This window comes from Hakea prostrata, chromosome 4 (assembly GCF_041222555.1).
Source record: "Hakea prostrata isolate BN-2017 chromosome 4, UWA_Hpros_2, whole genome shotgun sequence".
NCBI classification, from domain to species: domain Eukaryota; kingdom Viridiplantae; phylum Streptophyta; class Magnoliopsida; order Proteales; family Proteaceae; genus Hakea; species Hakea prostrata.
In genome coordinates, this window is record NC_142603.1 from 22,167,205 (window position 1) to 22,239,293 (window position 72,089).

A 72,089-nucleotide genomic window follows, 5' to 3' on the forward strand; every position below is an offset into this window, starting at 1 on the left:
GGGTTCTTAATGGCTCATCCTCTTGTTTGTGAAGGTTCTGTTTGAAGTTGGAATTTTGATGTTTTACTTGCTTTAATCAAGAGAGAAATCTTCATTATTTTATCACTGTTGTAAATAATACTAGAATTGAAAGTGTTGTTGTAATCTTACATGGCCACCTGATTTTGTCAAACAATATCAAATTAGGTGTGGTGGCTTGATACACCTTTCATGATTTTATTAATTTTTAAGTTCTTGGCTTCTTGCCTGGGTTGCATCGCTTGTTCTTCAGCATTGGCTTCTCTGTTTCATGCCATTGGACCACAACACATGCTTTAACAACTTATAGCTTGTTTCCCTCCTGAAGCATGAAACTCTTTTCCATGAAATCTCAAGGTAAAATTGGCTGATGATCCAGTAGTTATTTGGCCGACTACTGAAAGAAAAATGAAGTTTGCATCAATCATGCTCCGATCCTTAGGTGCTGTGCCTATGGAATATCTTGGTAGATTGAGTTCTGGATGGGGTGCAGGTCCGATCTTCGAACACCATAGATTGATCTACAGTGACACCACGCTTTGGTTTCCTTCATTATTCTGTCTTCTATTGGAGTGAAACTTCCAATTCCGTTTGCAGATTCTCTTACAACGTTGGTTTTTATTTTCTGGGATGAATACACCATCGAATTTGTCTGTACTTTCTGTTTCATCCCAATTACTCTTTGACATTTACATTGGATCATTCATTAGATCTCTTTCATCAATTTTTTGTGCATCTTCAATGCTGTGTGACCAATGGAAAGTAAAGGCAGAGATGTTTCAGTGATTACCCCACTCAAAAGATAGGGTGAGAAAGAGAGAGAGAAGCAGATTGTGCGAAGGAGTTACCATCCAAAGGGGCAACCGAAGTATAGAGGCAGACTTAAGAATCTTACAAGAAATACAAAAAGAAAGACCAGAGTTGCAGTGAAATAGTGACTTTCTGAAGGAAAAGACCAGGGAGTCAATGCATAAATCAATATCAAAACATTAGCATATTCTATGCTTTCCATATGAATGCAAAGGCAGTTGTACAGAATTTAGCAAGATATAGGAGGAAAGAGAGGCATATCACTTTTTCCCCCTTCATTTTTGATCTTCTGGCTACTGCTTTTCCCCTCCACAACACCTGCACTCTTTTGTAAACACTTCAGCATAAGGATCTCGGTGTGAGTAAAAGTTCTGAATGCATTTGGAAGCCCATAAATTTCTAGTTCTCTCCTTTCTTGCTCCTGTTGTTATACAAAATTAGCTCACCATTATCATTATGCTGCAGTAGAATTTCTTTGGTCTAAAATTCTACTGGTTTATTTCCCACAAAGACCATTACAAAGGATTAGCTGTCTAGTCCAAGACTCCTTAATGGCGTATTCTTTCATCACTCATACTAAAGTCGTAAAATAGTGATCACACAAAACAGAAAGCCATCCTCCCAGCACCAAATGACTTAGTAACAAACTAACAACTATTTTCAGTTGGTTGTGGCAATTTTGCAAACACTTCACGTGCTAGATCAACAGAATGATTGCCCGCCATGGATAAAATTGAAAGTACTGCCTTGGGAATATTAATCTAATGAACTGCCACATTAATAACTGGGTATGGTGAATCATTAGAAAAAAATTTGGGTTGGAACTGAAAAATCAACAAGTTTTCTCCATGAATTACAATTCAACGAGTACACCAAGGCGCAACCCATTGGATGAACCTACAGAACTCTGATTTTAAGGTCTAAAATCCACAAGTCATGGCAAACCAATTTTATGCAATAAATATTAAGGCTGTTCCATCGTTTAACATGAGAAAACAGTTTTTCTGTGTATCTCTATTGTTGTAACGAGAATCTTCAACCAACCCAATCTTTAGACTCAACCGAGCCCAAGCAGATCTAGCAGATTCTAGAATGGCTCTTCCATCAGAAGATCTCCTTAATCACATGGAACTAAAGATTCAGCAAGCCCACAAGACCACAAGGTGCTTGGAGATTAACTGAGTACCCAGCGAGAAGGAAGTCAAAATGATCTCTAACTTAATTAAAATTCTGGTGGAACATTACTGATTCACAGATCTAGCAATTCTAGTAAACATCAAAGTCATTCCGATGCTTTAGAGGAAAGCCAGTGAGACCAGGGCTGGCGGATATTTTTAAAGCCAACTTCATTGCAGGCCTGAAGTTGGAGGCCTGATCTTTGCAAAACTAGTAATGTTACAATCCAAATTTCTGGTTTTGATCACACTTAAGATGAGTTTCTGGGATGGGTTGATACTTGAATGTGATTCCAACCCATAAAACCTTGAACCATAAATCGAAAATTTGTCTTGAGAATTAGAAATGGATTCTAACATAGAAATGATTACCAGATCTGAAAGTAAAAATGTAATTTTCTGTTAGCAGTTGAAAATTCAGACCGTTACACAAGGTTGCTTAAAACATTACACCTTGAGTATCTAATTTGGAATATTCAGACCGTTGTTTCTAGCTAGTATTTATAGAACAACACTAAGTTCTACAGTTAGTTGGACTCTCCCACAAAAGCCCATTATAACGTTGGATCGTAACTAATCCCACGACCCATATTAGAACATATGTTGGGTATAACTCAAATACCTAAACCATATTGACTCGAATACCTCAACAATTTCCTCATTTGTTCTACATATGGCTCAAGTATTAGTCCCAGAAATGTAATATTCAAGCATAATACAGAATCATTCATAGCTTTCTAAAAAGAATAATATCCAATTAAATTCAAATGAATATTTTAAATCAGAATCATGAGTTCTAAAATAAATCTAAACAAAAAAGTTAAAGGCTCTACATAAACTATTTAATTTGTATAAAAAATTAATAGTTCCTCGTACTCTTGAACGATTTTACACATCAAGTAAATCATCCTCATTGAGCTCTAGATTAAGATGTTCTCCTCCATTTTCACCATCTCCTGTAAATTTTCAATGAATTTCAAAAGAATATGAATCCAATCATTTAGACAATATATATATATATATATATATATAAAAAATATATATATATATATATATATATATATATATATATATATATATATATATATAAAAAAAAAAAATATATATATATATATATATATATATATATATATATATATATATATGAGTATCTAGTTCTACCAAAAGAACTTAGTACAATCCATATAATGGCCAAAAAAATACATGCATTCTCATCAAGTTTTTACACAAGAACAAGATCTAAGTAGTTTCTCTTACACAGAACCATTATATGTTTCCATTTGAATATTATCGTTGTTATGTCCACCACAATTATCGATTGTATCATCAAATTTTAGAATGACACCCTTCCATGGAAGACATCATCATCAGGTGTGGAATGATATAAAGACAATAGTAATATCATTGAAACATATGAACAATTTTCATATTCCTTGTTTGGAATATTAAGGTAATCAAGCTTCATATAAAGGTTGTTACTTCATCAATGTGGAATGACTTCGCACACCTTATATTCTACAATCTTACCAAATTATCTAAAATATTTAAATTGTTATGAATGCAAACTACAACTAGATGAAATTCAAACAAATTTAAATAGCATAGAGTTGGGCTAAGACCTACCTATATGGTCTTTAACCCCATCTCCCCCACAGTTTTGAATGTTCGATATTTGTTCAATCCCTTTATAAGGGCATCTGTCATGTTCTCTTTTGACCTCACATCAATTAAAGTGATCACTCCTTGTTCAATAAGATAATTCAATACAGCTTGTCTTAGCCTAATTTGTCTCCTCTTACTATTAAAGAGTGAGTTATTGGCTATCACTGTTGTTGCTTGATTATCATAGAACAAACTCAAAGAGGTCCCTTCAAGTTAACCAATGAAATATCCATGATCAAATCTCTTATCCACCTTACCTCATCTTCTGTTGATGCTAGAACAGATAATTTTGATTGCATAGGGCTCAGAGCAATGCAATTCTGTCTCTTAAATTTTCACACAACAACTGCTCCACCTAGTGTAAAAATATAACTACTAGTGGATTTGTTGTTTCCTATATCCGAGCACCAAGATGCATCAGAATATCCTTTCCAAAATTGGAGGACGTTTGGTATAGCAAAGGGAGTAGTTTATAATACCCTTGAGGTATCTCATTAGCCTTTTGAGGGCAGCCTAGTGTTCTTTACTGGATTATAAGTGAAGCGACTTAGCATGCCTACTGTATAGGTTATGTCTGGCCTAGTGCAACTCATTGCATACATGAGACTACTAATTAATTTAGAATATTCTGATTGATTCACAGCTGTACTATCATTCGATACAAGCTTTTTGTTATAATCATATGGTGTTTCTATCAGTTTCCATCCATTGTATCCCCATCTAGAAAGTAGTTTTTTAATATAGCTAGATTAGGGAAGGATAATTCCTTGTCCATAAAAATTTACTTTCATGCCAAGAATGGTGTCGACAACTTTAAGACCCGTCATGTCAAATTCTTTAGCTAAGGTTTCTTTGATGTCATTCACTATAGAATGTTTAGAACCAAGACTCAACATGTCATCTACATATAAGCAAATAAGTACATCCTTATTCAACAATGACTTACAGTAATGCATTTACTTAAGTTACTTGTTTGAAACTCAAAGTTCTTTATTATTTTCTCAAATTTTTGATGCCATAATTTGGGTGCTTGTTTAAGACTATACAAAGATTTATTTATTTTACGAACTTTAAGTTCCAAACCTTTTATGACATACCCTTCAAGTTGATCCATGTAGATTTCTTCAGTTAGGTCTCCATTAAAAAAGGTTGTTTGTACATCTATTTGATGCACAACATAGTGTTCAATAGATGCCAAAGCAAGAAGAATTCTAATTGTGGCTAGATGATAGGCCAGTGAGTAGATATCAAAATAATCCACTCCACTGACTTGAGTATAGCCCTTAGCTGAATAAAGTAAAGTCAAAATTTTCTAAGTGTTACATCAGGTATGTATCCTTTAGTTAAATGTAATTTTGAAACTAAAAAAGTTCCGTATCATGAATGGTGTAGATAAGCTCATGAGTAGAACTAATTCTAACACGCGCATTTGAGACACGGACATTCTTCACTGTGAATGTCATAGTCCCCAAAATCTTGTAAACTGTACGAATATGCCGTTGGTGTCTCTTATTCTTGTATTTCTACAATATCTAGATCTACAACAAATTCTAAAGCAACAAATTTCCAGAATGGTGAGCTGAAAAGAACTCAACGAGTAGTTCACAAACAAATAAACAATATCACAGTCTAAGTTAATACATCACATGGTGTAATATGACATGAGGCAAAATACAAGTATGCAACTATACTCTAACAAATGCTAGTCTCTAATGGTAGACACACATTAAGATAGAACACCAGGCTCCTTTGGGTAGGTCTCGTCACTCTTATCTCACAGGTTGGTTATCGGTCTTAAGATCCAAGGTAAGGGGTCAAAGCATCCCTTTTAGACTATTGGTTGAGGTTTAGGTCACCACTCTCTCACCACACCATTGGTATGACTACAAGTGCATGTTAGGGTTGTACCTAGCCCAGTGCAAGTCAACTACTTAGTCACATCAACTTAGGTTTAGATACCTCCCCTTATGATCTCACAAATCTTGGTTCAGTATGCTCCCCTATTAGAGTCAACGTATCCTATGGCACCAACCAGCTCGGACTATGCCTTCTCTTAACCCTATTGGTCATCCACATATAATGGATTGGAAGCTCTCATGGGTTGTGTGACACCCAGCACAAATCTAGCCAGGAAACCCGATCTGTTTTGGGTGAAGTCGGGTTTGTTTAATGTTGACTTTGAAGTTTGACCGTGATTTCAATTTTACTATCTTTTAAAATCTTAGGAAGCCATGTCAGACCTTTCCCTTAGAGTTGATCCAATGTCCCAAAATGAGGAAGATGTCTTTGTGGGCCATCTCAGTAGAAGATATGGTGTTTGACCCAAAACCCATGGATATTGATGATGGTGTTTCTTTATGGAAACCTTTTTTGATTTGGAGTTGAACTACTCATTTGTGAAGAAGAACTTGGTTGATGGACCTAAAGCTTAGTTGGACCTGGTTTGAAGACATCCCTCTATACTAGGTAAGTAGCATGATGTGTTGAAAGAAGCCCATCCAAAAATATTGAAGTTAGGCCCATTAAATCCTTTGTTTTGAATAAGCTATCCAGGCAATGGCATTTTGGTAATTTTCTGTTTTGAAGGTTTTTAAAAGTTTTATTTCTTTTAATTTCGTGGTAAGCTATCCTACTATGTTTCTAAACCTCTTGACGGCGTGGGAAAGACCTTTGAACTTCCTCTTTGGCGACCAATCAACCAACAGGGTCAGTTTGGTCAGTTTGGTGAAATCCTAGTAATTCTTGAACTCTTTGTGCTATTTAAAAAGGGGAACTCCATGTTTTTCACTCTTATTCTGTTTCTAAGCCTTGGAGAATGTGGGAAAAGCCCTAGAACCTCTCCTTCGAAGCCAAGAAAGATCCTCAAGCATCTGTTCTGATTTCTTCATCGGTTTCTCTTCTATAAGGTTGGTATTCAATTCGTTTCTTCTTTAATTCATTCTTTCTTCTCTACTTCTGATTTTCTGATCATGAGAAGGGTATTACACTGCTGTAATGACCTCTTCTCTAATTCTATTAGCCCTAGAGTGAATCCCCCAATTCACTCTATGTTCTTGAAGCCATATGGCGATGATTCTTGAATTTGATTCCACCAAAGATCTTGATGACACTTTCCCTAATTTTCTACCTATCTTTATGATTGTGGGAAGGTCTCATATTATTACCATGACCTTCCCTTGTGTCCTCATGATTGAGGAGTTGATCCCTGATATTCCTTGGACCATTGAAAACCAGAAGGGAGAGATTTTGAGGGGAAATTCTTGGGTAACTCTCATGAGAGGGTAACCAATTGGGAACCCTTTTATTTTCTATTAATTCATTGGACCCTCCCCAAAACCTTTCTTGATTGTAAATTCTTTGCCCTAAGGGTGAATCTTTATTCTCCTTAGTCTTTCCGTGGGATACACGGATTCTTGTTAGTAAATCCCTAATTGTATGATTTGAATTTCTTTCCTTTCACTTTAATTGTGAACCTTATTTTTCTCTCATTGGTAAGACCCTTCCTAATTCCATTCTTTATTTTGAAATACTAATGAGATGTTCCTTTATCTATCTTGGGTTGTTTTTGTGAGAGTTATTTATGGGTAACTCTCATGGGAGGTAACCAACTCTCATGAGAGGTAACCATATATGAGACCCTAATGTTCTTTTATCTATTGGAAACTCCCCAACACCTTTTCAGATTGTGCATTCTTTGTTTCTCTTTCCCTTGGGTGATATTTGTGTTAACCTAAACTTGATCATCTTTATTTTCTTGTTTTATTGGCTATCAATTTATTTCCCTTCATCCGGTGCTCTCAACCTTTTCATTGGGAGCCAAAAAAAGGGTGAAACCCTAACCTCTTGGATCAAACCAAGAACCCTTAGTTTGATCTTGTTAACAGCCAATCAATGTGTTTTCTTTACTAAAATTGTAACCTATCATTCTCTAATTCTTTATCCTTGATCACACTATATTTTCTTCATGATCCATGGTTAACCTAATTAGGATTTCTAATTATTCTTTCTTCGATCTTGTTCTTGATTGAGATCAGGAAAAAGATGATGCATCCTTGCAACCATCTATTCCATGATCTCATTCTATTCTTTGAGATCTATGATCATCATCATGATCTTAACCCTAGCCAATAGATTCTTGAAACCTTAACCCTAACCCTTGAATGATCTTTCTGGAAACCTTTGTAACCTTCCATGTGAGGGAAACCTCATGGGTAATGTTTCTATTAACCTAAACAAGATTTCCTATGATTTCTTGTTATTTTTTTGATAACAATCATTCCCTCTCTTTCCGTGATCATAACTTTTTCATGAGCCATATGTTATGATGAAACCCTAACCCCTTTATTATTGACCTATTGAGATTGATTTTTTGGACTATGATCTCCCCCATGTCTTCATTTGGGTTAGGTTGTACTTGGTCTTCAACCCCATGAGCAAAGCACCCTTGTATAGCAATATACATGGGGGCGGTTGCTAGTGGCGGTCGATTGAACCAAGCGACCGCCCGGTTCTGTTTTCGGGGTTTTACCCTATTTGCCCCATGTTCATTATAAATAGCATCCCTCGCCCTATTAACGCATTATTATATTCGGGATTGCTATTTTGGGCGATTAGGCGGCAGTGGAAAAGTGTGGGATTTAGGTCTGAAGTGTTGTTAATGATATGAAACATTTTCTCTTCTATTCTTGGTGATTCTGATTAAGGTAATGAATCTCCATCTGCAATTCTCTTCTTTTAACCTCTAATTGATATGAACCCATCCCCTTTTTGTTAGTGGTTACCCAATTGATTTGTTGTACTCCCTTTCCAATGTTCTTGATGAGATCCTGTTTAGAAACGAATCCCTACATTTGTTAATGGATAGATCCAGTCAAGGGGAGAGTTTTTGGGTAATCCATTTATGATGTTTGTTAGTTTTCCCTTCACCTATTGTCTTTAGGAGTGTTAGATTCGAGACTTAGGCCATGATCACTCGAAATCCGGATTGAAAACGGATGATCAGAAGCCTGAGTTTCGGATTTGAAACTCTCTGTTTTTGGGGCGGTCACTAGTGGCGGTCGCTCAACCTAAGCGACCGACTTAAGCGACCGGCCGGTTTCCAGTGTCTGTGTAAGTTTGATTTTGGATTTGTTTTGACTCTTGACTCTTATATATTCTTGTAACCTTATGCTTAGGTGTTATCTGTTTCAAGTAAAAGTCTTATAATAGTTTCTGGAATTCAAGTTAGAGGAATTTTACATAATTACAAGTAAGGACATGCATTCTTATTTATATGCAATTACATATACATGATGATTCAGTTGTTCTATTTACTATTCTTTGATCATGTAACTTGCTGTAATTGTATAAAGCATGTGAATCTTATTGTACAATTGTTGTTTGTGGTATTCCTTGATGTACTTCATCTTTCATGATATTGCACAACTGTTCATGGTATGATAAAGAGTGATTGTAGTGTAGTTGTGATGGAAGGGGTATTCCTTTGGGATATCTTAGCTTGGGATATCAGAAGGCTGTGGAATGGGACACATGCCTGCTGATGTCTCCAACACTATCATGATTACTGGATGACATATTTAGGAGAGTCTAGAATTGCATGGCTAGGTACCCCACATGCTATTACCCTTTCAGCAGGGGAATTGAAGCCGGGTGACCCGTGACAATAGTGACGTGACTATGTTTCATCCAACAGCGGTAACCAGTCCGTGCGGAGACTCAGTGGTCCACTGTTGGTCATGTAATGGTAGGGTTGCATATGTTAGGGTTGGGCTCATGGACGTCCAAGGAACGGACCGGGTGTCGTGAGGAGTCATGAGAGCATCCGCCCCAATAATATGTGGATGACCATAGGGTTAAGGAGTGGAGTCCAACAGCGGTAGCCAATCCGTGAGGGTTCTCACTCCTAGGTTGCGAAGGATACTGAACCGAGTTGGTTGGTGCCATAGGGGAAGTATCTGGACTTCATATAGTATGTTACCATTATGACTTGCATTGGATTAGAAACCCCGACATGCGCCAGTACTCATTGCCAATGGTTGTGGTGAGAGAGTGTTGACTTAACCCCCAGCCATGGTTTGAGAGCCAGGTGTGGACTTACCCCTTTGCCCAGGATCCCTACAGAGGTAACCAATCCTTGCCGGATCAGAGTGATGAGACTTACCCAAAGGAGGGCTGGTGTATATCTTAAAGCATGTCAGCTATTAGAGACTTGCATAGTTAGATCTTAGTAGCATTCATATTTCTGCATACCATCCATATCATTTCATATGTGCATTCGTGGATTGTATTGACATATATATGAGAATTGCTTGTTCCTTACTGAGTTCATTGGAACTCATTCCTTTCAATGTATATATTATATAAACTGTATAGATAGTTGCACAATGTCAGACATTGGAGATGATTCGTATGAAAGAACCTTCTCGTATGAAGCTGATGTTGACACAGACAGTGATACATGAACTTGCAGAGCATGAGGCCTTCTGAAGATGCTTGTGTGCACCTTTAGCACCCATTGATGGCCGACAAAGGCAGATTACCAGGATTTTGATGATCGTATGGAGAAAGATTGGAGGACATCTTTACTTGCTAATTTAGAAAACTAGTTTTTAGATTTATAAAAGAAAACCAAAGAGAAGATTATTTAGTTATTTATTTTGCTTCCGCTGAACTCGATATTACTTTTGATTCTTGATTTTCCCTCTTTCATTCGTTCTTGGATATTTATTGGAGTATTTGGACTCCTGTAACCTTTTTATTAATTATTGCACTATTCTTGCTCTTGATTATCTGTATTTGTATTTATTATTGTTGATAGACTAAAAGCATGGATTCTGTGATGGTTCCCACCCACGGGTTGTCGGGCGGTTAACCGGGCCCGGCGGGCGGGGTGTGACAGGTTGGCTACTGGTCTTAAGCTCCCATGAGCCCAAGTCTATTATATCCAACCTTACCAATGAATGCCCCCCACAATGTGGTTGTATCCTCTCGTGGGTTGGTTACCTATCTTGAGCACCTACCACCCCACAATATTGCCACAGGCCACTAGGCATCAATACCCAGACCGATAGGGCATGATATGATGGGTTTCTAACCAAACTCCACCAGACTTTCTAGTTATGACATCCAGTAATCATTAAAAATGCCGAGGGGCATCAAAGGATTGTGTCCCAAGATAGAAACACCTAATTAGGTATTCCCCAATTCACAATCATGACTTACATTCACAGAACAAGAGGATTCAATCACATTCTCAATTCACAAGTCAATCTAAGTCCATACAGTCACATGTTGATCCATATATCAAGGGCATCACTAATCACTTATATTCTGTAATTTCATAGTCATAAACATCATTCCTAAACCCTAAAACAACAACATGTAATCAATCATATAAGCAAGTTTTATAACAATCAAGAATGTAACAATGGTTATGTGCAAGTGAACGTCCTCACCTTGCTATTGATTTGTAACCTTGTAAAATAGGTCAAAGAGTATGTTCACGCTTCCCAAAAAGTCGTATTAATATGTTGGTTCAAAGCTAGAAATAAACCTAGAGGAGTGACATTGAAAAGAGAAACAAATAACCAACACAGCAGGGTGTGGTTGGTTGGGCTCTGGGGCAACCAGGACATGCAATCTGCCAAAGCATGGGCTAATTGCTTGGGTGGGTCGCCCAAGGCAACCAGGCCATTCAACCAGCCTTTCGTGTAGGGACAAATTTGGCTCAGATTGACAGAAAGCTTCCCGTTTGGGTTCTAAAATACTCTAAAAATATTTTAGAAAATTATGAAATCATACTAGAACATGATCTATCATGATTTAGAGATCAAACAAAGCAAAAAGAATAAAAACCTAACGAATCCTATATTAGGTCTTCTCCAAAATCTATCCGAAAGATTCACAGATGAGCCAGAGTGAATGGGGATTTACTCTATAGTAAAGAAGATAGAAGAATTAGGTTGTTACAACAACTAGAAGCCTTCAACTAGGTCTTGGCAGTAGGAGGAATCAATCATAGAAGAGAACTAGAACGAAGAAGATGAATACTGACTTATATGAAAGCAAATCGCCGCTCGGAAACCTTGACGGATGCTCTCCACGTTGTCCTTCACCTTGGGGAGTGTTCTCTAAGGAGCTTTGACATTCTCTTATGGATTTAGAACATAATGACATGTTTGAAAACAAAAACACATTGGGCTTAAAAAATATTTTTTTCCAAAATTGCCCTTTTTCCCCGAAATTAGGCTGGTCGCCTGGGGTGACCAAGGCAGACAACCAGCCCCTGGTACTTTTGTTCCAGGAGCAAAGTTAAGACCCTGAATGCCCTAGCTTTGCCTTAGCTCCTATTCTATTCTATAGAATAGTCCTACCTAATTTTTCGGGACCTTCTATATGTGTCATCATACTATACTTAATCCATCTACCAAGTCTGTCAACACCTAAGTTAGATTTTCTTCCAAATTTTGATAGAACTCCCAACTCAGCATCATCTCCATCTAATTCCATTGGTTCAGAAACCAATCCAATGGTCTCTACTTGGATGGCCCATAGTTGCCTTCTTACCCGCACTCTGGGTTTTTAGACATACAATATGGATTTTCGGGTTAAGAATTTGGGGGATTTCACACCCACCTTAGGTCTTCTAGGGTCTTGTATCCTTATATAAGCAATACAACCCTAGGTCTTTAAGTGGTTAATTTTACAAGGATATTTATGCCACAATTCATATGGAGTTTTAGTCAATTTTGCTTGTGGTAACCTATTTAGAATGTGATTTGCAGTTAATGCTGCTTCTCCCCAATAACAGGCAAGCATGTCAGCAATCAACAACATGGAGTTCAACATTTCCATTAATGTTATGTTCTTATGTCCAGCTATGCCATTTGATTGGGGCGATTAAGGTGAAGCAGTTTCAAAATTATACCCTTAAGAGGGACAAAATGTTTTTGAACTCTGTCAAAGAATATTCACCTCCTCTATCACTTATAAGTTGTTTAATTTTAAATTTAACTGATTTTTAACTTTACTCTTAAAAATTTTGAATTTTTCAAATGCTCCATCTTTTGATTTTAATAGATAAATATGACAATATCTAGAAAAATCGTCTATAAATGTAATTAAATACTTCTATTCTCCTAAAGTTGTGAAATTCTTAAAATCACAAAGATCATAATGTATTAATTCTAAAAGTTGTGTGCTTCTAGAAACTTGACGAAAATGATTTCTAGCAATTTTTGTTTGGGCAAACACTTCACATCTGTTAAAGTGTTTAGAAGTATCTAATGGTATGCTATGAGTTTTGGAAAACTGGACCATCTTCCTATAGTTCACATATCCCAATCTGCAATGTAATGTCTTAGGATCAATTAAACTTGAATTAGTATGATTTATTGTCTCATTTCCTAAACTTAGTCTATACATATCATTAATTAGATAAGCACAATCAAAGTAGTGAGAATTAACGGATAAAGTCACACTATCACTATGAAAGGAAAAACACATGCCAACATTGCATAAAAAGCTAAGTGAAATTAATTTCTTTTGTAAAAGGAACTACTTCTAGGTTGTTCCATATTTCCTTAGCACTTTTATATTTGCTAGAGGTTTCTGCAAATCTATTTGACAGGACATTCAACAATTAATCCCTACAAAAATCCTCATCTCTTGTCCATTGTATTTCATCAACATTCTCAACAGTATCTTCAAAGGAGGTTTGTACTATATAAAGCACTTTCAGAAATTTTAATCCAAATTGTGTATTTCTTTTTTAGGCATTAAACTCAGACCCATTAAAAGTCTGCAGTTTGACCATATCAATTGGAACGACATCCATTATAATCTTTACGGTTGATTTACACCCAAAATGGAATTTGAAGATTAGTACTACCTCACAAATGAACTCGTTGATCACTTCTCGTATGATTAACTTGAGGAAAACTTGTAATGCTTTAAGATTGTTAGGGTTTAGGATTTAAACACAAGGTTGGTTAAAGCATTACACCCTAAGTATCTAATTTGGAATACCCATACCGTTGCTTCCAACTAGTATTTTGAGAACAACACTAGGTTCTATAGTTAGTTGGACTCTCCCACGAAGGCCCATTATACCATTGGATCATAACTAACTGATGGCTATTAGGATATATGTTGGGTGTAATTGAAATACCTAAACCATATTTGAGTATGACTTGAATACCTCAACATTTTCCACCTCAATATTGATTATGACTTGCCAAAGGAGGAGTCGCCCTTCGGGTAAGAGGCAACACTATAAATTTGAAATGAAAGAAGTTCAGGAATAAGGGAAGACACTTCACTTATCTTGGGATGCAATTGTGTCCAGAACAATATGAACAACAATATAAAGAAAATGAATAAGAAGAATAAGGGAACCATAGAGAGAATAGCACAAAATGGGGACATAAAGATGCAAGTAGCAGAGAGTAAAGAAAGTAGGGAAGTAGCAGGGTGAGAGAAGCAACGTCATGGAAACACAAGAGGAAATCCTATTGAGACAGAGAGATAAGTAGTTGTAGCTATTTCCGTATTTCTTCTTCTTTTCTCACTCCCGAATAACCCCAATTAGTGCCACCATGCCAACCAAATGCCTGCTTGTTTATGCCCTCACTACGTTTCTCTGGATTTCTCAATTTGTTCCATCTTCCCTTACAACAACAACAACAACAACAACAAGCCTTTTTCCAACTAAATGGGGTTAGCTACAAGGATTCTTTCCCCCCAGTTAGTTCTGTTTGAGGCAATGCTAAATGCAAGGCCTAAGCTATGCGTATCCTTTCTCACCACTTCTTTTAAGGTTATCTTAGGTCTACCCCTAGCTCTCATAGTTCCTTCAATTTAGATTATATCACATCTCCATACAGGGGCATTTAAAGGCCTTTGTTGAACGTGGCCGTACCACCTCAAATGATTTTCTCGTAGCTTATCACTTATGAGAGGAACTCTCAGATCAACTCCAATATGATCATTCCTTATCTTATTATTCCTAGTCTTGCCACTCATTCATCTTAACATCTTCATTTTTGCTACACTGAGTTTATCTCTATGATTCTTTTTAATATCCCAACACTTTGCGCCGTACATTATAGTTGGTCGAATGACCTATGGAATTTTTCTTTAAGCTTTAATGGAATATGTTGATCATACAAGATCCTAAATGCACCTCTCCACTTCATTCACCCTATTTTGATTATTTAGGAAACATCATCTTCTATATCACCTCTTTTATTTATGATTGAACCAAAGTACCTAAAACAATCACTTTGAAGAATCTCCTTATTGTCAAGTTTCACCACTTCATTGTCTGTCCGATCATGACTAAAGTTACAAATTAGATACTCTGTTTTTGTTCTACTTGTTAAAAGTCTCTTGATTCCAAAGCAACTCTCCATGATTCTAAGTTGGTATTTATCCCTACTTGAGTCTCATATATCAATACAATATCATCAGCAAAAAACATACATCAAGGAACCTCATCTTGAATGTCTTAAGTTGATTCATCCATTATAAGTGCAAATAGATATTTTGTTTTTGTTCCATCCTCCCTTATTTCATTAAATTCTCTTTCCTTTACTCACGTTCTTCAAGATTCTATTAGAAAAAGGAAGCCATTCTTTGGTTTTGTTAAGGTCGATGCATGATGTTTTGCAGAAAATTTTCTTTTCCTCCTAAGATTTAAGTAACAGATTAACCAAGACAATAAAAAGAAAAACCTGAAACCAATGGTTTTATTTATTTTTATTTAGTCTTTAACCCTTTTGTGGAAGGGTATGATGACCGTTTTGTCTTAATACTAACCATTCTAATAGAAAAAGGGATAAATATTTTTTTAAACTTAAAATGGGCTTGAATCAAGGCCTTTGTTTTAGGGTGCCAGAACAATTTGCTCAAAATATCATAATATTAAGAGATACATTCCTCATCGATTTGATAAACTCTCAAATGTAAATAAAATTAGTTAAAAAATGTAATGGCAAGTTACAAACCATTTATAGCGACTGATCACTCGGAAAAACACAATTAGTGCTCTTTGTTTGTTAAACACTTAAAAGTTACAAAATCATGTACTAATGAGGACAACATGTGTTGGTGCAGATTTCGACTGGCTCGTTGAACCGTGATTTTGCACCAAGCTCTCAAATCTGGATCGATCTGGTTTGATCTCTCCTTCTTCCTGTAAGATGAACGAATTGTTAGAAACGGTGTCGATCTGTGGGATCGGCGTTCCATCTCCGATGATCTAGTCAGTGTTAGGTTTGAGAAGATCGTTCTAGAGCTCAGTGAGAGCTTCTGGAAAGCTTTAATGGAAAAAAGCAGGAAGAATGTGAGAGACTTTGAGAATTTGAATATCCTACTTACCTGTGGATGCCTCATTCCTTTTATAGCTCTCCCACTTGATTTTCTCTTCCTAATGACCATCAGATTATCAGTTTAGATTGAATGGGTATGATTTGATCTTTGTTCTATTTTCGGGCGGACCGGCAATTGATCTTTATGATTTTGGTTGAACCTGGTATAAACTTGAAGGGGATATTTTATTCACAACACGAGCTCCCAAGCGTGCTGATCAGGTTAAAATCAAATTGAAACTTTGATCAGGAAGTTTCAGTTTTTCCTTTGGTCAACCAACTTAACTGTTTTTGGTCAACCAACTTAACTGTTTTTGGTCATCTTTGATTCATTTCTTGGCTTGACATAAGTTGTGAGAATTCTTTAGTGCTTGAGCTCATCTCCAGTCATGAGGGATTATTTGGGTGCTGAGTTCATCCTTCAATTGAGAGAGTTCATCAGAAATTCTGAGATCAATCTAAGGCTTCATAGAGCTCATTAGAATTCTGAGCTCATCTGTCAACCTGTAGAGATCATCAGTCATCACCCAATTCAATTCAGCTGAAGAGATCAATCAATGGAAAATGGATTCAATCAGAGCCGTTACTTCTGCACTTGACCATCAAAATTTATCATCTTCTTTTAAACATCTGATCCACAACGCCAGGTTTGAATTTTACCCTCCACATGGCTGAGCCTTGATTTACCAATGTTTAAACTTTCAAAACCACTTAATTTACATTCACAACTGTAATTTTGATTTTCCATAATCCACATTTATTAATCCACGATCTGACCTCCATTTAAGAAAAATGGGTTTATGATCCTCTTGGGAATGTAGTCAGCCACTGTAATTATCAAGTTACTGTGCTTAGCCCCCAAATCATTTTAAAAATCGTAGAAAATCTTTATTTGTCAACTTTTTCAACCTCTTCATAAATGCGACTCTTCAGTTTTACAAATACTGACCACACGATTTTCAAATGTGATTTATTATTCATCGCATGATTCCCATATTTTCTTTGACCTCTCTGCTTTGTCCATGTGTTCAATTTGACTATTTCCCCCCATCAAACTATTAACTTCTGACATCGATTACGATCAGTTACAGCCGTTGATTTGAAGCATCGTATATCTTCCCTCCAAATTTCAAGAGTTTCCAACAACGTCACTTCACACTCTATATTTACTTGCTCTTTGTCATCTCTCATTTTCCATAACTTCCCTTCGAACTGTCTTGCCTTCTTCAATTGTCTGCAACTTCTCTTTACCTTTCCTAAAGATCATTTCCATTTTCTGGACCTTTGTTCTCTTTCTTTTTCTTCTTGCATGGATCCTTCTACTAATCCTTCAGCCCCCAGTTATTCTATTCAAGTAGAAATTCCTTCAAACTTGATCAGTAATGAACAAACCCTAAGTGTTGTTCTTTCTGATGAAACTCCATTAGACTGGAAACCTGCTCCATATGCTCATGATGAAGTTATTACCCCATATCATCCTTTGAGCATTGCTAGTCAGAAGAAGAACACAAAATACGCTGGGCCTGAATGGTACCCTTCTATCATTAAGAAATCTCATTTGTCCTCTTGCTTGCAGGAATACTACTTTCCTCCGAAGTCAGAGCTTTGGTTCCTGAACCCTCTGATCGCCCTATAACATTGACCTTAGTGTTATTGCTTTTTATCTTGATCACCTTGAGTTTGGATTTAGAGTCCCTTTGATTCCCATAGTTCAATCTCTTCTTCATTACTACCGACTTTGTCCTTCTCAACTCACTCCAAACAGTTGGAGGCTTGTTTATTGTTTCTTTGCTTTTCTCCATAAGTTGGGGCATACTCCCTCCATTGATCTCTTCAGAAATTTTTAGACTTTGAAAGTTGGTTGTGAATGTGGCTATGTCCATTTCTCCAGGAGAACTTGCATCACCAATGAGTTAGGTAAGTGCCCCATCTTCACTGATTCCTCCATTCCTCATGATAATAAAAGATGGAGAGAAAGATACATTTTTTGTACCATTTTGACTCCCAACTATCTTTCCCGATGGAGCTTGCATACTCAAGACTCTTTTTCTCCTCTGAATCATCACCCTGTTCTCAATGACTATGATAAACATACATGGAGTTTGATTCCCATCGCCCTGTTCTCAATGACTACCAGATGACTTTGGTTTCCGACATGAACATTGTTAAAGTTTCAGTTGGTGAAGGTCACAAAAAAGTCTAGAACCTCAAGGAGAAGACTCTGCTCCATGCATCCCTTCTCAAGTCAGGAGTTGACTTCCACCAAATAAGGTAAACCCAGAAAAGTTCCCACACCCTCTTCTCCCTAGAAAAAGTTGATCCTAAGGGCGAGAATGCAGAGAAAGTGGTTGAGCCTGTTCAGTCCGTAGATCAGGAAGTTTTAACTTCTTCAATGTCCATTCCTCCCCCTGATAATAACACACCCCTTTCTGAGAAAATAGTTGATCCTGAGGTTCAAGGTGAGGAATTTTTTGAATATTTCCTTAATCAGCTGAACAAAATCGCTGAAGAAATTATCACTCGTGCTGTAGGTGATGTTATTGTTCAAATGGCTGATGAATTGTTTGATGAGAATGACCCTGCTCCTCCTCCCGGAAGTATTCCTAAGGAGAATATCCCTGAAGAAAATATTCTGCCAGAGAATGCTGTTGAAGAAAATATTTTGCAAGAGAGTGTTGCTCCCACTGATGCTATTCAGAATATTACTTTTGTCGATGTTACTCCCGTTACTGCCCCTTATAATTTGGATGTAAATCCACTTGTCCCTGCTCCAGACATTGTTGTTCTAGACACTAATGTTCCAGACATTAATGCTATCCCTGTTCTGGCTCCATTAGCTTTAGAACAACTTATAGTTCCACCAGTTCCAAATTCCCTGGTTGATCTCCCCATCAGTCCTAGAAACCAAGAAAACATTGCAGCTGAAGTTGTCGACCATTAGGTTGCTTCTAATGATGCTGCCTTGAATCACCATGAAGTTGATGGAATTGATGTACCTCACCATGCTGATCTTGGTCAATTGGAGGATACCCAGAGTGTTGCCAACTCTAGCGATCCCTTCGTTCCTCTTTGGAACCTGAAGGAGAACCACAGTTCCAATTGGAATTGGGAAATTGCTCGTGAATGGGTAGAAAAGGCAGAATTCCTGGGGATAAAAGAGAAACAACCAGAATGAGTGATGTCAGTCTCTACACTCATGCTTGGGGGTAAGAAATCAACTTTTCTTTTGAAAAACTATATCTTTCACTTTCCATTTTACTGAACTTCTTTACTCTTATTGCAGATGTTTTGGTGCTGCCTTCAATGCTTTTTAGAGATTATTGAAAGAGAAAATATTTTGTCTTTAGAAAATCAAGACTTCCTCAACAAGAATATTGAATTGGCCAATGAGGTACAAGATCTCAGAAGTAACTTGAGACGTTCAGCAAGAAATTTAGAAGCTACTCAACTGAAAGAAAAAGAGTTGACTAATGAGATTGATGATTTACAAGATGACTTTGCCATGTGTTCTGATTTTTGTCGTGATTTGCAGGAAGAAAATTCAGGTTTAAAATCTTCTCTAATGAAGTATAAGGAGGACTTGCTGCAAATGGAAATGTTGAAGAATGATGCCCTAGAAAGGGCCAGGCTTGCCAAATTTGAGACAAGGGAATTACAAAGTAAATTGGATAGGGCCTTCGCTTGGTCTAGGAGTGTTGAGAAAGAAAAAGATGAATCTTTGGTAAAATTCCAAAGAATTGAAAAGGAAAACCCTCACTAGGAAAGGAAAACTAAACGACTTCAATAGATTGTTGATTCTCTTGCCCAGGACAAGTCTGAGTTGGAATTTGAGAGAAACAACTTGATGTCAAGTTTAGATGGAATTTCTCAGGAAAAAGCAGCCATGGTACAAGCTTACAAGAAAAAAGAAAGGCAGTTTGAGATTGAAAAGAAGAGAATTAGTGACGATTATGAGCTTGCCTTTATTACTGTTACTGCTGCTATAAACCAGGTGAAGGAAAATCCAACATTCCTGAAATTTTGCAAGGATGTGTTTAAGGTCTATATCGATGAGATTTGGGGTGAAGTTCTCAAGGCACACCTCGATTTCAACTTCAAAGTGGTTCCTTCCTGCTCTCTGCCCACCATAAAGTTCTTTGTTGCTCACAATTTGAAATACCCAATATCTGAAATTTCTTCAGAAGAGATTGACGAAGAAGATTCCTCTAAGGAGTTAGCTTCAAGCTCTGCTGAATCTGCTGAAGCCAGTGGCTCTGATAATGATCTTTCTGCCAACAATGATGATGAGAGTCCTCCTGTTTAGCTCTTTTTCTTTATCTTTGACATTTTGACTTGTTGATCCTTCTGTGTTTGGATCACCTTTGACTTTAATATTCTAATCAATGAATCTCTTTCTCTTTCACTTTCTATGTTTCCAAAAACAGTTGACAAATGCCTTAGTAATTTGATCAGCTAACAAGTGATACTTTATGTAACTTAGCTTGTTAGATGTCTCTGATCTTTTTCAGAAAACATGACCAGGCCTTAGAAGGCTTGGCTTATTGAAAGCCTGACTTACGGAAAGTCTGGATCATCCTCGAAAGGCATGATCCTTGATCAGCTTCGGAAAGCATGATCAGGCCTCGGAAGGCTTGGCTTACTGAAAGCTTGACTTACGGAAAGTCTGGATCATCCTCAGAAGGCATGATCCTTGATCAGCTTCAGAAAGCGTGATCAGGCCTCGGAAGGCTTGGCTTACTAAAAGCCTGACTTACGGAAAGTCTGGATCATCCTCAGAAGGCATGATCCTTGATTACCTTCGGAAAGCATGATCAGGCCTCGGAAGGCTTAACCTGTGATAAACTTTGGAAAGCATGATCAGGCCTTGGAAGGCTTGGATTACTAAAAGCCTGACTTACAAAAAGTCTGGATCATCCTCGGAAGGCATGATCCTTGATCGGCTTTGAAAAGCATGATCAGGCCTCGGAAGGCTTGGCTTACTGAAAGCCTGACTTACGGAAAGTTTGGATCGTCCTTGGAAGGCATGATCCTTGATAGCTTCGGAAAGCATGATTAGGCCTCGGAAGGCTTAACCTATGATCAGCTTTGGAAAGCATGACCAGGCCTCGGAAGGCTTAACTTGTGATCAGCTTCGAAAAGCATGATCAAGCCTTGGAAGGCTTAATCTATGAGGAATCTTATAGGCAAAATTTTGATGAGAGTAGACTTTTTGGAAATAGTACGAATCTTCGCTTTTACTACTGATAATATTTTTTGAGGTGAATTACATTCCACGGTCACCTTAAGTAGGTCCCGTGTAAATCCGTGAGCCAGGACGCATTTGAACTAACGACCTTGGTCACCACATATGGTCCTTCCCAATTTGCAGACAGCTTTCCGCAATTTCTTGGATCTAATGCTGACTTCTTTCTTAGAACCAAGTCACCAACTTTGAAAGATCTGGGCCTAATACGAGCGTTGTAATACGCTGTTGTTTTTCTTTGATATCAATATTTCAATACAATGCATTTTCTCGGACTTCATCCAAAAACTCTAGATTAACCCTCTATCCATCTTCATTTGTCATCGGATTGAATTCCTCTGATCTCTTAGATCCTACCATTAACTCCACTGGGGCCAATGCTTCTGATCCATAGGCCAATTTAAAAGGTGTTTCCCCTGTTGGGGTTCTAGTAGTAGTTCGATATGCCCATAAACCATTTGCCTCGTCCAATCTCCTTTTGATCCCTTGCAATAAAGTTCTTTTTTTTTATCTTGATTTGACCATTGCATTGGGGGTAAGCAACAAAGGAGTTTTTATACTCAATATGATAATGAGCATAGAACTCCTTGAACTTCTCATTAACGAATTGCGTTCCATGGTCTGTCAATAAGACTTTAGGCAATCCAAACCTGAATATGATTTTGTTTCTGAAGAAATTCTCCTTATGACTTGTAGTTGTGGTTGCTAGAGCCTTTGCTTCTACCCACTTAGTAAAATATTCAATCTTTGCCACTACATATTTCCTTCCTCTTGATGCAGTAGGGAACGAGCCAAGAATATCCATTCCCCACATTGCAAATGGAATGGGATTCAAAATGGAAGTTAACTAATCTGTAGGTTGCTTTTGAATGGGAGCATGAATTTGACACTGATGACATCTCCTTACATAATCAATTGCTTCTAACTGCATCTGTGGCCAATAAAACCCCTGTCTTAAAACTTTGTAAGCCAAATCTCTGCCCCCCGGATGACTCCCACAAATCCCTTCACGCACCTCTGCCAATGCATATTGTTCGTCAGATGGACCCAAACATTTCAACAATGGGCCATAAATTGTCCTCTTATAAAGTAGTCCATTTTTCAGAATATACTTTGCTGCTCTTCTTCTCAAAGTTTTGGCTTTCTCCTTATCATCGGGCTGGACGTCATTTTTGAGATATTCCACTATGGGATCCATCTAGGATATTTCAGTATCAATCTCCATTATCTCTAGCTCTGAGTATGCCGGAGTGTTCAATTCTTCAATATATACAGCTTATGGTAATGAAGCATATTTTACTAAAGCCAATTTTGCCATAGAGTCGGCCATCATGTTCTGACTCCTTGGGATTCTTATTATTAGAAAATTTAAGAACCAAGCTTTACACTCGATCACTTTTTTAAGATAACTGATCATCCTGGTGTCTTTAACTTCATATACTCCTATCACCTGAGTGACTACCAATTCTGAGTCACTCTTCACCTCCAGATATTGCACGCATAGGGATTTTGCTAGACGAAGTCTTGCAATAAGAGCCTCATACTCCGCTTCATTATTTGAAGCATGAAATCCAAAATGAAGAGCACTTTGGATTACTAAGCCAACTAGACTTTGTAAAATTAAACTTGCTCCAGACCCCTGAGAGTAGGGGTGTCAATTTATAGCCCGAATCGTTAAAACAAATCGCACCGGCCCATTATAGCCCGAACTGGCCCGAACCAAACCTTAATGGGCCGTGATTGGGCTGAGGGTTGTGGAGCCCGCACCAACTTGAAACCGAACCGCAACCCGTTATAACCCCTTTTACAACCTGTTTTGTAATTTTACATTAAATAATATTTGAATCATTATATTACCATTAGGTAGTTGGTATAGACAACTAAAAAAATTAAGCATGAATTCAAAGATCAAATAGTCATTTTACTACTTAATATCTAGGTTCTTGATTTGTATAGAATGGGTGGGTTTTTCTTAATGGAAATTGACCAATAGCAACTTAGCTTTCCATATGATTTTCGCTTTTGTTGTAGGATGCTCAATTGTTTCTTCTTGTTCTTTTTCTTACACACCATTAACCATTAGTCAACCCAAATCTAAACCGTTAGCCTAAACCGTTAGTTAGCCCGAACCCAAACCGCACCAAACCGAAACCGTTATTTTGCTAATGGGCCGTGTTTGGGCTAGGTGTTTTTCAGCCTGAAACCTTTAGGCCTAGCCCAAAACCGTCCCAAACCACACCATTGACACCCCTACCTGAGAGTGACTCAAGCCGTCAACATGGAGATTCCATCTACCAAGAATTTCACTGGGATTTCCTCGACCCATGGGTGGCGAGACACTCTCAACAATGAAGTTTACAAGAATTTGTGCCTTTATAGCAATCCTAGGCTTATACTCAATATCATATTCTGTCAGCTCCACAACCCAAGAAACCATCCTCCCAGAAAGATCAGGCTTGTGCAGGATCTTTTTTACTGCTAGTTAGTCAAAACAATGACTAAATGGTCATGGAAATAAGGCCTAAGTTTTTTGGTAGCTATTATCAGGGCCAAAGCTTGCTTTTTGAAATCAGGATATCTAGTTTCTACATCCAATAACGTATGGCTCATGAAATATATTGGGTTTTGAACCGTACCTTCTTCTCGAATTAATATTGCACTCATTGCTGCCTTTGAAGAGGATAAGTATATTTGCAGTGTTTCTCTTGAGATTGGTCTGGATAGAACTGGTGGGCTGGTCAATCTTCTTTTTAGCTCCTAGAAGGAGGCTTGACAGTCCTCAGACCATCTAAACTCATTCGTAGCATTCATATTTTTGAGCGCCTTGAAGAATGGAGCACATTTGTCACAAGATTTGAATATGAATCTACTCGGGGCTGCTATCTTCCTTGTCAGACTTTGAATCTCTTTCATATTGCTTGGAGGTGGCACATCTAGAATTGCTTTGATTTTTTCCGGATTTGATTCAATCCCTCTTTGGGTAATCATGTACCCTAAAAACTTCCCGGATGAGACTCCGAATGCACATTTTTTAAATTAAGCCTCATCCCATTTTTTCTCAGTACATTGAAGCATTCTTCCAAGTCAAAAAGATGATCAGCCTTAAATTGACTTTTCAACAGGAGATCAACCACATATACCTCCATATTACGCCCAATTTGATCAGCAAATAACTTTTTCATTGCCCTTTGATATATTGCTTCAACATTTTTTAAACCGAAGGGCATAACTTTGTAACAATAACTTTCACAATTAGTCATAAACGCTGTATGAGATTGATCTTCTTTTTCCATCATAATCTGGTTATAACCAGAATATGCATCTATAAAGCTTAGCATTTGCTGACCTAAAGTGGCGTCAATAAGTTGATCAATTTGTGGCAGTAGATAACAGTCTTTGAGGCAAGCTTTGTTCAGATCAGTATAATCTACACACATCCTCCACTTGCCGTTATGCTTCTTAACCATCACCACGTTCGCAAGCCATTTGGGACATTCAATTTGCTCTATAAACTCGATTTTCTTGAGTTTCTCCACTTCTACTTTGATTGCTTCATGCTTTTCTGATGAAAAGTTTCTTCTTCGTTGTTTTAGTAGTTTGACGGCATGGTCAATCCAAAGACATTGTTCCACAACTTCTCTGCTCAGCCCCGGCATGTATTGGGCTGACCCAGGGAACACATCTGCATTATTTTGAAGGAACTTTTTTAGCAACATTTTGTCTTGATCAGACTGATTAGCTCCAATCATGGTCCCTTTTTCTGAATTCTCAAGATTCAACGAGAATTTCTCCAACTTTTCTACTGGCTCTCCTCTTTGAATTTTCTCCTCATCTCTGTTGTCCATAATTTCAACAATTAAGGCCAGTGCCTTACCTTGGGATTTTGAGTCTTTCAAGAACGTTGTATAACATTGTCTTGAAAATTTTTGATCAGATTTGCATTCTCCACCACCTGCTTCTATTGGGAACTTCATCTTTAAATGTCTTGTTGAGACAATAGCACCAACCGAATTCAAAATTGATCTTCCCAGAATCACATTGTAGGCCGATAGGTTCTTGATCAGCAAAAACTTAGTGACCGTAGTCACTGTTTGTAGACGAGATCCCAAAGTCACTGTTAATTCCACAGTTCCTTCCACGGGAGTGGATTATCTAGAAAATCCAAACAACCTAGTCCCGCATGGTATTATCTTTACCAAATCCAGTTTTAGACGTAGGAAAGCTTCATAAGACATGATGTCTACCGAAGATCCTGTATCTACTAAAACTCTGTGAATGTCCCTGTTTGCCACTTCAATAATAACTACAATAACATCATCATGTGGTTCCTGAATCCCAATCATTTCCTCCTCCGTGAAGACTATTTCCTTCATCTTTTTAATTCTTGTTGGAACAATATGAGATTCAATAGAGTTGACAAACCTGGCATGAGCCCTGGATTTTGAAACTGAAGTCAAGTCTAAACTTCCTAGTATGGTCATAATTGGAGACTACTTTTGCTGAACCCTCTTGATCTCCAAGATTTCCCACTGGAGAATTAGATTGAGAGCCTTTTCTCACCTGATCTTCCCTTCCTGGTCCTCTTTTATTCCATCTCCGAGGTTGATCAGCAGCATTTCTTTGGACTCCTCCATTTCTCCTTTGAACATATCGATCAAGTCGTCCCTGACTGATCAATCGTTCAATTTCATTTTTCAGAATCCTACTATCGTCCGTATCATGACCATGATCCCTGTGGAACCTACAATATTTATTTGGATTTCTTTCTTCAGCTTTTGCAATCATCGGTGTTGGCCACTTCACAAATCTTTGATGTTGAATTTGCATTAGAATTTCTAATCTTCTGGAGTTCAAGGGCGTATAATTTTCTGGAAATGGACGTGGAATGTACCTTCTGATCTGTCGATCATTTCTTGGAAAATTTCTACTACTCCTTTGGTCTTTTTGATATGACTGTAGTGTTCCATTTTCCTTCCTTTTGCTTCCATCACCATCGGTTTCCTTTCTAGCCTGCAAGATATCCTTCATGTTGGTGTACTGATTGCACCGTGATGTTAATTCTGTGATGTTTGCAGGCTTATTCATGATCAAAAACTCCAGCAGGTGATCATCAGTTAGACCTCTAAACATAGCATCATAGGCAACAGTCTCATTAAGATTTTTAATCAGGATCGACTCTTGATTGAATCGCTTCATATAATTCCGCATTGATTCAACTGGTTTTTGACGAATCGCCTCCAGATTATCAATAGTTTTGCTACTTTTCATGCTGCTTTGGAACCTTGACAGAAAGATTCTAGTAAGGTCTTTGAAATTTCCAATTGAATTTGGTTGCAAGCTGAAGAACCAGGTTGTTGCAGGACCTTTGAGGGATGAAGGAAATGATTTGCATTTCATCACATCTGAATTCCCTGCCAGCATCATAACAGAATTGAACTGAGCCAAATGCTCAATCGGATCTGTGCTCCCATCATACATAGTAAACACTAGAAGTTTAAAATTGTGAGAGGTAGTGGAGGTGTCATTTTTTCTCTTGAGAACGGATTGTGATCCAAATTCTCCTCAATGACTTCTTTATTGTCTTTATTCGTCAGTCACTAGATTTGATCGTTTAGAAGCTTAAATCTTTACTGATCTCAGCTCCATGAACTTTAGAATGACTACTCATTGATTGCTCTTTCTCCTTACAATCTCTACGGCTCCCAAGAGTTTTACTCCTTTTGCTTTGGCTCACTGGATCGTTTCTACTTGAGAATTAATCATCAAGTTCCAGTAGAATGTAATTTGGATTGGCACTTTCTCCTTCACCTTCTTTGAAGCTTGATTTCCTTTGGCTCTATCTCAACTCTTGCATTTGAGGATTTTGGTCAAAGATCGCCTCTACTTGGGAAAGAGATCGAGATCTAATGACTGGTGCTATTGGAACTCTCCTTTCCTCTGGGATTCCAATTTGTCATATATATGATCTCATCAGATTCTGCGTCTCCAGAATTTAATGTTGCATGCTCTCAAATTGAGCTTTAATCTGGTTTGAACCGAGATTTGGTTGATAAGCCACGACAACTGTTTCTGCAAGTTGTTTTTCTTTGTCATTGATTTCAGTTAGATGCGGTGAACGCTCTTCTGTTGTTTTTTGTTTCTGACGAGTTTGTACTGTTGGAGGTTGCAGTGATAATGTCGTCTCTTTCGTCTTTCTCTTTGGATTGACTCTTCGTGGTTCTCTTTGATTAGCTTCCACCATTTCAAACGGTAATGCTTCCTTTCGCTCAAGTGATTGAGCCATGACTTCTGTTCTAGATTTGCAAAAACTTTCCCACAAATGGCGCCAATTGTTGGTGCAAATTTCGCCTAGCTTTGTGAACTGTGATTTTGCACCAAGCTCTCAGATCTGAATTGATTTGGTTTGATCTCTCCTTCTTCCTGTAAGATGAACGAATTGTAAGAAATGATGCCGATCGGTGGGATCAGCGTTCCGTCTCCGACGATCTAGTCAGTGTTAGGTTTGAGATGATCGTCCCAGAGCTCAGTGAGAGCTTCTGGAAAGCTTTAATGGAAAAATGCGGGAAGAATGTGAGGGACTTTGAGAATTTGAATATCCTACTTACCTATGCACGCCTCGTTCCTTTTATAGCTCTCCCACTTGACTTTTTCTTCCTAATGACCGTCATATTATTAGTTTAGATCGAATGGGTATGATTTGATCTTTGTTCTGTTTTCAGGTGGACCCGCAGCTAATCTTTATGATTTTGGTTGAACTTGGTTAGACCGGTAAAAACCGGATGGGGTTATTTTATTCACAACAACATGAAAAGAAAAAAAAAAAATATTAGTTGAGGATGGCTCTAGAAAATTGGACCAAACAACAACATTGATTATGGGTTATCATGTGCATTTCCTCAAAGTTACAAACTTTTACTTGCAACCCCTCAAAAAATCCGACCTTATATCCACCAAAAAAAAAAAAAAAAAGGAAAGAAAAGACCAAGAGCTTTTTATACAATATTTACTATTTTTGGGGTGAAACTAGTAACCACCCACTATTATGCTGTAAATTATATGGCACCCACTTGAAATCTTACAAGTTATCCACAGTTAAGTTTTGCTATTAAGTGGTGGCTAAAATTACCCAAATGCCCATATTCTTATTTAAGTGCAATTGAAGTCATTGAAAAATTGAAATTCAAATTACGTAAATGCTTTTTGGACAGAAAAATTATAAAAATGCCCCAAATTCACCATCTCTCTCTCTCTCTCTCTCTCTCTCTCTCTCTCCCTCCAACCTATCTTGTTAGTTTTTTTTTTTTATTTTTTATTATTTTATTATTTTATTTTTTTAATATATATTAAGTTTCAAATTTAGTTTTTGCATTTCTTTAAATTTTAATTGTTTTGTTAGTGTGTGGGACCCATGAGGTAAGGGCGGTAATGAGGCACCCATGAGTAAAGGAGGCCCTTCATAACCTTGGTTATGAGGCTCTTCATGACATTGATCATGAGTCTTAAAGGTCTTGATTATGGTGATGAGGTGGGCTTACTTGTAGGAACTATTGACCTTCAATTCTCATTTCAGCTTCATGACCATTCATGGCCATTACCATGAGTCTTAAAGGTCTTGATTAAGGTGAATATGTTAGTTAATTCTCGAAGTAGTGGGGAGGTGAGGTCAAGGTGGTTTATTCTCATTAGTGGGGAAGGGACAAACCCATTGATTCTCCGTTAGTAGGGAATTGATTCTCCACTTTGTGAGTAGGTGAGTCATTGTGATTCAATGACCCAATTCATTGCCTAGAGAATCTCAAGGGGTGTAAGGTGTGGTTTGGACCTATATAAACCCAACCCTTCGTTGCATGTGGTGTGTAATAGAAACACTCCTCACACTTGCATTATTTGTTATTTATTTTTAAAAGTTTTTTTCTTTGAGTTTGTCTAAGTGTTGTGCTCTAGCTTTTGGTTCCTTGAAGGGACTAGAAGAACTACCTCATCTTCTAGTTGGAGGTTGCTTAATCTTGGAGGTGGTGGTGCGAAGAACCGTTGGTAGTAGGGTGCATTAATTACCTTACAAACAACACTCAAGGTGTGACTCAACCTCATTGATTGGTGGTTCATTTGACTACAACATCAAGCTCTCTGGATTGGCTAAGGATCTTCATCTTTCAATTGTATTGCAATTTCATTTTTTGTGTTTTTTAGAATTTGTAATACAATTACCCCAACATATCTTCTCCGACCACCCAAGTACAGAACATTGGGATGCATAGATTCTATGGCATCTCTAGCAAGTTGACAAGAAGTGATTCATCAAAATAGGTGACCTTTCACAAAGAAAATCCTAAAGTGACACAGGCGGTGATGGAAGCTCCGGCAAAAATGCCCACTTTATTAAGCTATTAGCTTGTTCATTTGGGACTAATTTGAAGAAGCATTGAAGAAGAAGAAGAAGAAGAAGAAGAAGAATCAATGGAAGTCACTATAAAGTTGTATTCCTTGATGACCATAGGCCATCTTGTATCAATGTTTGATCTGGGTATCCGTCAATGCAATCACCACCTCTCCCTCACCGTTGTCGTCACAACCAACCAATTTGTACCTTCAGAAGTCACCATCGTGCCACCGAAACAATCCCTTCCATCACCTTCCACCACCTTTCCTCCCTCTCGATAAAACCTTCTCCAAATCGAAGCCTTGTAGCAGTCAAAGCCAAACTCATCCTCCTCAACAACCCAAACCTCCTTCGTGCACTTCAAACCATCTCAGAAACCTCCACCATTCGAGATTTTGTAATGGATTTCTTCTGAGCTCCTGCATTTAGCGTTCCATCTGATTTGGGTACCCGTACATATTATTATATCCCTGCAGCTGCTATCTTTCTAAATTTCATGCTTTTTCTCCCCACCATCCACAATCAGACCACCAAGAGCTTCAAGGACCTCACTAAGACCTATTTTCCGGGCTTGCTGCCTGTTCTGGTGATGCAAATGCCTAAACCTTGCTGGATTGAGAAGATGAAGGCTACCCTTATTTCGTAGATATGAGTTTTAGCCTACCCAAGTCAAAATCAAAATGAATCATAGTAAACACTTTAAAAGCCCTCGAATTAGGAGCGATAAAGCCATCATTGATGGGCTTTGCCTACAAAAAGCTCTAACTCCACCTGTTTATTGCATCGGACCATTGATTGCAAGCCCCATTAGCAAACCTGTGGAGGCTGATTCTAAAATTAGTGCTTGTCATGCCTGGATACACAATCGAGTCAGAGCGATTGAAAGGTTTGCCTACTCCAAAAGGGATGCAACTTCTCTTTCACAAAGAAGAAGAGGATTGAACGGCGATTAAGGCAGAATTTCTTATTCTGTTGTTGCTTCAAAGGAGAAAGGATTGATAATTTTCTGATTATTTGCTTTGGTCAAAGAAAGCTTTGATGTTTTACCAAAACAAAATAAATTGATTGTCTGATTTTAGGGGCAAGAGAGAGCTTTGATGTTTTACCAAAACTATATCAATTTAGAGTCATAGAGGGGTGTCGGAGAAGATGGTTGCAGAGGGGTGGTCGGAGAAGATAGGTTGCAGAGAGAGAAAGTGTTTGGGGTAATTTTGTTATTTCCCTAACCAAGGGGCAGGTTTTGGGGTATTTTTGTAATTTCCCTACCCAAAGGGCATTTATGTGTTTTCAATTTCAAAATTTGAATGACTTAAATGACACTTAAATAAGAATAAGGGCATTTAGGTAATTTTACTCACCATTTAACAACGAAACTTAACTGTGGGTAACTTGTAATTTTTCAAATGGGTACCATGTAATTTAGGGCCATGGGGGCCATTCATTGATAGGGTTGCATATAATAGGCTTGGGCTTGTGGGGGTCCAAGAATGTGAGAAGCATGAGGGGACAGGAGAGCTTCCCGCCCATTATATGTGGATGACCAATAGGGTTAAGGAAAGGTGTAGTCCGAGAAGGAGACATTGACTCTAGATAGAAAAGGATACTGAACCAAGAAGGTGAGAAGCATGAGGGGAGGTATCTCGACCTAGTATGATGTGACTAAGTAGATGACTTGCATTGGGTTAGGCTTATCCTTGACATGCCCCAGTACTCATGCCAATGGTGTGGTGTGAGAGAGGTGACTAAACCCCAGCCATGGTGATAGTCCAAGAAGGATGCCTTAACCTTTTACCGAGATCTCAAGACCGGTAACTGACCCGTGAGAGATCAGAGTGACGATACCTTCCCAGAGGAGGCTGTTGTTCCATCTTAATGTGTGTCTACCATTAGAGACTAGCATCCGTTTATAGTATAGTTGCATTCTTGCGTCTTGTCCATATCATATTGTATCATGCTATGTTATTGAATTGGATTGTAATTTGTTATTTGTATTTGAACTACTCGTTGAGTTCTTTTGAGCTCACCCCTCGAGGACAATGTTTTCTTTAGATGACTTTACAGGTGAAGAATATATCCCGAGCTCATGTTCAGAGATCCTTCCCATTTATCATATAGTTGAGGAAGCAATGGGAGTTGACGGTGGCTCGTGGTATGACCCATGAACTGGTATGGAGCACTATTACGGCTTTGATTAACAATGTTAGAATAAGACCCTCATATGTTGATGGAACTACAAGCTGGACATCGATCCTAAGTTACAAGAGTACACTCTGTTACTTTGAGTATTGACATGGCTTCCGCACTCTGATATTTGTTTTAAGATCCTTATGAGATCCTTACTTTTGATTTCATTCTTTAATTATATTAATACATTGATTGATTCATGCTCATGATTATACTATTGTGTAAATGGTTGGATGATTATCTGAGACTTGATCTTCCGGGCTGTGGATCACACCTCTGGGTATTTGGGTAATAGGATATTAGCTGAAGGGATGTGACAGATGAAGCACCCACCATACCCAGTAGCACACCAAGCTCGTTGACAACACTATGCCTAAAAAACTAAACTTGTTTATGCCATGACCCTATCTCAAAGTTTAAAATTGTTATCCCTCACCCTAAACCCTAGAAAGACAAACAAAGTCAAGTCCCACCCTGATTGTTCTTGATTGGGTCAGATCAGGACAAGTTAGACTTGCCTTGTCCTTGTCCTTGGCACCAACAGATCTGATAAAAAAATATCTTCAGTCAATTGAAAATGGGATGGACAATTAGACAATGGAAATTCCAAAATCCTAGATATTCACTTCTTTCATTCCTTTCTTTAGTTTCTTCGAGGAAGGATTTGGGATGAATAGCCTACAGTCGTACTTCCTTCATCTCCTAGGCCCCTCGATAATTTTTCATGCATCTCATTAGACCACATAACCAGAAATGGTCGGCTCTGCCGCTATATTTGGTGATAGGTGGTATGCATTTCATCTATAAATTCATACTCTTGTAAATATTTGGTATTCATTTTTTTTAATCTTTCAAAGAAAGTTTTAATTAGTGTTTTAAGGATGAATCTGGCATAAATTCCTCCTATAAGGCTAGTTTAATTTTAGAAAACTATTAAGATCTGATGTGCTAGTCCTAAATTCCAACATAAGTCCCGCTTGCTGTGTGCGTTAGGGCAATTGGTTGTGGTTGGACATTAGCTCTAATAGAATTCTGAAAGCTAGGCATGTGATGGTGCATCGAAGGATTTGGAGTAACAACCATTTAAAATTGTTGAAAAAGATTAAAATTTTATGTGTTTTACTCAGGGTCTTCACTTACCCAATAAGGATTGAGATCGTTAGGAATTGTGTGTCTTATAAGTCTGTTCTAGACCTCTTCTTCTTCTACCAGTCTCTTGAACTTCTTCAAGCCAGACTCATGTTAAGGACTGATAGGAACGAAACCTGGTTTCATACTTTCTAATAGGTCCTGCCAAGGGGAAACCTTTGGACAACAGAAATACACCAGCTAGCATATGCTATGTGGAGTGTAACACTGTAAGTGGTCCTTCCAGGAATAGTTTCGACTATTCAGTTACAAAGTATGTGACTTGGTTGTATTCTTTGTGACAGGACAGGAAGGTTGGTAATTTGGACAACCGGATCACAAAAGCCCTGACCTTCAAAATATCTTGAGGGTTTAAAAAAAAAAAAAATCACGTGATCAACGGTGAGGAGATTAAACGATTTGTTCGCTCCCGCCCGTGTGTGGCTCTCGCATACGCGCTATGTCACCCACGCACTTATGATGGTATCAGAGCGTGGTTCATCCATCTTGCATCCGGATATTATGTAAGGAACGTTTTCTCTTAAAATCAAATTCTGAAGTTATGGTTCAATTTCTATGGAATGCATCCCCTAGCCCAAAAGGAAAGTCTATTATCTAAACTTCGTAGAGCGAGCTTGGCTATAAGTCTCAGTTCTGATAATTAGATGGAGCCCTGTAGGCTTTGTGTTTTGCGCCAAACGAAATTTACCATATAATACCAGTAATGACCACGAGAAAACCACTCCTTCGATATCTTTGCATTCATATAGTATAACTTTGCATCAGGCCAAGATATGTAAGTCTTAACTACGAAGGTAGTACTGAGTAGGATATACAACTTTATTGATCACTCGCTTATCCAGTTTCAATATTCACTGTTCACTATTCACAAGTACTATTCATTTTACTATTCACCTGCCACTAGTAAGTTTACTTTTCTGAATTCTAGTTAATTTTCTTTACTGTCAACTTTATATAATGAAGGAAGTAGTAGATAAATTTACTGTTTATATTCATCTTTTGCATAATTGTAATAATTTTTCACAAATAAAAGAAGTATTTTGCAGTTTATTTGAATATTACAAAACAATTGTGAATATTATAGAACTTCCACAACCATATGTTGAACAAGGATTAACTCTTCCAATAGAAATCCGCGAACTATAGTACAAAAAGAACAATTAAGAAATAAGTTTAAAAATCAAAGACAAATATATGTGATATATTTAGCAGTAAAACATTTTGACAAAAAAGAAACAGAATTACCTTGGTATAATCTTATAAAAGGAATAAAATATAAAAGTCCCTCATCAATGGGATTTGATCCTTATACATATGAATTACTCATGTCTGAAACTCTAGAAATAAAAAAACATGAACTTAAAATAGAAATTTTACACCAAAGAAATATTGGTGATGAACTTGTTTATATAAGAACAAAAATTCAACAAAATTATAATAGAATCTACAATATTATGAATAAAGATCAAGTAGTAATAAGAAAAAAAGATAGTAAAACATATGAATAAAATTGAAAGAAATAATCATAGATTATTTGAACAAATTAATAATTTAATAAAAATTTATGGAAATATTAAACAATATATGGAGCCTAAACAAAATGAATTAAATACAGCAATTTATAATGAAGATAGTGATAATTACGAATTAGAATAATTATACAAATACTAGTAGAAACATACACAATATATATATATATATATATATCTGCTTTACAACATAGTCAAACAAATAACGGAAAGAAAATAGCTTTTTGTAGCTTATTAGAATATTTTAAACATGCAGTAAATATTATTGAACTCCCTGAAGAAACTATTATTCAAGGAATAACTTTACCCAGTGAAATAAGAGAACTTATATTTGATAAATTAGCGTCATCCATAGAATCCACAAATCCAAAATTATTATCACAATTTACACAATTAAAAGAAGACACAAGATCAAAGAAACAAAAATATTGTATACATAGGTTTTCGAGTTATTTCGATCAACCTGACGAAGAACTCCCTTGGTATAAAAATATAGAAAATATGAAAATGAAATTAGCTATATCTTACGGATATGAACCATTTGATAGAAGTTTAACTTTAATCGAAACAATAAATATAAAAACTCAAGAAATGAAAATAGAAATCCAAAAACAAAAAGATATAAGTGATGAGGTAGTAATATTAAAACAACAAATCATAAATAATTATGATAGTATACATAGATTAACTGCTCCAAGATATTTAGGCCCACAAGGCCTTACCCTAGAAGAAAGAGAACTTCTAAAAGAATTTAGACAACAAAATAATGAATTATTTGAAAAAATTGGAATATTATTAAAACAATTTGAACAAATAATTAGAGTAAATGAAGAAAATGACAGCTTATTTGAAGATTATCATAATTCAGAAGAATATTACTAAATGGATCAAGAAAATAAAAATTATAAAAATGAACTAATAATACTTAGACAAAATCAAGATTACATAAAAAGTGAATTAGAACAAATTATATCTGTAACAAATCAATTAAAATTACAACAATTACCAACAAGTGAAGATATACATAAACTAATCTTTTTCTTTGAACAAGAGCAAAATAGACATATAAAGTATAAAGAAATATTTAATTTATTAAACGAAAGATGTGATAAAGTAAATATTAGATGTGATCAAATAATGGAAAAATTAGAATATTTAGAAAAAAATAATTAAACAAATAGGATATTAGGCTATGGAAGACAACCTTATATATCAACAAATTTTACAACAAGCCAAAGAATATCACCTAGAAATAGAAGGTTTATCAAAATATGATCCAAGACAACCCACTGATAAAATTCTCCTTAAACAAAATAATGTAATAATACTATTACATTTAAAACTCCTAAATAACATAGAACAATTGCACAAAGATTTACTTTTATTACAAGATTTAATACCAAAGAAAACTACAGTGAATGATATATTATCTCAAATGGAAAATCTAAATATTAACAAGACAACAGGAATAGATAGACTCAAACAACCAAAACCCTTAGCTAAATTTTACGTGCAAAAATCATGAGTAAAATGATAAGAAAATTTTCTAATAGACAGCTAGTAGGACAATCCTCCAAAACTTCAGAAAGCCCACAAGAAAATAAAATAATAGAAATTGTAGATATAAATTAAAATATAAAAATATTTAGGAATAATGATTTAAATCTATTAAACCCTAAAACCTTATATAATACAGCAAACTTCCCAAGAGATACCGTATTTATAAGACATAAAAACGAAGAAATTGTAAGTTGTTTAGAAGGACAAACCATCAGATTACCAATGGTGGACAAAGAATTAAAAATATTATTAAAACCAAAGCATATTAAATTAATACACACTGGAATATTTGTAGTTGGAATAAAATCCCTTACTCGAAAACACTTAGGCACTAAAGCCCTGGTAACAATATATGATTCTAGATGGAAAAACACAAATTCAATAATACAATTAATGGAAATAGATATGAACAATAATGTAGGATTAGTATTCTTCACCCCTGATATGTTAATTGATAAAGAAGCTTTTATAAATAATATACAGATAGGAATACAAACTAAAGGATATGAAGGATTTACAGGAAACAATCTTATAATTTGTACCGGATTTTTAGGAGCCGGAATACAAAATTCAACCACTAATTATAAAATAAATATAAAAGATATAGTAGAAAGTATGGCTAGTAAAGGAGTAAAAGCCATAACACCCCCTAAAATAGACTCTTTTGAATATGCAGGATTACCATGGAATATTTCTCAAATAGTGCAAAACGATACACAAACGACAATAACTCCATTTGATCACTCAATGTATCAAACAGCTAAAGGAGAGACATTAATAAAATTCACAAATTATACAACCCTAACCCAACCTAAGACAGACACTGATATTGAATCAATTAGTGATTAAACAAAACAAAATGGATATAAAAAATACTTTAAAAGAAATGCACCAATCAATAGATAAATTAACAAATAATATAGCAATAATTACCAAATTAGTAGAAGAACAATGTAAAAAAGATAAGTTAGAACAAGAAAATAAATTAAAGGCTATAGAAAAACAGAAAGAACTTGTTATAACACCCGATACAAATACTACCTATGACTCTAACTTAGAATTTGAATCTGAAATATCAAATATTATTAATACAGAATACGTTATAGATCCAGAACGTGAGTATATACAAGAAATTATATATAATATAAATAATGAATATATGGAACCACAAGAATCTAGAGCTAGTGCTTCAAATCCACCTCAAAATACTCATATACGAGATACAACAATGAATACTGAAGATGGATCATCAGGAATGAATATACCTAGACCATCTGCACAACATAGAGATATATTTTTATTACTGAAAAATACCAACAATTTTAATCATAAATACACAATGAGAATCTAGAGGACAAAGATACCCTACAGATGAACCGATAATACTCTAGAATCATGAACAAGGAGCTATATTAAATATAACACATCATGATCCACAAAAATGGAATATTGTTATATCTATTTGGAAACAAAGAGTTACTAATGATATTTATAAAAATTTAATGTTGAAAATTTAACAACAGAAGAATTATTTGCTAGATTAGAAACATATTTAGGTGATTCAGTTAAAGTGATATGGGAAAAATTTAAACAAGAATATCAACCCACATATCAATATTTAATAAATCTAGGAAATAATCCATTCAATTTTTTAAATTATGTCGGACAATTAATCACTGGAAAAGACCCAAATTTAGGAAACACTACAGAACAGGCTGATGCCCTAAAAACATTAGAACAAATGTCTTTAACAGATTATCGATATATTAAACAATTTTGTAATGATTATATGTATTATGGAATAAAATCTGGATTATATTTTAATAAAGAAATAAGTGACAAACTATTTTTAAAATTACCCGGAATATTAGGACAACAAATACTAGAAGCTTGGAATTATTTTTTAAAAGACAAGGTTGAGTTTATAAATAAAGCAGATATGCACAGCATCGGTATAAAAGTACAATTTATAATGGAAACACTCAAAGCTAAATGTGCCGACCAATTAGCACAAAAACAATTAAAAGGTGATAATAGCTATTGCGATATAATGTATGTCCCACAACAATACAATAGAAATATACCCTTCTATAGAAAACAAGCTAAACAAAATAGAAATTACCAGAATTCGAAATACAATACAAATTCCACTAAAGGCCAAAATAGCTATACTAGTAAACCTCGAAAAACAAATTCAAATTACTCTATCCGAAAATCTAGAGCTAGAAAACCATTTTTTTCTTAAGATAAACATGTTAGAAGATATGAACCTAGAAGGACATATAAACAACAATTAAAATGTTATACCTGCGGCAATACAAGACATTTTAGTAATAATTGCCCAAATTTACAAAATACATATACTCAGAATGCTTATTTAGTACAAAACACAAATCAAACGTTATTAGAAATTGACAAAGATGTTTCAGATACAAAAAGCATTTATAGTATAATTACTATACATGATAGGGAAGATATAGAACAAGAAGATCTTGAACAAAAACCAATAGAAGAATTATTCCACAACATCAATTTAAACCATATTTATTAAATGACAAGTTGTTCTCATAATTGGATAAACAACAAAGGCAACCTACAAATAGGATGTCTCTATTGTGGCTTTTGGCCATCTTTACAAAACCGGTATCAATGTAACAAATGTTATAAAGAAACCTGTAAATCTTGTCTTACTGGCAAAACCTCTCCATTTTTATAAACATTACCGAATATTCAAATATCACTCTTCTCTCACCTACCTCAACCCAAAACACACCTGTTCTACAAACTACAACTGCACCTTCTGATCTTAGATTAACACAAATTGAATCCAATTCTCGCCAACATAATGCACAACTTCAAACTCGCGTTTCAGCCCTCGAATCTGATATAATCACTATTAAATATGATATTCAAACTATGCACACAACCCTAAATACCTTAACATCCCAGGTCCAATATATTACTGAATTATTACAACTAAAACAACATTCTCAATCACCGCCTAACGAGCTATATAACACTTAATATTCCACAAACTCTGACCCCACTTCATTTCCTACTTTCCAATGTTCACCTCAACCAACTTTAAATACTCTTTTGGTCAAAGTCAAACTAACAATTCTTTCCACTAACAAAGAGATATTTCTTATCGCCCATGTTGACACAGGATGTACAAAAAACCTCATTTCTTCCCATTTTATCTCTGAACATGATACTCAGCCCATATCTAACCCACAAACCACGATCAGTTATGGTATTGATAATATTCCACATGTATATACTCATCAACTCAAACCTTCCACAATTGCTTTTCACAACCATGGTAAATAATACATTAAATTCTTAGGAATGGACTTAGGCAATGGTACTATTAAGTTACAACCCCATATTGCCACAAAAATACAAGACTTTCCTGATAAATTAACATCGATAACACAAATTTGATCATTTTTAGGCTTAGCTAATCAAGCTAGACCTTTTATACAAAACTTAGGAAAATATTTAGGACCTTTACACCATAAAACTTCATCGAATGGAGAACATAGATGGAATAATCAAGATATTCTTCTTGTACAAAAAATTAAAAATCTTTTCTTAAATATTCCCTCATTACGATTACCTACAGATAAGGATTATCGAATAATAGAAACTGATGGTTGTGAAGCTGGCTGGGGAGCCATTTTAAAAATTAAACCATCAGAACAACACTCTAAATCAACTGAAGAAATCAGTAGGTATAACTCAGGAAAGTTTAGTATAAAAACATTGACCTTTGTTGAATACGAAATTGAGGCCTTATTAAAAGGACTTGATTGTATGGAAATATTCCTAACAAATCGACCATTTACAATTCGAATTGACTGTGAAGCCATAGTCAAAGCATATAATAATTTAAATGAAAGGAAAATACAACATAGGAGATGGGTTCTTTTAAGAAACCATTTTTATAATAGAGGATATAAAATTACAATACAACATATAAAAGGTGTAGATAACAAAACTGCTGATTTACTATCCAGGATACACCAAATTTTACAGGACCCTGGTTAACCTCCTCTATTTTATGATTACACAGGAAGATGATATGATCCGAGATCTCATACAAAGGAGTAATACAACTCCGAACAAAGCTCTTCACTTTTCCTCTCGATAACCCCCTCACAATTATTGAATAATACCTTCTCACCACAAACACGGCGTTTACTCGACAAAGATAATGGGAATAGTTCGGTAATTCAAATACCGGTGCAGCTCGCACATTCCCTTCTTTCTCACCACACAGAATTCCCTCTCCCCCAGAAACTATAAACTTTGGAAAACATATTCTGTTCAAAACTCTCACATGAAGTTTGTAAATAGCAATGGCTATATGATCAGTGATTAAGAGCAAATATGTTTGGACAACATATGGTACAATGCAAACAAGTGCATCATTCAACATAAAGCTATCTCAGGATTAGCAAATGCCATACATGTTGCTGCTTTCCTATACGGACAACTGCGAACAAAGAAAGGCAATGCGAAGTTCTACGTCGTCTACCAAGGACACAATACTAGCATTTTTCTTGATTGGGAAGATGTTGCAGAAGCTACAAAAGGTTATCTCACTCCTTTCTTCAAGGGATATGAGACCCTCGAACAAGCACAGATCTATGCCAAGTCGATGATTGGCCCAACATATTACATGGATCCAAAACTATGTAATGCTCCTCCTCAACAACCCTCTTTCTCCAACATGGCTCAGAGGAACACAACTTGTATACAATGCGAGCCAATCAAGAACAAAAACAGGGAACTCTTGGATCAAGTAGCCAATTGTTCTATGAGGATAAGCAAGTTACAAATAGAAAATGCTACAAAAGAAAGACTAATTCAGCGTTTAGAAGCTTTGAACAAAAGCCTCTTAGCTAACACAACACAAAGCACAAGAACTCCACGAAACGAATATATATATATATATATATATATTCCGCTAAAAGGGTCATTTTATAACGAAAATAAGAAGAAAAAAAGAAATACAGCAATTAGTACCACCGCCACCCGCACGGCCAATACACCCTCCCAGGTTCCACCATAATTGACAACAACAAGTCACGAAACGAAATGTAGAACGATAGAGCATCCAAACAAGATCTTTAAGAAAAGCTTCATAACATAATTACAAGCAGCACTATCCTCTCCCAATGGGAGGCTCGGACTCGTAAGGCATTTACCTCTTGAATCCTCGCTTGAAACCTACTGTTACTACCCTGCGGGCCTCCCGACAGGTCCGGAGGAGAACCTCAGCCGACCGATATAGACGAAGCGAAATTGGAAGAACACTTTCAATTGCAAGTTCATCATTGGCCGAACTCGGCCCACAAAGTCCAAATCACCCCGAGTTCCCAATGGGAACTCTAATAATATGCAACAGTCCTACCAATGAACACTCCAAAGAAGGGTTCAATTGCATAGAACCACCCGAACAAGCACTGAAATCAAAAGGGTGGCAAACCACGAGCATCCGAGGTCCCACAGTGAATTCCCCAAAGGAAGTTACCAATTGGATTAAAACACGGCATCTAAGGAATTTGAATTTCAAAACTATAGTCCACACCAAAGAAGTCAAAATTATAAATCCCGGGGCCCCTGACCCCACGAGCCCAAACAGAGTCACGCAAGCAATCAATCGAATTGTGGAGAAAGTCCCACAAACTGAAGGAGAAGAGTCCAAACAAAAAGGGCCCAAAGGAGAAGCAAACGAAAAGGAAAAGGGCGAAAGGGGAAGGGAGGGACCAAGAGGAAAGGAAAGAACAACCAAAGAAGACAAAAAAAAGAAAAGGACACAGAGAGAGAAAGACAAAGAAGAGAAACACACAGAGAACCAACGAGAGAAAGAAAGAAGACAAGAAAGAGCCCCAAAGAAAGCAAAGAGAGGAGGAGAAAAAAACCACAAAAGAAGAGAAAAAGAGAAAAACCAAAAAACGAAGAAAAAAAAGAAGAGCAAGGAAAAAAAAAAAGACCCAAAAAAAGAAAAGAAAAAAAAAAAAAAGAAAAAAAGAGAAGAAAGAAGAAAAAAAAAAAAAAAAAAAAAAAAGAGAGAAAAAACCAAAAAAAAAAACAAAAAAAAAAAGAAAAAACCCAAAAAAAAAAAGAAAAACCCAAAACCAGAGAGGAAAAGAAAAAAAAGAAAGAAAAAAAAGAGAGAAGGGAGGGAAAAAAACCAAAAACCCAGAAGAAAAAGCCCAAAAAAATATAACTTCCAATCTACCATTTACTATCCATGTCACTATAAAATTTGAAATCAATAATATCTCAACTAGATGCACCTAAAAGAAAAAAACATAAAGCTTCCATAATCCAACCTGTTATTAAATTTGAATCATCTGATATAGAAAAGTAAATTAAAGAGCAATTGTACTTCCAAGCTACTAAAAATATGATGACAAAAATCACCAAGAAATTGAAGAATTGGAGTCGCAGGGTTGAAACAAATCAGGATCAAAATCAGAGCTTGAATCAAGGTTAATATAAGGGTAAGTATTATTGTCAAATAAATTAAAATAAAGGTTGAGATTAGAGACAAAATCAAGGGTCGGTATTTCCTTTGAACTCAAGCCAAAATCAGGATCATAATTAGGGCGAGAGTTAGAGACGGGTCGGGACAGGTAGCATAGAACAAAGACTAATTCCAAGCCTTGGGTTCCGACCTGCCATTAGGGTCAAAATCATGAGCCCAACCTCTGCTATGGGATCAGGGCAGGATAGGACCAATGTAGGATTTTTCGGCGATGTTTAGCCATTTCAGAAAGAGGCAGCACGAGAAGTTCCTTCAATAATTTATATGTCATATATAGGGGTGTCATCAATGCGGTTTGGGGTGGTTTCGGGCTGAAAAACACCTAGGCCAAACATGGTCCATTAGCAAAATAACGGTTTTTGGCCGGTTTCGGTTTGGTGCGGTTTGGGTTCGAGCTAACTAACGGTTTAGACTCGGGTTGATTAACGGTTTATGGTGTACAAGAAAAGAACAATAAGAAATAATTTAGCATCCTACAATAAAAGCCAAAATTCTATGGAAAGTAAAGTTGCTATTGGTCAATTTTAAAAAAATCCACCAATTCTATAGAAATTAAAAACCTAGATATTAAGTAGTAGAATGACTAATTAATCTTTGAATTCATGCTTAATTTTTTTAATTGTTTATACCAATTACCTAGTGGTACTATAATGATTCAAATACTATTTAATGTAAAATTACAAAACGGGTTGTAAAATGGGCTATAACAGGTTGGTTCGGGCTCCCCCACCCTAAGCCCAAACACAGCCCATTAAGGTTCGGTTTGGCTATAACGGGCTGGTGCGGTTCGGAAACAAAGATGCAATTGGAATTATGTAAGGTTGTTATAATTGGAAACAAAGATGTACGATATTATAAAGTAAGGTTCACTAAATCTATAAATTTATATCAGAAGTCAAATCATAAGATAATATTTATATCTCCTATAATAATTACTATTTATTAAAAAAAAATCAGACCGAAACCTAGCAAGTGTCGCCAAGGAATTTTCCCTTGTTCAGGTGAGAAAACCTTGAATAAAAATAGAAAAAAATTAAAAAAAAAAAATTAAAAACGGAAGGAAGACCAAGTTTTTTCTTTCACATCTTTCACATCTTTCACAAGAATCAGTCGGACCTTTTCTGTTAATATATTAGTGCCAATTAAATAATAGGACGACGGACTCAGATCTATCCTTTTCAAATCAGTCGATTAAAAACCAAGAATAAGTAACAGACGACGGTTTGATAAATAGGCCAACCTGAGTTGGTTCGTATTCACATTAGGAAAAGAGAATGAAAGAAAAAGTCGACTTTGAAGAAACACATGAGAAAACTAACATTCGAAGAAGTGCTTGTAGGCTTAACCAGGTCACGTACTACACCTCTATAAATACCACCTCGTTCAGGCTCTTTTTCACATCAATTCGAACGTTTCTGAATCCTGTACAGAAGTCTATAGCTTCTACTCCTGTCTATTTGTGTTTTGTTTCCTTTCTGTTTCTTGAGGATGGAAGCTGCTGGGGAGAAAAAATATGCTTTACTGATGGCTGCTAGAGACTCAGAGTATGTGAAGAAAGTGTATGGTGGGTACTTCAATGTGTTTCTGAATGCATTTGCAGACGAAGGGGAAACATGGGATATGTTCAGTGTTGTGGATGGAGTGTTCCCTGACTTGGATGATCTTGATAAGTATCATGGTTTTGTAATCAGTGGTAGTCCTTTTGACGCTTATGGAAATGACTCCTGGATCTTGAAGCTTTGCTCTCTGCTGCGTAGACTGGACTCCATGGGGAAGAAGGTGCTGGGGATATGCTTTGGCCATCAGGTACTCTTTTGTATAGGTTTTTATTAATGAGCTACTTCTTTTACTTTCTCGTACAGTTCACCTCTTCCTTGTCTTGGCATTTACATCTTGGCGTGTTTCATTGACTAGGTCTTGTGCCGAGCACTGGGTGGTAAGGTTGACAGAGCTTGTGGTGGATGGGACCTTGGGTTAAGGGAAGTCAACATGATAGGGGAACTGCCGCCCTGTAGCATCTTTGATGGCCTACAGGAGATTCCATCCACTCTCACCATTATTGAGTGTCACCAAGATGAGGTACATAGCCTTGCTCACCTTCTATTCTCCCCCCCCCCCCCCCCCCCCCCTTCCCCTATCTCAATTGTGCGTGTGTGCAGTGTAGTCCTTGATTCTTGACCATTCCCGGGTTGACTAATTATTAGGTCAAGGGTCAATATATAATTGACCAACTCTAAAACCGCTGATTTACCAAAATAAATAAATAAAAATCAGCAACTCTACTTCTAAAACACCAAATATTGTCCAAAATCAAAGCGTTGACGGCATAGACTAATCATAAGGCCGGACACAAAGGGTGTAAAGGAGTGTTCTCTTGGGGAGAGGAAAGACTGAGAACTACACATAGTATGGATTTTTCATACATTTATTTTTCTACCTTGCCTACATCCTTAAGGTAGTTTCTTCGTTCCTTACCCCAAGGGGATTCAATCTCTTGACTTCGCATTTCTTGTTTAAAACTCAATACAATTGCTTGACTTCCTATTTTTATGGGCTTAATTTATTATCTTATTTCATATCAATCTACAAGTCGTATAGTTACTAATAAGGTTTAACTCAATGGTACAGGTAAGAGAGGTTCCATTGGGTGCCAAAGTGATTGCTTTCTCCAACCAGACTGGAGTGGAGATGTTTGTTCTAGACCACCACATATTAGGCATTCAAGGCCATCCTGAGTACACCAAAGACATCTTGTGTAATATAATTGATCGTCTTACTAACAACTACTCCATAAAGGTAAATAATCACTTATTTTATGTTTTTAGCTATTTCATTAGCATGATTCATTCCCTTTTGAAGGAGAAACTTACTTATTTGAATTTTATGCAGAAAGAATTTGCTGAACATGTGAAATCTGGATTGGAGCTTGCAGAACCAGATAGGAAGTTCTGGTTAAAGATATGCAGGAACTTTTTGAAGGGAGGACAAGCTTTTTGTGCTTAGTTTGACTTGCTCTCCCTCTATATTCAAACTAAAAAGATGATGTAATAAGTTTTTTACAGTAATCTTTTTAGGAAAAAAAAAAAATTTCTAAAATGAAGACCTCCTTCATTTCCTGCAATAAAAGAAAGTTAGAAAAGATAAGTTATTTGTAGAGTGAAGATCTCCTTCATTCACTGTAATAAAAGAAACTTGTTGATATGTACTTGCTTTATTTGATGAGAATCTAGTTTATTTGGTGTTTGAAGAAACCTCATAGTATCAATCCAGATCTAGCTAAAGAGTATACGGATATGTGATAATGATTGGTTTTGTCTAACGTGTGATGGTGATTGGCTACCCCATTCACCCGTCCACCACTGGTGATCGTGATTGCACTAATGCTGCAATCCATTTTCAACAGAAGCCAAACCTCTATTACCTTGTACAGTTGACCCAACAGTGTTTGCAATTCCATAGCTTGTAAACAACTCAAAGATTAATGATATAGATTGTCTCTTAATTATGAATAAGAAAAACCAATTATACCATAATTTGTAAAAGAATATAATTGGACCACAAGACCAAATAGCCTTCTTTAGGGGATTTGTATGTTTCTACAATGATATCTCATGTGTTCTTTTAATAGAATTCTATTTTACTATTTAAAGATGTTGAAGAAGTTAGAGAGATTTTTTTGTTTGGACCTTAAACCTAAGAGGCAAGATCAATCCCCATATAATTTGTAGTTTAAAATGGGCTAGAACGGTTTGATAACGAGTTGGTAATGGTTTGAAAATCGAACAACTTGAATCCAAACCATTGGTCAACCAAACTCAAACTGCATCAAACCGAAATAAAAAAGAACTTCAAGTTTGCTAATGGACCGTGTTTGGGCTTTGGTTCTTTCAACCCAAATCCATTAAGCCCAAACTAAAACTGCCCTAGATCAAATTGTTGACACCCTTAATTTGGCTTGACTTCTTATAGAGAATCTCTGAATGTGTGCCCAATTAGTTATATGATTCTGTCACGTATAGTATTCTAATCCAAGGGGCACTCATTGGATTTATCCTAACCCTTGCATTAAGATAATACACATGATTGAATATTATAACTGAGGGAGAAAATGTGCATTACTAGATATTGTGGTAGGTGGGGGTATTTAGCTGAACTAAGGTCCAACATGTCCTAGATCTCCTCAGAGGCATTAAGCTAGTACGGATAAGACTGTTCTAACAGGCCTATGCCTAACACTGGCATAGAGGTGGGGGTGGATCTAAACATGCTCGCCCAACAAGTCAAATGGAACAACACCTTCTATAGCTATGGGTAAAGTCAACAGATCTCTTGGTAGGTACAGAATGTCATACCTCGAGGTACACACAATTGTCTCTCCTTGTTTGCTCCATAGGATGAATGTCGACCCATTCATTCCACCATTGGTACACTAGCTCTTCGGGGATTAGGAGTCTATTTGTGTCTTCGACGTGGATGGTTGAGGCAAGGCTAACCATGATGATTACTCCATGAGTCTTTGCCAACTAGGATTGAGGCTTGGGTACCGGCGTGGCTCCTCGATGCTTTATCGAGGTTGAGCCTTTTGGTCTGACTTGCTTGGGTACGGTTAGGACTCTAGTCTTCCTAGGATCAATGCCTTGCGAGCCCCCAATCCATTGAGCCACTACATGTTGGTTGCAGGGGAATGTACCCTAAGACAGTTTACTGGGAGGTTGCCAACGGATAGACTTGAGCATAAGAGATGCCTTTAATGCCGTTGATTACAAAACTTGTCTAGTACTCCAATCATCACCATTATGACTTGACGTGACTGTTACTACCCTGTGCTATGTGCTTTCTTCCCAACTATCACCAACTTGACATGCATGTCAGTAATGATGGCATCTCGATCGTGCGAAAGGTCTTGAAATCTTAGCCATTCATACTAGTTGATATGGATCATTCATTGGAAATTCGAATCCTTGATCTTTTAGGTATAAACAGGGATCTACTTCTAAGTGAGAAACTGTCACACCCCACCCGCCGGTATTAGTCCCGCCCAACAACCCGTGGGTGCAATCCACAGTTTAACCATCAGGAATAATAAATACACACAATACCAAATCAAGAGCAAATAATAGTTCAATAATTAATGTCAAGGAAACAAAGTGTCCAAAACACAATAAAAATGTAATGAATGTAATCCAAAGAATGAATAAAAAATGTGTCCAAAAGAATATTTCAGTGGAAGCAAAGAGAATTTCAAAGTCTAATCACCGATCATGTCTTTCTCAAGTCTAGCACATTTCTCTTTTAATCTCTCGATAAAAGAAGTCATAAAACCCTCTTTCATCGATCTATCCAAATGGTTAACCACTTGGATCCTCTTGCCATCAATAAGTGCTATAAGCACACTCCATTCACTCGCAGGAGGCTTCGTGTTCTATAGCACCACTTCCCATTGACGTCTTTAGAGCCTCTTCATTGGGGTTCTCCTATGCATACGGAACTTCTCCCGCATTTGTCATGTGAAAAAAATAGAGATAATCCACAAAGAATGGATTCTGACAAACTCAGTAAGGCAACAACCCCATATACACACCAACATCATAAACATAACAATAATAATAATGAAGAGATGATATGCAATAGTATGGATGCATCTAGCAGCTAACCATCCAAGTCTCTAATAAAGCAGACATGCTTTAAGATATAACACCAACCCTCCTCTGGGTAGGTCTCGTCACTCTGATCCCTCATGGACTGACTTCTTCTATTGGGATCCCTCTGGGTAGGTCTCCACCTAGGAATGAGAATCCTCAAAGACTCCATTCCCTAACCCTATGGTCATCCACATATAGTTGGGGCGGATGCTCCCATGTCCCCTCACGACTCCCATGCCGCGTATTGGGCGCCCATGAGCAAACCCCTAACATATGCAACCCTAACATTGCATGATCAACAGTGGACCACTGAATCTCCGCACGGACTGACTACCATTGTAGGATGAAACAGAGTCACATCATCGATATCAAGGGTCATTCGGCTTCAATAACCCTACCGAAAGGGTAGTAGCATGGGTATCTAACCATGAAATCCAGACCTCCTAGGTACATAATCCAACAACGATGATAGTGCTAGGGACATCAGAGAATAGTATCCATACCAGTCCCTGATATCCCAATCTAGGAATACCCAATGAGGATAACCCTCAATCACATTCGCTTCTTTCTACTAATCAAATAAGTCATCAATCCTATGAAGAGAATATTTGTTCTTGATTGTCAACTAGTTCAATTCACAATAACCTGTGCACAACCACATACTAACGTCCTTCTTTACAAATAACATAGGGGCACCCCATGGCGAAACACTGGGTTGAATAAATCCCTTGTCTAACAACTCATTTAGCTGAACTTGGAGTTCCTTTAGCTCAATTGGAGTCATTCGATACGGAGCTTTTGAAATTAGAGCTACTTCTGGAATTAGATCAATGGTGAACTCTAATTCCCTTTATTGGGGCAATCATTTCAATATTATGATTGAACTTCTATTATGATGATGTATCAAATGTATGTAAGATGTTGGACTTGAGTATGTGGTTGCTTAGGTATAACTTGGGATTGGGGGAGTGTTCTATGGACGCTTCTGTTCTTGGGCACCGGAGGGAATAGTATGGGATTTTCTCCGAAGGTGCCCATCGACACTTTCCCGAGTTATTGGATGACATACATAGGATTGTCTAGTTGTATGGCTAGGATTATCCTTGTCGTATTAGGACCCGAATCGGAAGGGCATTGAGACCAAATGACCCGTGGTAGGGTATGGTTTGATGGGCGCTCAAGACCGGTAACCACCTCGTGAGAGGACATAAACCATACTGCAGATACCTAAAAGGGGCCATTTATTGGTAGGGTTGCAAATAGCTAGACTTGGGCTCACGGGCGCTCAAGATTGGTAACCATCCCATGAGAGGACGTGAGAGCTTCCCGTTTACTATTTGTGGATGACTAATAGGGTTGATGAGTCCGTAATCCGGGATTACGCTGACTCTAGTGTGAAGGATATCGGAAAGGATCGCCCGGGGAGAGGAATGGACGTATCTGGATCTGACATGATATGACTGAGTAGATGACTTGCATTGGGCTAGGCTTTACCTTGACATGCGCCAATACTTATACCAAATGGTGATGTGAGAGAGCGGTGACCGAAACCCCAGCCAAGGTTGTCCGGAAGGTTTCAGGACCCAATTCCCACCGGCTTGAGTGATTGAGACCTACCCAAAGAAGTATGGTGCTATGACTTAAAGCATGTCTACCTTAGAGACCAGCATTCATAGAGTTAGAACCATACTTGCATCATGTGTTTCATATCATATTGCATCATGTTATGGCTTATGTTTTATGGAATGACTGCCTTGCTGAGTTCTTTTGAACTCACTCCTTTTTGCAACATATTTTGTTAGACTTTTCTGCAGGTACTACTACTGTTGACTGTGATGATCAACTCTCTGAAGACCAAGTTGGTGACTCGTACCACACTGGTTGCGGTGAACACGTTGATAAAGACTAGCAGTCCGAGACTGATATTTGTCAAGAGCAGATTCGGTCTGGCTTAGTTTCTTATGAATTTTTTATTTAGGAAACATTGTATAAGCTAAAAGAAACTGTAATTTAGTTGCTTACCTTTTCTTTCCCTTCTTTTGAGAACCAGTCGTAACCTTTACTTTTATTCGATTTACCTTCCGTTATTGTTGTAGAGTGGGTTTTCGCCTCCTTCACATTTCAATCATTTATTTTATTGGTATCTTTTCCGCACTCTGATGTTCCTTGTGATTCTTCTGATACTCTTTCCTTGAATTTTATTATCAAATTACTTGAAAACTATGAATTGTTCTTGCTTTTGATTAAGTTATTGTGCTAAGTGGTTATCATCGTTCCCAAACTTGATCTTTTGGGTTGTGGATCACTCCACCGGGTATTCCAGATAGGGTATCTTCTGGGTGGATGTGACATAGACTAATGGTGATGTGAGAGAGCGGTGACCTATACCCCCAGCCATGGATTGTCTCGAGAGATGAAGGACCCACTACCAACCGGTGTTGTGAGATGAGACCCTTCTAAAGAAGTACGGTGCTATGACTTAAAGCATGTCTGCCAATAGAGACCAGCATACATAGAGTTAGATTCATACATTCATTGTTTGTCTCATACCATATTGCATTCATGTTTTGTTTTGAATTCCTGCCATTTATGTTATTATGGATTTAATTCCCTTACTGGGTTTCTTTTGAAACTCACTCCTTTTGTACTATGTCTTGTTAGATTTCTCTACAGAGCTCAGAATATTATGACTGCTTGTATGAAGAAGCGCAGGGAGAGGAGACATATTTCCAAGAAGGTGATTGCGGTTACGACGATTACTTTGAAGATCCTCGGGTGGTCATGCTGCGTACAATGATTAGTCCGTCGATTGAATAAAAGCGTCCATGTGCTATTTTTGAGATTTACACTTATAGAGATGTTCTCTATAAGATTGATAACGATTTAGTTACTCATTGCACTTGTTATTGGGATTAGTTTTAATCTCTTTTCCTTTTCTTTCGAACTACCATTCCACCTGTGATTGGTAGAGTGAGTTTCCGCCTCACTTTACTTTATGATTTTGACTTTATTGTTACCTTTTGTACTCTGATGATATATGATTTATTCCTTCCTTATTTGGATCTCTCATTTATACTTTGCACATTGATTATTTATGTTCATGATTATGTTATTGCTTATGTGGGAGGATGATTTCCTCGATACTTGATTTTCGGGGTTGTGGATCACACACTCGGGTATGCCAAGTAGGGTACCGGCTAGGTGGATGTGACAAGTAGACCTTCCGATCTCTAGTAACGGTGCCGGTGAGACTGTGGATTCTGATAAAGTGGTGAAAGAAGAAGATGACAACATTCCGGCTGTTCCTATAGTATTGCTGATCGCGGAAGGTGAAATTTTGTTTTCCTCATCCCTTTTGATGGGAATACTTCTTTGCATGCTTGAGTTGGTGTTTTGTTGGCTTTGTTAGGGTAAATTTTTTTTTTCTTTTTCTTTTTTCTTATCTATCTTTTGGTCTTGTTATTTGAAGGTTCTTACGCGCTTGTAGTGGATAAGGCAAGAAGTCCATTCTCTTCATGGAGCAGCTTTAAAAAGCAAAACTTGAATTCTGAATCTTCGACTCCTTGGTGCAAGCTTCTGTCGCAGTTTTCTCAGGTTATTGCCATTCTTGTTCTATTTTTCATATGGAAATCCAGAAGAAAGAGTGAAAAGAAAGTCTTACAAAGATAATATGACGGTGACCAAAGGAGGTGCCATTATTGACCAGAGCAAGAAAGAGGAGAGGAAGAGCGGTGCAGACGGTGGAGACGGCGGAGAAAATGGGAGCCGAAGGTGGAGAGAGTAAAGTAGGTTGTTTCAGTATCAGAGCATGGATCTGACATTGATGACATTTTTTCACAAAATCCATCGTCTCAGACTGTATTCGTTGCCGATAAAATCTTTGTCTTAGAATTTTATAAGCTAAAGTTCTTCCTCCAATGTAACTTCCACATATTCCTTCATGGACCTCTGCTAGTCTGTACTGTGCATTAGTTGGTCCCAAGCATTTTAATAGTGGCTTGTAAAGCAATCTTTTTTTTAAGACTAACTTTGCTGATCTTCTCTTTAAAGTCTTGGCCTTTTCTTTGTCATCAAGTAAAATATCATCCATGAGATAATCTATTATAGGATTCATCCAAGATGATTCACTATTGATTTCCATTATCTAAGGTTCTAGATATGTTGGAGAATCAATTCCTCAATATACACCCCTTGGGGAAGAGAGGCAAACTTTGCTGAAGCAAGCTTTGCCAAGGAATCTGCCATCGTATTTTGGCTTTTCTGTATCCTTTATATTAGAAATTGCATGAACCATGCTTTGCATTCTAGCACCTTCTTTAGATAGCTGATCATTTTGTCATATTTTGCCTCGTATACCCCTATGACTTGGCTGACCACTAATTCATAATCACTTTTGACCTCAATATCTTGCACACATAGAGATCTAGCTAAATGGAGTCCTGCAATTAAAGCTTCATATTTTGCTTCATTATTTGAAGCATGAAATTTGAAGCAAAGTGCACTTTGAAGGACAAAACTAGTTGGACTCTAAAAAATCAATCCTGCTCTAGATCCTTGTGAGTGATTCGAGCCGTCAACATGGAGAATCCTAATAGGAATTTCACTAGGATTTCCTCGATCCATGGGTGGCGAGACACTTTTAGCGACAAAGTCCACTAAGATTTGTGCTTTTATTGTAGCTCTAGGTTTGTAATCAATATCATGCTCCGTTAATTCTACTGCCCAGGATACCATTCTCCCAGCGAGATCAGGCTTATGAAGAATCTTATTCAACGGTTAGTTAGTTAAAACAATAATAGAGTGTGCTTGAAAATATGGTCTAAGTTTCCTAGCCGCCGCTATTAAAGGCAAGGCATGTTTTTCAAATTCAGGGTATCTAGTTTCCACACCTAACAATGTTTGACTTACAAAGTAAATTGGATTTTTATGCATACATTCTCCGATTAATACTACGCTCAAAGCTACTATTGAAGAAGATAAATATATTTGTAGAGCCTCCCCTAGAATCGGCCAAGACACCATTGGTGGGCTTGTCAGTCTCCTTTTTAATTCTTCAAATGAAGTTTGGCATTCCTCTGAACATCTGAATTCATTTTGTGCATTTAAAAAGGTGCACCCTTATCTCCAGACCGAGATATAAATCTTCTTAGAGCTGCTATCTTCCCTGTCAAGCTTTCAAAATTTTTTTTTTTATCTTACTTGGAGGCTCCATGTCTATAATAGCTTTTATTTTATGGATTTGCCTCAATACCTCGTTGTATGACCATATACCCTAAAATTTTCCTGATGAGACCCCAAATGCACACTTTTCGGGTTTAAATCTCATTCCATTTCTTCTTAGAATGTCAAAACATTTTTTCAGATCAGACAAATGATCAGCTTTAACCTTACTCTTCACTAGGAGATCATCCACATATATACCTCCATGTTATAGCCAATCTGATTAGAAAATAATTTGTTCATCACCCTTTCGTAAGTTGCACTGGTGTTTTTTTAAACCAAAAGGCATGACCTTGTAACATTAGCTTTCTTGATTGGTCATAAATGCTGTATGGGGCTGATCTTCCTTTTTCATAAGATCTGATTGTAACCAAAATATGCTTCAAAAAAAACTTAACATTTTATGACCTAAAGTTGCATCTATCAGCTAATCAATTCATGGTAATGGGTAGCAGTCCTTTAGACAGGCTTTGCTCAAATCAGTGTAGTCTATACACATCCTCCATTTTCCATTGTGCTTTTTCACCATTATCACGTTTGCTAACCACTTCAGACATTCGATTAGCTCTATCAACTATGACTGTTTGTGCTTTTCCACTTCAACCTTTGTGGCCTCATGCTTTTTTGATGAGAAATTTCTTCTCCTTTGCATCACAGGCTTCACAATATTGTCAATCCAAAGGCTATGCTATGCCACTTCTCTGCTCCATCCTGGAATGTCTTGAGTTGACCACGCGAACACATCTGCATTCTTTTGAAGAAATTCCATTAGCAGCTTTTTTCCCATTTTGTCTATTCAGCTGTTATCATGGTCCCCCTCTCAAGATCTTCGAGTTTTTGAAAAATCTTTTCCAATTTCTCTACTGGTTCGCCTCTCTAGATTATTTCTTCATCCCTATTATCCTTAATTTCAATAGTTAAGGATAGAGCTTTACCTTGGATTTCAAATCCTTCAAAAATAGTTGTGTAACATTGTCTAAAAATTTTCTGATAAGATCGGCATTCCCCAATGCCTGACTGTGTTGGAAATTTCATTCTTAGGTGCCTTGTCAAAATGATAGCACCTATTGCATTCAAAGTTGGTCTTCCCAAAATCATATTATATGTTGACAAAAATTTGTCAACAAAAATTTTGTTACCGTCATTATTGTTCGAGGATGAGATCCCAATGTTACTGCCAATTTGATAATTCCTTCTACAGGGGTAGATTCTCCAAAGAATCCAAATAATCTAGTTCCATGTGGTCTAGATGAGTTTGGTTAGAAACCCCGTCATATCATCACCCTATCGGCGGGGTATTGATACCGAGTGACCCGTGGCAATAGTATTTGGTTGGTGGGCGCCAAGAATGCGAGAAGCATGAAAGGACACACAACATTGCCATGGGGGCCATTCATTGGTAGGGATTGCATATAATAGGCTTGGGCTCGTGCGCCCAAGAATGCGAGAAGTATGAGGGGACACGAGAGCTTCCTACCCATTATACGAATAGGACCAATAGGGTTAAGGGAAGGTGTAGTCCGAGAATGAGACATTGACCCTAGATAGAAAAGGATACTAAACCAAAAAGGTGAGAAGCATGAGGGGAGGTATCTTATGATGTGACTAAGTAGATGACTTGCATTGGGTTAGGCTTATCCTTAACATGTGCTAGTACTCATGCCAATGGTGTGATGTGAGAGAGGTGACCTAAACCCCATCCATGGTGATAGTCCGAGAAGGATGCCTTGACCCTTTACTAGGGATCTCAAGACATGTAACCAACTCGTGAGAGATCAGAGTGATGATACCTTCCCAGAGGAGGTTGTTCCGTCTTAATGTGTGTCTACCATTAAAGACTAACATCCGTTAGAGTATAGTTGCATTCTTGCATTTTGTACATATCATATTGCATCATGCTATGTTCTTGAATTGGATTGTAATCTGTTATTTGTATGTGAACTACTCGCTGAGTTATTTTAGCTCACCCCTTGAGGATAATGTTTCCTTTAGATGACTTTACAGGTGAAGAAGAGATCCCGAGCTCATGTTTATCCTTCCCATATATTATATATAGCTAAGGAAACAATCGGAGTTGACAATAGCTCGTGGTATGATCCATGTACCGGTATGGAGCACTATTACGGGTCCGATTAACAATGATAGAAGACCCCTCATACGTTGATGGGACTACGAGCTAGACATCGATCCTAAGTTGCAAGAGTACAAGCCATTGGAAAAAAGATGGAATTAGAAGAATGAACCACTAGAATACTTGGAACAATTTTGATCACTTCCTATATTCTTTACAATTATATACGTTAGGTTTATTTTTCTTCCACACTCTATTACTCTCATTATTTGACATCACTTCCGCACTCGATATTTGTTTTGAGAATCTTATGAGATCCTTACTTTTGATTTAATTCTTTAATTATATTAATACATTGATTGATTCTCACTCATGATTATACTATTGTGTGGAATGGTTGAATGATTGTCTGAGACTTGATCTTCAGGGCATTGGATCACACCTCTAGCTATTCGGGTAATAGGGTATTGGCTGAGGGGATGTGGCAGATGAATCACACACCATACCCAGTAGCACACCAAGTTCGTTGACCACTCTATGCCTAAAAAACTAAACTTGTTTATGCCATGACCCTATCTCAAAGTTTAAAATTGTTATCCCTAACCTTGAACCCTGGCAGGACAAACAAAGTCAAGTCCTGCTCTGATTGTTCTTGATTGGGTCAGATCAGGACATGTTAGACTTGCCTTGTCCTTGTCCTTTTCCTTGGCCCTAACAGATCTGATAAAAAGTATCTTCGGTAAATTGAAAATGAAATGGACAATTAGACAATGGAACTTCCAAAATCCTATCTATTATTAAAATTAATACAAGACTTAAAGAAAAAGATATAATTCCCTAAATATTAGTATTGCTTATGTGTTAAATCCAACATAATAGTATCTCAACTAGTGTGCAACAGAAAAATAAACTTCCATAATTTAACTTGGTGTTAAATCTAAATCATACGATAAAAAAAATAAAAAAAATAAACAAAAAAAAAAATATAACTTCCAATATACCACTTACTATCCATGTCACTATAAAATTTGATATCAATAATATCTCAACTAAATGCACCTAAAAAAAAAACATAAAGCTTCCATAATCCAACCTGTTAGTAAATTTGAATCATCTGATATAGAAAAGTAAATTAAAGAAGCAATTGTACTTCCAAGCTACTAATAATATGATGACATAAATCACCAAGAAATTGAAGAATTGGAGTAGTGGGGTTGAGACGAATCAGGATCAAAATCAGAGCTTTAATCAAGGTTAATATAAGGGTAAATATTATTGTCAAATTAATTAGAATAAAGGTTGAGAATAGAGACAAAATCAAGGGTTGGTATTTCCTTTGAACTCAAGCAAAAATCAAGACCATAATTAGGTCCAGAGTTAGAGACGGGTCAGCACAGGTAGCATAGAACAAAGACTAATTCCAAGCCTTGGGTTCTAACCCGCCATTAGGGTTAAAATCTTGAGCCCAACCTCTGTTATGGGCTCGGGCCAGGATAGGACCAAGGTAGGATTTTCCAGCGATGTTTAGCCATTTTAGAAAGTGGCAGCACGAGAAGTTCCTTCAAAATACGATATATGCCATATATCGGCAAAAAATGGGCCAAAAATCGCTGATTCTTCAATTTCTTGCCAATTTTTCGTCTTTTTTTTTTTTTTTGGTCAAACAAATTCTTTGGTGATTTTTTGTCATATGTATTTGAAATTAGGCCAAAAAGTAAGGTTGAATGATCAAAACGGATTAAGTATGGTGATACGGAGGAAATATGATCGAACCTGGTTCGTACTCGGTTTGACCCTCGACCTCGGTCGAGGCGGAGGGAATCGACTCACTTTCGAGCAAGCCGGGTCAGAAGATAGCCTTGCTGAGGAAGAAACCTAAATCGACAAGAAGCACGCCCTAATCCAACTTATGGATTAGGTTAATTACCCTAATGATAGCAGACACAACTTGGTCGGCTGTCACTTATCATTATTGAAGGGATAATCATTGAATAACTGTGAGGTTATCTCAGGAGTCCTCTACTAGTTCAAACTAGTAGAAGTCTATCGCTCAACGGATCTAACTGTTAGAATCCAACGACTATCCGAAGAAGGCTCAAATGCATCCAACGAAGAAGATTCGAAGGTACACTCTATATAAACCTTACTTACCTACGAGGTAAGGGGGACTCAGATCCATATACACACTGGTAGACGTAAACTATCAGAGGCTTACGATCTGACGCTTTCATTTTGCAGGTCATCACAAGGAGATTTAAGGGCTGAGCAGATTTTGGATGCATCATATGATAAGATTGGTTGAAAATTTGAAATGCATAATTAGAAACTATTAAGATTGATTGAAATTATAATAGAAAACCAAATTGTAAAGGTAATGTTGATTGAAATTATAATGGAAACAATGATGCAATTGAAATTATGTAAACTTGTTATAATTGGAAACAAAGATGTATGATATTATAAAGTAAGGGTCACTAAATCTATAAATTTATAATCAGAAGTCAAATCATAAGTTAATATTTGTATCTCTTTCTATAATAATTACTATTTATTAAAAAAAAAAATCAGACCAAATCTAGAAATTTTATTCTCACTTGATAAAAAACTGTTTATGAAATGACGTAATCATTAAATATTCAAGTTCACGTGGTTTTATTGGAGAAAAGATTATTTGTTCTACACAAGCACATATACACCAAATAATTGGTTGAGATAACAAAAAAAAATTACAAGAATATGTTGAATTTTTAAAATTTTAATTTTCAGTCGATTACTTGACATAAACGTGCAGTAGACAATTTTTTTCCAACTTTCTTTGCTTATGAGCTCCATATTTCTAGGTAACGAAAAAATAATAAAGGATAAATTATTATAATATTTCCACTTTCATGTCATGAATCACGCGATTCCATTTTATAAGGCTTTGTTGGTGAGAAAACTATTAAAAAAACGAAAATGTTAAAAGAAAATAGCTGGAAGAAATAAATAAATAAATATAAAATGACGATTTGGAAATCTCTATTGGTTTATATAATACATTGATATAAAAAAAATGGAAAACCTTTAATAAAAATTGAAAAAATAAAAAAATAAAAAAAAAAAAACCGGAAGGAAGACCAAGTTTTTTCTTCACATCTTTCGCATGTGCTAAAAGCGGAAAGATGAAGTTTCTTCCACAACAATCAGTCGGACCTTTTCTGTTAATATATTAGTGCCAATTAAATAATAGGACAACGGACTCAGATCTATCATTTTCAAACCAGTCGTTAAAAACCAAGAATAAGTAACAGACGACGGTTTGATAAATAGGCCAACCTGAGTTGGTTCGTATTCACATTAGGAAAAGAGAATGAAAGAAAAAGTCGACTTTAAAGAAACAAATGAGGAAACTAACATTCGAAGAAGTGCTTGCGTAGGCTTAACCGGGTCACGTACTGTACTACACCTCTATAAATACCACCTCGTTCAGGGTCTTTTTCACATCAATTCGAACGTTTCTGAATCCTCTACAGAAGTCTTAGCTTCTACTCCTGTCTATTTGTGTTTTGTTTCCTTTCTGTTTCTTGAGGATGGAAGCTGCTGGGGAGAAAAAATATGCTTTACTGATGGCTGCTAGAGACTCAGAGTATGTGAAGAAAGTGTATGGTGGGTACTTCAATGTGTTTCTGAATGCATTTGCAGACGAAGGGGAAACATGGGATATGTTCAGTGTTGTGGATGGAGTGTTCCCTGACTTGGATGATCTTGATAAGTATCATGGTTTTGTAATCAGTGGTAGTCCTTTTGATGCTTATGGAAATGACTCCTGGATCTTGAAGCTTTGCTCTTTGCTGCGTAGACTGGACTCCATGGGGAAGAAGGTGCTGGGGATATGTTTTGGCCATCAGGTACTCTTTTGTATAGGTTTTTATTAATGAGCTACTTCTTTTACTTTCTCGTAGAGTTCACCTCTTCCTTGTCTTGGCATTTACATCTTGGTGTGTTTCATTGACTAGGTCTTGTGCCGAGCACTGGGTGGTAAGGTTGACAGAGCTTGTGGTGGATGGGACCTTGGGTTAAGGGAAGTCAACATGGTAGGGGAATTGCCGCCCTGTAGCATCTTTGATGGCCTACAGGAGATTCCAGCCACTCTCACCATTATTGAGTGTCACCAAGATGAGGTACATAGCCTTGCTCACCTTCTGTACATAGACTAATCGTAAGGCTGGACACAATCGGTGTAAAGGGGTGTAGGGTGTTCTCTTGGGGAGAGGAAAGACTGAGAACTACACATAGTATGGATTTTTTCATACATTTATTTTTCTACATCCAAGTTCATTCAGCTCAGTTTACATGCACCTCGCCTACATCCTTAAGATAGTTTCTTAGTCCCTAGCCCCAAGGGGATTCAATCTCTTGACTTCACATTTCTTGTTGAAAACTCAATACAATCGCTTGATTTCCTATTTTTATGGGCTTAATTTATTATCTCATTTCATATCAATCTACAAGTCGTATAGTTACTAATAAGATTTAACTCAATGGTGCAGGTAAGAGAGGTTCCATTGGGTGCCAAAGTGATTGCATTCTCCAACCAGACTGGAGTGGAGATGTTTGTTCTAGACCACCACATATTAGGCATTCAAGGCCATCCCGAGTACACCAAAGACATCTTATGTAATATAATTGACCGTCTTACTAACAACTACTCCATAAAGGTAAATAATCACTTCTTTTATGCTACTTCATTAGCATGATTCATTCCCTTTTGAAGGAGAAACTTACTTATTTGATTTTTCTACAGAAAGAATTTGCTGAACATGTGAAATCAAGATTGGAGCTTGCAGAACCAGATAGGAAGTTCTGGTTAAAGATATGCAAGAACTTTCTGAAGGGAGTGCAAGCTTTTTGAGCTTAGTTTTATTTACTCTCCCTCTATATTCAAACTAAAAAGATGATGTAATAAGTTTTTTTCAGTAATCTTTTTAGGAAAAAGATAAATTTCTAAAATGAAGACCTCCTTCATTTCCTGCAATAAAAGAAAGTTAGAGAATATAAGTTATTTGTAGAGTGAAGATCTCTTTCATTCACTGTAATAAAATAAACTTGTTGATATGTACTTGTTTTATTTGATGAGAATCTAGTTCATTTGGTAATTGAAGAAATCACATAGTATCAATCAAGATTTAGCTAAAGGGTATACGGATATGTGATAATGATTGGTTTTGTCCAACGTGTGATGGTGATTGGCTACCCTATACACCCGTCCATCACTGGTGATTGTGATTGCACTTATACTGCAATCCGTTTTTAACAGAAGCCAAACAAACCTCTATTACCTTGTACAGTTGACCCAACAGTGCCTGCAATTCCATAGCTTGACTATATCTTCAGCCTTGCAGCCCTCATCACTTGATGCAACCCATCATCTAGATTTGCAACTACTTGAGAAATTATTGAAGCCTGGTTAGTTCAATAGTGGTGTCGGGCCCATCGGCAAGAGCCCAATATTTAGCCTCAATACTAGAGCGTGCAATGGTAGCTTGGCTTGCAATCACTAGGACAGTCTACCAAATTGGCGTCAAAGAGTATGAGATTTTTAGTTTAAGTGGCTCTAAAAACATCAAATCATGATCCAAAGTGCCTTTGAGATATTGCAGATTGGCTAAAACATCGGTTCAACGATCAATAGTTGGGGAATGCATGAATTGAGAGACTTTATTTATTGTAAACTAAATACCTCCAATGGTCTAATATAAGGTTGGATCATGCATGGGCTGTCCAGAAGACTTGGTGAGAGGTGGAGAAACCACAATAGGAGTGGAGAATGCTTTGGAATTTGACATGTCAACCCTTTGTAACAAATCTTTGGTGTTGACAGAGGATTATTCCCATATGTGTTCAAAGAACATTGACAGTAAGAAGTGTGGTGGTCCCAAATCGTTAAGGACAGAAACAGAGGCCATAGTCTGAAAAAATGATAACAAGTAGATCAAACATCCATATCAATCACCGATTGTGTCGCTAGCCAATCAAAAATAAAGTCCTATACTAATTAGCTAGCAGAAATATGGGGTTAAACTACGGGGAACTAAAAGGCTAATTAACCAAGATTGAATTAAACAAAACCTAATTTAAAGTAAATCAGAATTTTTCATTTTACTTTAAAAAACACAAAATAATTATTTAATGCAAAATTCTAAATACAAATAAGTGATAGTCTTTGGGATTCTGATCCAATGCTTTTCACTAACCGATTTAACTCTAGACCTCAAAACAAAAGATGATCGCTCCTAGATATGCCCTATCTTTGCAAGACTGTCATCCTTCAAGCGAAGGCACGCTTAGTTTGCTTAGGTATAGAGCGCCATCAATCATATTCATAATTCAAAGCATCAATTAGAAGGCGTATATCAAATTAGTGAAATAAGCAACGATTCATCTACATTACAAAGAAAAAGGAACTAGATACTCATTATAAAAAAAGCTCATAAAATTAATAATAATGGAATTGAAGCTCTTGCAAGGATCGCTACCAATTGGGAATAGGACTCTGATGAAAACTTTAGTTTCTGACAAAAAACGCTACTGAACTCCTAGACAAAATAAGGGTGGAGACGGGTTCATGGTCTTCTTCTTGCACAATGAGAGAGAGAGAGAGAGAGAGAGAGAGAGAGAGAGAGAGAGAGAGAGAGAGAGAGAGAGAGAGAGAGATGAAAGCCAAGATCCTTGTTTGCCTTCTTCCCCTCTATCCGTGGTTGACTCTTCCTTTTTATCTCTCCTGCATCCTATGAATTTGTCCTCTTTACTCATTAATTTGACCCTTATTTGTTCCGATTCTGGGAAAATTCAAAACTGGAAAGTCGTAGATAGTTTTTGTCATCTTTTTATAACATCATGAATCACCTCAATCCAAGTACAAACGAGAAAGGTATGCCCAAAACACTTGAGGTTGGTATGTTAGCAAGATTTTCGGATCTTGTTACTAATTTTGTTCCTTGGGCCTTCACCTGTTTCCAATCTGGCTAAGATTCATCCTCACCTTGCATTAATTAAATTGAATCTCAACATTCATGATTCTTGGGCAGCAAGACTGAATCCCACGACTTTAATTTGATTAAAATCCACCAATATCTAATATGTTTGTCAACTTTGCTCCATATTATATGTAATAACAAAAATCACCTTATTCCTGAAAAAGACACGAAGATACTCAATAAGCTCTCTTCTAATTAACGAAGTATAGGAAATTAAATCAAATAAATAATGATAAATGCATGCTTATCAAATACCCATGCACTTAAATGTTTGATTGTCCTTGAGCAAAATCAGACAATAAAAGCAATAATAATAAAAAAAAAAAGACCTAACTCACTTTCCTAGGAATCATGGTTGCACATAGCATGTGCAACAGGACTTTAAACCAATCATGGTTGCACTTAACATGTGCAACAAGACTTTAAACCCCTAGGTTACCCTAGTGGACAAGTTGTGTCACACTAGTGTTTGTAGAGAATATACACACAATTCTTAAGTGCTCATCTACTTTTTCTTGCAATAGTAAGAGTAAGAAGATAGATTCCAAGACAAAGACACTTCATTAAAGATTGAAGGGAATAGAGGCACCCCCACACTTAAGCTCTCTTTACATCCCCCTTTTGATTCTAGCTCTAGGCAAACAATTCAATTAGGAGTCTCCTCTTATCTTCAAACCACCAGTTCACCCTCATATAAGACTAATCTCGGTACCAAGCAATACCAAGAACTCATGATCTAAGCAATATTGACTTTCTTAGACATTTCATATTTATAAGCACATTATTCACTTATTTTGTTAATGCACACAAATCTAGTCCATGCAATGTTTGCCTCTTAAGCTTTATAGATAGCCCATTTAGCGAGTGTTGGGTCTTAAAGGACAAGGTAAAGAACACCGCTTGGACTTACTTACTCAAGCCAACTAAGCTATGGGCTAAGAGTAGACCAAAGACACCCCAACCGTTTGACGTGAGGCATGATGTTGGTGACACCAAGACCTTGTTACTAAGAAGGAAGTCTATACTTTAAACTTTAACAAAAATTTTCACCTTATACTTCAGTTTAATTCACATTTAACAACCGTCTCTTCACTTGTCACCAAAAGTGCAAAGCAATACAAGACAACTAGATGGTCAAACCTTTCAGACTAATTAGAGTTCCTATTTCTTGATTCAACCTCAATCTCAAACTGTAAAACCCATTACTATCTCAAGAGGGTGCTCATCACATCAGATGGGATTTCTAAAACCCTTCAACTCCCATTTCACATCCAAGCAAGGAATGAAAAACATACATCTTACCAAAGGCAGAAAAAAAAAAAAATCGGGAACTCATAATCTCTGTGACAATGCTCTACCAACTATCAATGAGTCTCACTTGAGCTGACACCCCCCCCCCCCACTCTCACATCTCCCTCACCGATACCCTAACTCCAATACCCGGATGTGTGATCCACAGCCCCTAAGAGCAAATCTCAACAATCATCCTCCCACATAGCATAATAGTATAATCATGAGTAAGGAATAATCATTGTATTGATGTAATTAAAGAATAAACATTGAATGGATCTCAGGTGGATCTCATAACAATATCAGAGTGCGGAAAAATGATGCCAATATAATCAGAGTAAAAGAGTAAGCGGAAATAAACTCTATCAAACTAATCTATATCCTCTAATGGTTCTTCTTCTTCTTCAATTCTAGTCTTCTTCTCAGTGGGCTTGTGTTCTTGTAGCTTAGGATCAACATCGACTTCATAATCCCATCAACAAGCAACGCGATGTCTATCATTGTTGATCGGTGTCATGATAGTACTCCACATTGGTAGAGTCATACCACGGGCCAGTATCATCTCCCACTGCTTCCTCAGCTGCATAATATAGGGAAGGGTCCTCCAAATTGGAGCTCAAGATCTCTTCCTCACATGCATATTCATCTAAACAAACATTGGCTCCGAAGGGTGAGCTCAAAAGAACTCAACAAGTAGTTCAAAATACAGATAACAATTACAATCAATATTCAAGAACAAAGCACGATGCAATATGATATGAGACAATGTCCAAGTATGCATCTAACTCTAACATATGTTAATCTCTAGTGGCAGACATGCATTAAGATAGAATACCATACTCCTCTGCGAGCAATCTCAGTCACTCTCCATCACGACTTTTATGCACTTTTTTTGGGTAATCCGCGGTAGTTAGGTCAAGGCATCCATCTCAGACAATCACCATGGTTGGGGTTTAGGTCACCACTCTCTCACTTCACCATTGGTATGAGTATTGACGCATGTCAGAGTTATACCTAGCCCAATGCACGTCATCTACTCGAGTCATATCAATCTTAGGGTCGGATACTTCCCTTCCTTGCCTCTCGCAATCCGTTCTAGTACCCTTCCCCCTAAAGTCATCGTATCCTATGGCTCCAACCAACTCGGACTACGGACTCTTAACCCTATTGGTCATCCACATATAATAAACGGGAAGTTCTCATGTCCCTTCATGAGTTGCCTACTAATCTTGAGAGCTCATGAGCCTAGGCTTATTATAATAAGACCCTACTAATGAATGGCCCCCACAATGTGATTATGTCTCTCTCACAAGTTGGATACCGGTTATGAGCGCCAACAATCCCCATTACTGCAACGAGTCACTTGGCCTCAATACCCACGCCAATAGGGTGAGATATGATGGGGTTTGCAACCAAACACTTCTAGACAAATCCTAGGTATGACACCTAGTAACCATGGAAAACACCAAGGGGCATCAAAGGAAAGTGTCCCATACCACCTCCACTAATGTCCCGAGACAGAAACACCAAACTTGCAATCCCCATTCCATAATCACAACCTAGGCAATCACATTACAACATGATTCCAAATATAATATTATATCATAATCCATTCACATTCTTACAACTATGCATAGCATCATAACGAACAACATTCTGAAATTACAAGGGCATATCCATTATGAACAAGTCCTAAAACAATAATATAGATCATGCATTCAAAAACATAAAGTAACTTATGTTAACTTTAAGTGAACATCCTTACCTTCTTGTCATTTTGAAACCTTTGGATAGTAGACCAAAAGGTAGATTCAAACTTGCCAAAGAAACCCTACAAATATGATGATTCAATGTTAGGAACAAACCCTAAAAGTTCAATAATGAAAAGAGGGCATAACAAGGGATTTTGCTGTCATTGTACCTTTTGATCGCTTGACCTCGTCGCCCGGGACTGCTAAGCCAATCGACCAAGGCTATTGTGGATTGCCAAAGCCAAAATTGACCAAAAACTTATCGTTTGGACTCCAATCACTCTAAAATTGTTTAGGAAACTCATAAATAATAGTAGGACACTATCTAATATGATTTAAGCATCAATTATGGTCAAATGAGTGAAAACCTAAAGAGTCCTAATTTAGTTTTCATCCGAAATCAATCCGTAGATTCACAGATAGACTAGAGTGAATGGGTGGACTAAGAGAATAGTAGAATAAGTCTGAAAACAACTTAGAATATGATCTAGCATGGATTGGAAATTAAACTAATCAAAGAGAATAATAATCATATAGATTCATGCTAGGCTTTTACCGAAATCTCAATACTGGTTGGTCACCTGGGTTGGTCACTTGGGGCGACCAAGGTAGGCTACCAACATGTACCTCTTTGGTCAAAATAGTATTTCGGTCCTCCAAATGCTCTATCTTCCTCTTGGGTCCATTTCTAAGTTATAGAAGGGTCTTACTGTTTGTCCATCTCCTAAGTCCGTCATCGATCAAGTTAGATCTTCTTCCGAAATCCACAAGGTTTCTATATTAGCATCATCTCCATCTACTTCCATTGGTTCCAAGTCAGATCCAATGGGTTCAATTTGGATGGCCCATAGTTATCTTCTTCCTACACTTTGGGTTTTCGGACCCACAATATAGATTTTCGGGTTAGGGTTATAAGTTTCACACCCACAATACATAAATTATGCAATGCCCCCAATCCATGCAACACATAAAAGAAAATAAAAGAAAACACAGTATAAGTAAATAAAGGAAACAGTGTACCCAATGTCTGAAATCGGGATAAAACTTGTAGCAAAAATACCTAACAAGGCAAATAAAAAGAACAATAAATAACATCTAAACGAATGGGTTGCCTCCCATAAAGTGCTAAGTTTACAGTCTTCAGCCAGGCTTAGTGAGAGACTCAGGAAGAGTCTTGAGGCAGATCTTCTAGGTCCAACTTCTCAACAAGTTGGCCATTGTGCACCTTTTAAAGGTGACTGGAGCATTACATAACCCAAATGGCATTTGTTGAATGCAAATGTTCCAAAAGGGGCAAGTAAACATGGTTTTCTCTTGGTCAATAAGATAAATGGGGATTTTACTGTAATCATAGTAACCATCGAGAAAGCAATAGTGGCTTTGCTCTACCAATCTCTCTGAAATCTAGTTAATAAATGGCAAGGGGAAGTGATCCTTCTTGGTGACTTTGTTCAACTTCCAATAATCTATGCAGACATGCCAATCCATAGTGGCATGAGTTGGACAAGGTCACCATTGTCATTTGGAACCACAATGATGCCGGATTTCTTGAGGACAACCTAGGTAAGACTGACTTCATTGTTAGAGATAAAGTAGATAATTCTGGGCATCTAACCACTTAATCACCTCATTTTTCACTACCTCCCTCATGTGGATTCAGATGACGCTGAGCATTGCTACGAAGTTTTGTACCATCCTCACAATATATCCTAAGAATACAAATAAAAGAGTTTATGCCCTTAAAATTCGCTAAGGACCAGTCAATGGTTGCCTTGAAATCATAAATCACTCCTAAAAGTTGGTCTTATTGCCTAGGTGATAGATCAAAAGAAATAATGATTAGGAAGGTTTCATCTTTCTCTAAGAATGCATACTTTATATTAGAAGGGAGAGGTTTAAGATCCAACATAGGGGAAAATATGAGGGATGAGGGTTGGGAAGATGCAGCCAATGGAGGTAAAGGCTCGAATCTAATTGTAAATGGTGGCTGGTCCAAAGGAGTGGAAGAGTCCAACAATGTGTTGACTTCTTCAATATTCAAGTCAAATTCTTCAAATGTCAAGTTGTGTTGTAGGGGATCATCAATTAGCATGTTGGAAGTATAATCAATCACTACCTCATCAACAAGATTAATCACAAAGCACTCTTCATCCCTATTTGGGCTTAAAGATGCATTGAAAATGTTGACTTTAAGTTTCTTATTGCCAAATGATATGTCCATGACACTCGATCTACAATTGATGCAAGCATTTCAAGTGGTTGAGAAGGGGCATCCCAGAATGATTGGTGGAAGCTTATTGATAGTTGGATTGTTCATATCTAGGATCAGAAAATCTATAGGAAGATATAGATCATTAACTTTACCAAAACATTTTCAAGTAGCCCACAGGGTCATTTGATTGAGTGCTCTGCTAATTGTAGAATCACCTAAGTGGGTTTCAAATCTCCTAGACCAAACTTATCATAAACCAAACCTGGAAAAATATTCACACTAGCTCCCAAATTGAGCAATGTTTTACTTATTGATAGATCTCCAATGACACATGAAATTAAAGATTTACCTAGATCTTTAAGTTTATGGGGCAGTTGGTTGGAAATTTTCGAGCTTACATGTTCAATTAGGTACGAAGTTTTAGGAGTCTAAGTTCTTTACTTATGTTGTAGGGTGCATAAATCTTTCAGGAATTTAGCATAAGCTTAGACTTGCTTGATAGCATCCAATAGTGGAAGATTGATACGAACTTGTTGGGACAAGTCAATAATCTATTGCATCTTAGCATTCTTTCCAAAATCTAGAATTGAGGACTCAAGAGCTTCATGGTGTCTCTTTACTAAGCTTATGTAAATCATCACCATTCTCATGGGTAAAATCATCCTCTACTTGGCTCTCAAGATCAGTGGGTAATGGATTAAGAGTAGGAGAAGGTGAATAATATTCTTTCCCACTACGTGTCACGATAAAGACTACTTGGACTTGTTTTTTCCTAGACCCAACTTGATGATTAGGGTCACCTATTGGTTGACTAGTTAATTGGCCAGCCTCCCTCTTACTAATGACATCAGTTAGTTGACCAAGTTGGGTATCTAATTTATTAATGGACTTAGAATGAGAATGCAACAATTAAGTGTTTTGCTCTAGTCCGCTAGGCGCCTTTAGTACCTAATCCTCAAATGATGAATTTTGTGAGGGTTGGTGAACTAATGGTTGCCCACTGCTATAGGCATTAGGTTGCATATTAAATAGAGGTGATCTATAAAGTAGTTGATTAGAGGGATTGGGCATTGAATTTTGCCATAAAAAATTTGGGTTTTTTCTCTATCTTGGGTTATAAGCATTAAAATATGGATCATTGCCTGGCTTAGAGACTTCCTAGGCTAAATGTGCATGCTCCTGAATGAACCCAAGATATTGTGTAGCCAAATTGCAATCAATGACATTGTGGGAAAGGCTAGAACATAAAGCACATATTTCAATCTGACTAGGTGGAGAGAAATTTGTAAGAAACGAAGATGGTTTTTTTTTTTTTTTTTCCCTAATGACAAGAGATAGTACAATTTCTTGGATAGCAAGTCAACCTTAGTGCTCATCTCAACGGTAGGATTGATCTCATAGAGACCACTCCACTTTGGTTGCCCGGTGAATGGAATCTCAATCCTAGCTGCAAAAACATGGTGTTGGGAGTTTTCACTAAGAGCCTCAAAAAGTTCCCACACCTTATTCTCATTCTTGTGCATGAAATTCCCACCAAAAAAAGAGTGAACCATTTGCCTGTGTTGGTCTCTAAAGCCATCATAAAAGCACAGAACCAATTGCCATTTAGGAATAGCATAGTGGGGGCACTTTCTAAGTAATTCGTTAACTCTTTCCCATGCCTCATGAAATTGTTCTCCTTCTTGTTGGGAGAAACTCGTTGTCGCTCTCCTAGGGCTATTGGTATGACCAGTAGGGAAGAATTTTTTAAGGAATGCCTGTTGCATTTCTACCCAAGTGAAAATTTTAACATTATCCAAGGAATAAAGCCAATGCTTAGCTTTATCCTTAAGTGAGAATGAGATAGAACTAACCTTAAAGCATCGTCTGATTCATTGAATTTCAACCTTGAAGGACACCTCTAAAAACTCATCTAAATGCTTATAAGGCTTTTCATTGGCAAGTCCATTAAAAGATGGTAGCATTTGAATCACACTAGACTTGATCTCATATTGAGTAGCCTCTATGTCAAGCAATTTAATACAAGAAACTAGAGTATATGCAGTAGGAATGAAATGCTCACTCAAGGGCCTCATTGGGAGCTCATTGTTTTCCATGGTTATTTGCCTCCTAGGGTTGGCCAAGGTCTATTCTAATTCTAAGTCAAGCGGGGTCAACTTAGGGTTTAGGGATCGGCGACCATGCATCCACATGAAACAAAAATAACTAAATAAAAAAAATTGAAAGAAAATTACTACAAAAAAAGAGAGGGTTTAGAACGTACCTGAAACGCAATCCAATTGATCTTCCAAATAGAATTGGGATCGGAGGGGTGAGGATTTATAAAAATTAACCTAAAAACCCAATCTAATGCAAATATTACAATTGAACTATCCTAAATACAATTACATCTAAGAAATAAAAGATAACAACCTACACTAATTATCAAATCGCTACTCTTGCAATTACCTATAAGACAAAAGAAAAAAATATTGGTTAAAAAATCAAAGTAAAAAATCAAAAATAAAAAACACTAAAATGACTCTAAAAATTATGCCTAGTTGACAAAATCAATCTTAGAAACCGTGCTTCAGTTCCCGGCAACAGCACCAAAATTTGATTGTGTCGCTAACCAAGCAAAATTAAAGTCTTATACTAGTCTAGCTAGCAGAAAATACGAGGTTGAACAACAGGGAACTAAAAGGGTTAAGTTACCAAGATTGAATTAAACAAAACCTAATTTTAAAGTAAATATTAATTTTTTTATTTATTTTACTTTAAGAAACACAAAGAAATTAAACTAATAATTAATGCGAAAACTTTAACTATAAATAAGTGATGGTCATTGAGATGGTCATTGCGATTTCAAATCCCCAATGCTTTTCACTAACCGATTTAACTCTACATCTCAAAACAAAAGATGGTCTCCTAGAAATGCCCTATCTTCGCAAGACTATCATTCATCACCGAAGCTTATAGAGCATCATCGGTTAGACTCACAATTTAAAGCATCAACTAGAAGGCTTATAACTATCAAATTAATGAAATAAGTAATGGTTCATCTGCATCCCAAAAAATAAGGAACTAGCTGCTCATTATAACAAAGCTTATAAAACTAATAAGGAATTGAATTTCTTGCAAGGACTGCTACTAATCGTAGATAGCACTTGACGAAAGCTTTGGTTTCATTTTGGGTAATTGATCATTTTGAAGCCCTATTTATATATATATATATATATATATATATATGTATTGTTCTAAAATGTGTCATTATGTTCTAAAGCTGCCAAGAGAATGTCGAGCTTCTCAAGAGAACCCTCTCCAAGTGTGGAAGTGTCCGTCAAGGTTTCCAATCACCGTTTCTCTTTCTTAAAGGTTACTATCCATCTTCTTTGTTTTTAGGTCTTCTGTTTTGCTTGATCTCCCTACTGTATAGATCAACTTCTAGGTCTATACTTGTTGTTATGACCTACCTCTTCCATCCTCTTTGTTTTAGAGATTTCACTCTAGCTCTTCTGTGAACTTCACGGTAAGATTTCAGAGAAGACCAAGTATAAAATCCATTAGGTTTTCATACTTTTTGTTTGGTTTTATCTCAAAACCATGTTAGACCATGATCTATTATGAATTCAGACTAGTATCTTCTATCCTCTTTACTCTAGAGTGAATCCCCACTCACTCTAGTTCTTCCATGAATCCTGCGGTATGATTTCGATAGAAACCTAAATAGGATTCGTTAGGATTTCATTCTGTTTGCTATGATTGATCTCTAAACTATACTAGATAATGTCCTACCATGATTTCAGAATATTCTATTTAATTTCGGAGTAGTTTGGAACCCAAACGAGAAATTTCCTGTCTATCTGCACATATTATGTCCGTACATAGAGCATTGGTCACCTACCCTGGTTGCCTGGGGCAACCAAGCCTAATGTTGGCAGATTGGTAGTTGGGTTGAATGCCCTGGTTGCCCCAAGCAACCCACCCATTGTCCAATTGGTTATTTGTTCTCTTTTCAACTTTATACCCCTAGGGTTGTTTCTAACTTTGAATCATCATGTTGTTAGGACTCTTTGACAAGTTTGAACTCATTCTTTGACCTACTTTATAAAGGTTGCAAATTTATAGCAAGATAAGGACGTTCACTTACACATAACCCTAGTTACATTCTTGTTTGTTATGGAAGTTGAATTTTTCATATTGTGATTTTAGGGTTTAGGAATGATTACCATGACTCTATAATTTCAAAATATAGTTGATTAATGATGCTAT

The 72,089-nt window shown here is 36.9% G+C and overlaps 4 protein-coding genes across 4 annotated transcripts in view; 3 read left to right on the forward strand and 1 right to left on the reverse strand.

The window, feature by feature from the left end:
- Window positions 1-1,172, forward strand: part of LOC149018507 (uncharacterized) — a 2,189-nt gene extending 1,017 nt beyond the window's left edge. The window contains exon 1 of the mRNA XM_089154374.1: window positions 1-1,172. This exon is cut by the window's left edge and continues 1,017 nt beyond it. Within this exon, the coding sequence (XP_089010500.1) occupies window positions 1-32 (32 nt within the window). The 3' untranslated portion in view covers window positions 33-1,172.
- Window positions 1,173-24,268: 23,096 nt separating this feature from the next.
- On the reverse strand, window positions 24,269-26,753 carry LOC149018508 (uncharacterized). The gene is made up of 3 exons (XM_089153896.1): window positions 25,698-26,753; window positions 25,472-25,648; window positions 24,269-25,330 (listed from the first exon to the last, which is right to left on the reverse strand). Exons 1-3 carry the CDS (start codon window positions 26,751-26,753, stop codon window positions 24,269-24,271), a joined length of 2,295 nt encoding a protein of 764 aa, XP_089010022.1.
- A 17,299-nt stretch (window positions 26,754-44,052) lies between these two features.
- On the forward strand, window positions 44,053-45,847 carry LOC149018509 (gamma-glutamyl peptidase 5-like). Its single transcript, XM_089154377.1, has 4 exons — window positions 44,053-44,442; window positions 44,551-44,715; window positions 45,265-45,432; window positions 45,526-45,847. Exons 1-4 carry the CDS (start codon window positions 44,125-44,127, stop codon window positions 45,637-45,639), a joined length of 765 nt encoding a protein of 254 aa, XP_089010503.1. The 5' UTR covers window positions 44,053-44,124; the 3' UTR covers window positions 45,640-45,847.
- A 13,221-nt stretch (window positions 45,848-59,068) lies between these two features.
- LOC149018510 (gamma-glutamyl peptidase 3-like) lies at window positions 59,069-60,587 on the forward strand. The gene is made up of 4 exons (XM_089154378.1): window positions 59,069-59,456; window positions 59,565-59,729; window positions 60,099-60,266; window positions 60,353-60,587. The coding sequence occupies exons 1-4, from the start codon at window positions 59,139-59,141 to the stop codon at window positions 60,458-60,460; spliced, it is 759 nt and encodes a 252-aa protein (XP_089010504.1). The 5' UTR covers window positions 59,069-59,138; the 3' UTR covers window positions 60,461-60,587.
- Window positions 60,588-72,089: the final 11,502 nt, after the last annotated feature.

Bases quoted from the DNA above. Each gene is read 5' to 3' on its own strand.
- LOC149018508 (XM_089153896.1), bottom strand. From the start codon at position 26,753: ATGTATGATGGGAGCACAGATCCGATTGAGCATTTGGCTCAGTTCAAT. The intron at 25,649-25,697 runs GTTTGTCAACTC...AGAATTAAAAAG, and splicing joins AAATCCAGGGCTCATGCCAG to ATGAAGGAAATAGTCTTCAC. The intron at 25,331-25,471 runs GTAAAGATAATA...TTGCTGATCAAG, and splicing joins TACGTCTAAAACTGGATTTG to AACCTATCGGCCTACAATGT.
- LOC149018509 (XM_089154377.1), top strand. From the start codon at position 44,125: ATGGAAGCTGCTGGGGAGAAAAAATATGCTTTACTGATGGCTGCTAGA. The intron at 44,443-44,550 runs GTACTCTTTTGT...TTCATTGACTAG, and splicing joins GGATATGCTTTGGCCATCAG to GTCTTGTGCCGAGCACTGGG. The intron at 44,716-45,264 runs GTACATAGCCTT...TCAATGGTACAG, and splicing joins TTGAGTGTCACCAAGATGAG to GTAAGAGAGGTTCCATTGGG.
- LOC149018510 (XM_089154378.1), top strand. From the start codon at position 59,139: ATGGAAGCTGCTGGGGAGAAAAAATATGCTTTACTGATGGCTGCTAGA. The intron at 59,730-60,098 runs GTACATAGCCTT...TCAATGGTGCAG, and splicing joins TTGAGTGTCACCAAGATGAG to GTAAGAGAGGTTCCATTGGG. The intron at 60,267-60,352 runs GTAAATAATCAC...ATTTTTCTACAG, and splicing joins CTAACAACTACTCCATAAAG to AAAGAATTTGCTGAACATGT.